The 72,089-nt window shown below is 35.7% G+C and overlaps 3 protein-coding genes and 2 non-coding genes across 5 annotated transcripts; 2 read left to right on the forward strand and 3 right to left on the reverse strand.

Annotated features, from left to right (window-relative positions):
* Window positions 1–24,325: 24,325 nt before the first annotated feature.
* LOC128285699 (uncharacterized) lies at window positions 24,326–25,357 on the reverse strand. Its single transcript, XM_053023588.1, has one exon. It carries the CDS (start codon window positions 25,261–25,263, stop codon window positions 24,421–24,423), a length of 843 nt encoding a protein of 280 aa, XP_052879548.1. The 5' UTR covers window positions 25,264–25,357; the 3' UTR covers window positions 24,326–24,420.
* A 3,587-nt stretch (window positions 25,358–28,944) lies between these two features.
* Window positions 28,945–29,051, forward strand: LOC128286239 (small nucleolar RNA R71). Its single transcript, XR_008276783.1, has one exon. It is a non-coding gene; the product is annotated as a small nucleolar RNA R71 (small nucleolar RNA).
* A 9,461-nt stretch (window positions 29,052–38,512) lies between these two features.
* Window positions 38,513–39,698, reverse strand: LOC108477796 (uncharacterized). Its single transcript, XM_017780289.2, has one exon. The coding sequence runs from the start codon at window positions 39,329–39,331 to the stop codon at window positions 38,513–38,515; it is 819 nt and encodes a 272-aa protein (XP_017635778.1). The 5' UTR covers window positions 39,332–39,698.
* Window positions 39,699–40,221: 523 nt separating this feature from the next.
* Window positions 40,222–41,153, reverse strand: LOC108478814 (uncharacterized). The gene has a single exon (XM_053022872.1). The coding sequence runs from the start codon at window positions 41,151–41,153 to the stop codon at window positions 40,311–40,313; it is 843 nt and encodes a 280-aa protein (XP_052878832.1). The 3' UTR covers window positions 40,222–40,310.
* A 3,678-nt stretch (window positions 41,154–44,831) lies between these two features.
* Window positions 44,832–44,938, forward strand: LOC128285779 (small nucleolar RNA R71). Its single transcript, XR_008276329.1, has one exon. It is a non-coding gene; the product is annotated as a small nucleolar RNA R71 (small nucleolar RNA).
* Window positions 44,939–72,089: the final 27,151 nt, after the last annotated feature.

Genomic DNA, 72,089 nt, shown 5'->3' on the forward strand with positions numbered 1-72,089 from the left:
ACTACAGGAACCAATTCAATCTTCTTTTTAGACACTTTGGTATCTAAAACGTAAGCGAGATAAGCTTCACAACCTTTTTTCACATATCTCTGAGCTGACATAGTCGATATCACAACTGGTAATCCACCTGATTCATTAGATTCAATTCGAAGAATTTCATTATTCTGACATTTCAATTCTATAATCTTTCATCTATAGTTCACAGCGGCATCATGTAGAGTCAACCAATCAATACTAGAATCACATCGATCTCATCAAATGGCAAAGCATCAAGTCAACCAGAAAACAATAACCCCGAGTCATTAAAGGATAGTTCTTGCATACTTTGTCAACTAGAACATACTTCCCTAAGGGGTTCGATACTTTAATTACAAATTTTGTAAACTCAATAGGCAATTTCTTACTAGACACTAAATTTTAACAAACATATAAATGTGTCGATCCAGGATCAATTAAAGCAATCACATTAGTGTCGTAAAGAGAAAATGTACCGGTGATAACATCTGGTGACGATGCTTCTTCGCGAGCGCGAATAACGTAAGCTCTAGCTGGTGCTTTAGCTTCAGATCTCACAACTGAATCCCTAGTTACACCTCTACCACTGGACACATTCCCCATATTTCTCGGTGGTCTCCTCTCGCATTCGTATTACTCGGTCTTACATTTTGAAATTTTTCTTTCTCAGATAACTCTAAGCAATCTCGAATAAAGTGATCTGGCGAGCCACATTTGAAACAAGCTTTAACACTCTTATTCTAACACTCTCCAAAATGACGTCTCCCACATTGTTGACACTCGGGTTTGTTGTTTCTTATACTGCCAACGCTCAAGACGAAAGTTGCTTGAGCTTTAGAACTCACATATTGATTTCCATGATCTCTATTCTAATATCCCACTGATGCATTTGGTTGACTATACGAATCTCGGGATTTCTTTGATGAAGAATGATAAGGTTTATTCATCGGTCTTTTTCTTGAATCTCTAGTCTCTGAATCAGCTTTCCTCTTTTCTCGGCTAAAATCTTCGACTTTACAAGCCAGATCAACTAACACAACAAATTCTTTCATATCTAAAATCCTGACCAGAAGTTTAATATCTTCATTCAACTTGTCAACAAACTGCTTGCACATAATCTCTTCGGTAGAAACATACTCCTGAGCATATTTACTCAATCGTAAAAATTCTCTCTCGTACTTGGTTATAGTCATACGACCTTGTTTCAATTCTAGAAACTCTTTGTGCTTTTGATCTAGAAACCGTTGGCTTATATATTTCTTTCTAAACTCAGTCTGAAAGAATTCCCAGGTAACCTGTTCTCTAGGTACAAAGATACTAGAGTATTCCACCACTGGTATACAGTGTCCCTCAGAAGTGATATAACACATTTTAAACATTCAGCTGGTGTGTAAGATAGCTTATCAAACACTCAAATCGTATTTTCAAGCCAAAACTATGCTCTATCAGGATCATCATCAACATTAGCTCTAAATTTTTCACCCCCGTGTTTACGAATCTTATCAACTGGAGGCTTATTCAATCTTAAAAGCTCGACTTCTTGAGGAGCTACAGGAACAGGTTGGGGATCAGGAGGGGGTGGAGGTTGTTAAGCAGCTGGGTTCGTTCGAATATATTATGTGAACCACACGTTCATCATTTGGAAGAAGGCTTCCTTAGCCTCTCCACTTTGGCTACCCGATACGGGTCTAGATTCAAAAGGCGTTGTCCCTTGTACGGGAGCTGGCACATTACTTTCAACCTTATTAGCTATAGCTCGATTGAGATCCATTTACTATATGAAAACACAGTTTAATTTTTTAGGAGTCATCACACTATCACAGTTTATCTATGGCATGTATAGCTAGACTCTTACATACGCTACGTTAGTCTTAGAATCGACTAAACCATAGCTCTGATACCAATAAATGTAACACTCCTTACCCATATTCAACACCGAAATAGGGTTATAGAGCATTACCAGACTTACAACACATTTAAACATTCAATTCTCATATAAATTCACATTTTATGCAAACATTAATCAAACTCAAGCATAATGTCCCTATAACGAGCCTTCGAGGCCTTAAACGTACTTTGGAAGTAGTTCGGGGCTAAACCGATAGCTCAAGAAACTTTCACGAAACTTATAAAAATTTTCTCAAAATAGGGACACACACTCGTGTGGACAGGCTGTATATCTCACACCGCCACTAGACACGCCCGTGTCACAGGCCATGTGGACTGATAAACCGTAATTTATACATATTTCTATCCCATGCTTAGCATATTTTATGGATGATTTTTCCTTAAAATTGGTGAATTCGATGCTCCTAATGCCTTAATTTCATGTTTTATACTTAGGTGGGCATAGGAGAGTGAAAGGAACGAGAAACGGGCCAAAAACGGAGAAAATGGGCCAACGTACGAAATCAACACGTCCTGGACCTCCTCACACGGGCAGACCACACGGACGTGTCAATTTGGCAGAATCGAAGCATGACTCACACGGGTGGACCATACGGCCGTGCCTATTTAACAGGCTTAACCACGACCTAAAGTAATCGCACACGGGCGTGTCCCTACAGAGCCCAAGTTGAGTCCAATTTGGAAAAGGCAAATTTTGAGGGTTCTTAGGCATTCTAAAGCCTATAAATACACCCTAGAGGAGGAGGAAAAAGGGGACACAGAGAAAAAAATAGGGAACTGCTCAAGGAAAGCCGATTAATCCATCTCAGAATCCGGATTCATCATCAAGACTGAAGATCTCCCTTCAATTTCCCTTTAGGAGTTTTGGGTTTTTACTTATGTTTTGTATTCATTATTCTTCTGAGATGTTTACCTTTTTAGTTATGAACTAAAACCCCTAAATACCTAAGGGAAATGAAACCTAAGACAGATCTTGTTAATATTATCTGAATTGTATGATAAATATTTGACTTGTTCTTAATTATGTGTTCTTAGTTCTTGTTTTGATATTTCTAGGATATTGATTCAAGTTAAGCTCTTATTTAGAGGAGGAATAGACCCTGTCTAAGAGTACATTTGTCATAATTAAGCGGAGTTGGTTGCGCGCCTAGAGATAGGGTGACAAGATTTTGCTAGATTAGGGTGAAACCTAATAAAGGGATCCATAGATCGAGTTAATGCAACCCTTCTAGGGTTAGACGTTGTTAGTCTCGAGAGGGATAATAATATAACTTAGGGATTTCTACGGATCAAGTCAAATGAATAAATCGTCCGATTCAGAGTCAAATAAAAAGTGAAGTCTAGGTGGATTTTTCCTTAGGTAAATTCTTAATTCAATCGTTTTTCCAAAAGTAATTCCCCAATTCTATTTTCTGTGAATTCTTAGTTTAGTTAATTAGTTAGTTAAAACAAACCCCATTATTCTTAGGCTAGATAATAAAAAGACAGTCATTACTAGTACTTTTAGTTCCTTTGGGTTCGACAATCGGTCTTGCTAAAACTGTACTACTGTTCGATAGGTACACTTGCCTTCATCGTGATAAAAGTTAGTTTCAAGAATGATTCATTATAAATATTTAAAACCTGTCACGAATATCACGTATCATTGACATTTGAAATGGGAGCACATGGCTGTGTCCCAGTCCGTGTCCAACCCTGTGTAACTCTCTGACTTGGGTCATACAGCCAACACACACGCCCGTGTGGCTAGTCTATGTGACCTAAAAATGGCCATACACCCCCGTGTGTCAGGTCGTACGTTAGGCCGTGCCAAACCTGTAGGGTATACTAACTTATACCATATGGCCAAGTCACACGCCCGTTTGTAAGGATATGTGGAACATACTGACTTAATTTCAAAATCAACACTAGGGGACACACGGCCGTGTACGTAACCGTGTGTCACACACGGCTGAGACACACGTCCATGTTCTCTGCCCGTGTGGACAAAAATAGGCTATTTACCAAGCCAATTTACCACCCAAATTTAGGCATACCTACACCTTTCAAATAGCACACAATGTAGCATCAATAGACATATATTTCAATTCCAATCAAGCATGATTTATAAACACCAACCAATACAAAACATAAATACCACATATTGCCATCTAAGTTCATGTCAATCCTTGCCTTCTCAAAACATTAAAATGACCATTTACATATATGCATTAATATGCTCAATTCCACAAACATAACAATTCACAAATCATCACCTATTGACATTTAAATTACCAAATATCAATAAGCATCGTGAATCCAACCTCAATCACACAACATATGTCAATTACCAACTCAAAACAAAAACCATTTGCACATTTATATGCATCATCAAATTCATCATCCTAAGCCAACTCACATGACTATATATATATACAAACTGAAACATAAACATTTACAATGCCAATTCATATAGCCAAATTCATTAACAAGTTATAACCAAAATCATTATCACCCCATATTCAAAATGATTCAAAATACATGTACATGCCATATACGTAAATACTAAAGTTCATAGGTACCAAAATGATAGGTGGATAGTGTGAAGCGATCTCTAACGATTCCCAAATCTGAGCTAGCTTTGAAAACTATAAAACAAAGAGAAATACACAAAGTAAGCTTTATAGCTTAGTAAGCTCGTATGAAATAAACTTAATGCAATCACATAAACATAATTCAATAATTTAAATACACCAATTTGTAGCTTACATTAGCTAACAAACCTTTCAAATACTCATTCACAAAATATATACACCTTCATAATAATTTCATCGATTCAACGCTAAAATAGTTTATGTACATACCTGTACTATCTCGTATCAATCTCATACACATTCTCATCTTTCATTTACCTGTTGAACCATTCGGAATAGAAGTCGGATACTCAAGGGTCTCACATGATAAGTACCTATATCATGGCCTGTAGCCAAATCAAGGTAACTTATCTCCGAAGCACTGATATCATGGCCCAAAGCCAAATCAACTGATATGCATGGCCCGAAGCCAAATTGGTATAACTCACACCCGAAGTGCTATATCATGGCCCGAAGCCAACTCAACGTATCCCCTAATGACATGTCACTAGCATTCTAAACTATTCTTAAGGTTCAACCGGGATTTCGAATGTTGAATCATCGTCGAATCACTATCATTCATATCCATAGTTTCATATTCACAATTTATGCAATATCAAAGCATATGAAGTACATTTATATTGAAATTTGTGACATGCGAACTTACCTCGAATGTGGAAACAACGAAACGAGTCGAATAGTCGAGTACTTTATCTTTTCCCCGATCCAATTCCAAATTTCATTTTTCTTGATCTATATAATATCAAATTCAACTCATTTAATCATCTGTTTATTCAACTCAATCCAAAACACACATTTGATCTATTTTATACATTAGCCCCTAACTTTCACATTTTTACAATTTAGTCCTTATTACACAAAATCACAAATTCATGCAAATTTGAAAACACCGATGCTTAGCCAAATTACCATCATACCCCTAGAAGCCCCTATTTTTCGTTTATTTCATATTTCAACATAAAATTTGAACATTTCTTAATTTAATCCTTATTTTGCATTTTCACTAAAAATCACTTAACAAAACTTGTATACCTATCAACAAGCATTTATAATCTATCAAGAAACTTCAAAATACACATGTATTCATCAATGGCATCATTCAAAATCTTTAACAGTATTGCAAAATAGTCCCTGGGATAGCTAGTACTTGTTGTAATGATCATAAAAACATAGAAATCATTAAAAACGAGACAAAAACCGTACCTTAATAGAAAATGAAAGCTTGGTCAAATGAAAGCCCTAAGTATGGCTTATTCTTTTCCCAAATTAAGCTAAAGGACGAAGATGACCATAATTTACAAATTTTGTTTTGTTTATTTAACCTTTATTATCCAAATTACAAGTTTAACCTTAATTAAAAACATCAAATAACATGATAATATGTCCATTAGTGTCCACTCACACTAATCATGGTCTAATTACAACATAATGACCTTATCAATAGGCTTCTATAGCTATTAAAAACCTTTAACTAATAGAACAACATTTTTGCATTTTTCGCGATTTAGTCCTTTTTACCGAATTAAGCATTCAAACGATAAAATTAATTCGCGAAACTTTCACATATACATGTAATAATGTTGTAAACACTTAAAAAATATTAAAATAATTTTTTGATTTCAAATTTTTAGTTTCAAAACCACTGTTCTGATTTGACCAAAAACAGGCTGTTACAGTTTTGCTCCTACTACAATTCAACTATTTGTAAAAACAAGGGATTTGCATGCAATATGTGCATGTTGCACATGTTGGCAACAAATAGAAAAATGGGTGGAGTTTATTATATGATTATCTTGTTGTGGCGGAGGGAGGCAATATTTGCATGCAAACTTAATAATTTCTACACATATTGCCAACAAATAGAAAAAAAGGGTGGAGTTTAATGGTTGATATTTGGCAACAAGTTGGCCTCACCATTTTTCAACAACTGAAACGTGTGATAGATTTGAATATAAGCTTGCTGTTATCACTATTAATGCATGCATCCGTTTGAATGGATTGATTGTTGTTTAATTTAGAGACAAAAGGAATCCCACCAGCCTTAAACTTGATAAATTAATTGCATCATATTTAAGAAGAAAGTAAAATACAAAAGCCCAAGGTTACCGTTGTTTTATTACTATCTAGTTACTGTTTTATGTAACTTTTTTGTTTTATCTTGAAGAAAAGAAGGTTAAAACAAATGCTCCTGAAAGAGAAAAAATAACAGGGAGCTTTTGTCGTATGGAAATGGAAAAGAGTATTTCATTTATATGTATGTATGTATGTATATTTGATTTCTATACATGATGTAATCCAAAATTGGGTTTGGTTTTTTACAGGGTAAGGATGTTAAAAATGACACTCTTGCTTTGATCATACACCTAAAGAGGCATTCAAGCCCATCTTTAAGATCCTGAATAAACAACTACAAGTTTTTTAGCTGGTTTTGCAACTCAAGATTTATGATCTCAGATTTGGTTATTCCGAAGGATTTCAAAGCAACATCAACCTTTTCGAATTCATTCACGTTCCTTCCAAAGATCTTCGCACGCTATTCTTCTTTGATGCAATAGTTTCAAACTGATAACCAACTTCCGGGCTTTGGTCCGGAGATGAGAGATAACAAATCTTCAAACATAGAACAAGTCATCGCTTCAATCTCCTTGACATGCTAACAGTTTACAAGGCGAGATCTGTTTTTTCCTTTGCATGACCTTCAAGTTTCCCAATGCCTTGTGGATAGTCTTTTGGAAACTTTCACGGAGCTCATGTATTTCCTCACTTCACTTACGATCTCGGCTTTTAATTTTACTTGACTCAAAGCCGATTGAAGTTCACTGCGTTTTCTTTTGTTTGCAGACAATATCTTTAGCGATCTTTGCAAAGGTCGAGGAGTCTAAGAGAACCATCCAACGACTCATCAAGACATTCGTGGGCTAAAGCATGGTGGGACAGAGGCAATCAAGAAACTTAACAACACAATCATACAAATCTTGAAAGCCATTTAGTTTATGGCTTATTGATGATGATGAAGTAGATGCCTCTTTAGAAGCCCTCAATCTATTCAAATGCTCATTAACTTCATTGCTAGTGGGTGTTGTCTAGATGAGCGGGGAACTGTTGGATCGAGTGGTCGCCATTTTTTTTGTTACGAGCAAAGAAGCCTATTTGTTGAATCAACGTTTCTTGCAATTTTCACTGAAATACTAGGCATCTGCTCCCAAGTTATATATATGTATATTCATATCAATCCACGGAGACAAAGGGAACCTCAAATGCTTCTTCTATCTGCTAATGTTGACATGATTAATTAAGATCTCGATAAAAGGGTGGCAGCAATGTTCATGAAATGTCTCCCCTCTACCATCTCTCCAGCTCACTATCCAAGCACTTTAATATATATATCCTTGCCATTTCTTTGCACATGTTGAAACCATCCTAGTTGCCAATGCACGGGATGTTGAAGCTGATCTCCATGCACCTGGTATGAAGCAAGTGCAGCTAGAAGTTGGCCATGCAAGCTCGTGACAAGCATGCAACAACTTTGGTTTCTTGTTGCTGTTGGATTTGAACTAATGTTTTGTTATTTTGTAATCAAGTTTATTTCTTCAACTTAGTTGGTAATATTTTTAATGTAATCCATTGATTGATTGACTGAAATTTCAGCAATACAACCTGGACAATTAATTTAGCTATTTTCAATGTAATAGAGTGGGGTTAGGTATGTGATTTGGTAGTCATTTTGACTTGTACACTTCATCTTTAGTTTTCATATGTAATGGCAATATGCTGATGATGACTTATGAAATACATATCATTTTTCATCAAGTTTTTCAACTAATTCCATTGCTTCTTCTTCCGTTTTCTTTCTTCTTCTTTTCTTTTTGCTCGATTTCTTCTTGCTTGTTCAGCAAGAATCGTGACTTGCTGCTAAAGCTAAAGCAGGACCAGTTCCTTGCACGCTTATTGACACCAACACGGGAGTTGGTGACATTTTTCAAATATATTAAGGAAAAACAGATAACCAATTCATTATTTCCACGTGTGTGTTAGCACTTACGATTATTTTTCATGCAATTTGATAACCAAGTAAAGAAGGGTCTGAAGTTGAACAAGATCCACTTTCTGATCCTTGCTTCCTTTTCCCCTAACATAAGAAAATTTTATGATTAACATTGAAAGATTTCAAGAGAGCTTTGAATAAAATTGCACTTCTCTTATTAACTAAAGAATTGAACTTAAATAGAGGAAAAAAAAGTCCTAATCCTAATTGGGAAAATAGTTCTCTTATTCTAATAAACTACTAAAACATATAAAGAAAATAGTTCCCTTATTCTAGTAAACTACTAAAAGATAAAATAAAAATATTTCTAGAATATGAATAAAATTTATATATCCAAATAAGATTTATCTACCTAAATAAATTTAAAATATATACATATTTCAACACCCTCCCTCAAGTTGGTGCATATATATCAATCATGCCCAACTTGCTTACAAGAAAATCAAAGCTTGTCTTAGAGAGTCCTTTGGTGAGTATGTCAGCAATCTGTTGTTTTGAAGGAACAAACGACATGCACACTTGGCCTTCTTCAATCTTTTCCTTGATAAAGTGTCTATCAATCTCAACATGTTTAGTTCTCATCATGTTGGATGGGTTGTGAGCAATGCTAATGGAAGCTTTGCTATCACAGTACAACTTCATTGGTGAAGTTATTGGTTTCCTCAGCTCTTCCATAATTCTTTTTAACCATACCATTTCACAAATTCCTTGAGCCATTGATCTAAACTCAGCCTCTGCACTACTTCTTGCTACAACAGTTTGTTTTTTCTTCGCCAAGTCACAAGGTTTCCCAAACAAATGTACAAGATCCCGATGTAGATCTTACATGCATTATTGAGCCCCCCAATCTACATCTCAGATAAGCTTCAATTCCTCTTTGTTCGTATTTCTTAAAGAATAAGCCCTTTCCCGGTGAACTCTTCAAGTATCTTAGAATTCGAAACACTGCTTCTTCATGTTCCTCCATTGGGGAGTGCATAAATTGACTCACTAAGCTTACTGCAAAAGCTATGTCTGGCCTTGTATGTGATAAGTAAATTAACTTACCAACTAATCTTTGGTACTGCCCTTTATCAACTAATCGACCTTCTTTATTTTCAAATTTTACATTTGGATCAATTGGTGTGTCAGCTGGGTGGCAACCACTCATCCCAGCCTCTTTTAAAAGATCAATCACATATTTTTTCTGAGAGACCACAAGACCCTTCTTTGATCGAGCAACTTCCATTCCAAGAAAGTATTTCAAAGGACCCAAGTCTTTGATCTCAAACTCCAATACTAGATGCTCCTTGAGACGTCTTATTTCATCCACATCATCTCCTCAGAAGAATGATATCATCGACATAAACTATAATAACACTATTCTACCTTTTGTGAATGTCGATAGAACATTGTGTGATCAGCTTGCCCTTGTGAGTAACCTTGTTTTTAACAACTTGAGTGAATCATTCAAACCAAGCTCGAGGAGACCGCTTGCACCGTATAAAGATTTCTTGAGTTTACATACTGAAGTTCTAAATTTTCTTCGAACACGGAGGAGGATCCATGTAAACTTCTTCTTCAAGTTTTCCATTTAGGAAAGCATTCTTCACATCTAGTCAGCAGTAAAGACCAATCAAGATTAACACAATTGATAAAAGAACTCGACGAATTTAATTTGACCACTTTGGAGCAAATGTTTCAAGATAATCTATCCCGTATGTTTGAGTGTACCCTTTTGCTACCAACCGGGCTTTGTATCTATCTAAAGATCCATCTGGTTTGAATTTGGTTGTGAACACCCATTTACAGCCCACTATTTTTTTCCCTACAGGTAATTCCATTGTTTCCCATGTACCTGGTTTTTCAAGAGCACGCATCTCCTCTAAAATAGCCTCCTTCCACTCAGGAACCTGTAAAGCATCTTTCACATTTTTTGGTATTTGGACAGTATCGAGACACGAAACAAAGGTTGAGAATGTCGAAGATAAGGCTTTATAGGATACAAAGTTAGACATGGGATATTTGACAATATTTCTAGCACCTTTTCTTTTGGCAATTGGAATATCTAAATCAGAAAATTCATTGGCTAGATTATGAGCTTTACTTGGGCTTTTGACAGGATCTTACGGGTCAGATTCTTGGTGATGAATCTGGTGGATTCCATTTTCTTGATTTCGATTTCTTCTTGAGTAAACAATTAACTCCTTTGTTTGTTCTTTATTTTCATGATCAGACTCTACACCTTCATCCTCCTTTTCATTAACATTAACATCATTAATTTTTGTGTTAATTATAAATTCGCCTTCCCCATTATTAGAATCCCTATGTTGTATATTCCTAGTCTCTTCTTGATCAATAATAGAATCTTCTTTAGTATAATTCCCTCCCTGAAGATTAGAATGAAAATAATATTGTGTTTCAACAAATGTGACATCCATGGTAACTATAATCTTCCTATCAATTAGATCATAACATTTGTAACCCTTTTTATTAGAAGCATAACCAACAAAGACACATTTTTTTGCTCTAGAATCTAGTTTACCTTGGTTGTGAAGATGAACAAAAACACTACACCCAAAAACTCGAAGGGATAAATCTGTAATCAATTTAGAGTTAGGAAAGTTATCTTTAAAGAGACTAAAAGGAGTTCTATAATTTAGAATTTTACTGGGCATTCTATTAATAAGATATGTAGCTGTTAACAAGGCTTCGCCCCAAAGATAACGTGGTACTTGACTAGTGAACATCAAGGTTCTAGTTACTTCCAAAAGATGTCAGTTTTTTCTTTCTGCAATCCCATTTTGTTGTGGTGTATTTGTACAAGAACTTTGGTGGACTATTCCATGTTTGGTTAAGAAAATACCTAATTGGTTGCTAAAAAATCCCCCACCATTGTCAGTTCGAAATACTTCTATTTTCACACCAAATTGTGTTTTCACCATAGCATAAAAAGACTGAAACACATTTTTAACTTTAGACTTATCTTTTAATAAAAACACCCAACAAAGTCGAGTATGATCATCAATAAATGTGGCAAACCAACGTTTTCCTGAAAAAGTCGAGACTCTTGAAGGTCCCCAAACATCACTATGAATTAACAAAAAAGGTTTGGAGGCTTTATATCTTTGAGGTGGAAAGAATGACCGATGATGTTTAGCCAATTCACAAAATTCACAATGATATGAAGAAGGACTTTTATTTTTAAATAGATAAGGTAACAAATATCTTAAATAATAAAAATTAGGATGTCCAAGCCTATAATGCCAAATCATAACCTTATCAAAATCAGAAACAGAATTTAAACATAAAGTAGTTGTTGGATGACTTAGATGGTCGTCTTCAAGAAAGTAAATTCCACCAAATTCTTTAGCATTGCCAATCATCCTCCCCGAGACCATATCCTGAAACTTACACATAGAGGAGTCAAATATAACATGACAATTTGAGGACTGGGATAATTTACTGACCGATATGATATTACAAGCTAGATTTGGCATATGTAAAATGTAATATCCTGAATTAGGGCTTAATCGGAATAGTGGTTTCGTGACCACAAATCTGAGATAGAAATAATTATTTTACAATGATTTTGATGTTTATGATATGATTGCATGATTGTGTGAAAATTTCGTGATGAAATTCTATGCCTAAAGTGCTTAAATTGAAAGTAAGGACTAAATCGAATAAGTTGCAAAACTTGCATTCTAGAAGTTTTAAGTATGAAATTGTTTTGGAATATTAATAAGGAGGTCTTAAATAGGAATTTGACCAATTTTAAGTTCATGGACAAAATTAGGACATGGAAGGAATTTTTGGAAAGTTTAGTAGTAAGGGTATTTTGGTCATTTAGTTATTAAAATGAATTAAAACAAAATTAAAAGCCAATTTTGTCCATCTTCTTCATTAGGCCGAAATTTCAAGGGTTCTCCATAGCTAGGGTTTGTTTCAAGCTTCCAAGCTCCATAGTAAGTGATTCCAAGCCCCGTTTTTAATGTTATTTACGTTTTTGGAATCTCGGAAGCTCGATTAAGCTTATGCTAGCAATAATTCAACCTAGGGTTTATATTTGGAAAAATACCCATAGGTGAAATTTGTGTATTTTGATATTTTATGATAGAATATGGGGTTTTAAATTATGTTAGACAACTTGTCTGCTTCGGTTTTAGTGAAAACGAGTAAAAGGGCTTAATCGGCAAAAATACCTAATAGTCACAAGTATATGTTAGAGAGAGAATTTGATGTTGCCATAGAAGGGAAAAGTGATCAGCATGTTATAAAACATAAGAATAAGGAATAAAGTTTAATTCCCGAGCCTAGGGGCAAAAGTGTAATTATGCAAAAGTTTAGGGGCAAAAGTGTAATTTTTTTAAAGTTCGTATTAAATGCTATTTTGATGAATGTATGTATTAAATAAGATTAATTTGGTATTATAGATCAAGAAAAATGAGATTCAAGTCGTGATCGAGGAAAAGAAAAGATTGTGGACTAAATTGCAATATCTTTATATTTTGGTACCAAGGTAAGTTCATGTGTAAAAAATGTAGCATAAATGTTATTTTTAAGTTATTAATGTTAATTATATGATATGCTGATTTTTAATCATGAAATATTATGCTTTGTGGTTAATGTTGAGTAATATGCAAATTATGTTTCCTACTTGATAAATATGAATTGCTACCGAGTATCGGCCCGATATTCCATGGAAGACGACAAATGTGAGATCGAGGGAAAAAGCCCGTTTGAACCTTAGGAATAGATTAGGATACAAGTGACATGTCACTAGGATGGTTGAGCATCCGAACTCGTTGAGTTGAGTCCGAGTTCATTTATGGATGCGAACGCTGAGCTCGTTGAGTTGAGTCCGAGTTCACTTAGGGCGGGTTACATGATTTCTTGATTACATATGTGGCACTTATGTGCAAATTATCCATGTATCCGAGTTATATTCGATGTGTTCAACGGGTGAAATTTCTAGTTTAATGGAAGAGCACTTAAGATATAAGTGACGTTTTGGGTAAGTGTTGTGAAATGGACACTTTGGACGGTATGTTCTTAACCCTCGGGTTGAAAATAGATACAACAACGATAAGGTGGTAAGATGATGAATGATGTTTAAATATGTGATATATGTTTTGGTGGTACCATGCTAAAGTTGTTTGGTATATTTGTTTTGTTATGTTATTTGTTATTTACATATGAACTTACTAAGCATTTATGCTTACTCCTTCCTTTTCATTCACTGTAGTTTTGAACAAGCCCGCCTCGGGAATCGGACAGGTCAAAAGTTCGATCACACTATCCAAAGGACTTTTATCTTGGTAAATGGCTTGTACAACTACTTAAGTATGGCATGTATAGCAATATACTTATTTTGTGTAAATAGTTTTATGATATGGCCATGTTTGGTTGAGAAAATGTTTGATATTGATAAGTCATGGTGATGGCTAATTTAGATCATGTTTGATATCATGGAAGTTTAAGAGGTTATCTAGTTCATAAAAATTCATGGAAAGATGAAACTTGCCTTAAAACAGAATATTGCTGCAGCAATGACATGAATTTGAAAAATCACTAAAAATAGTATAAATGGAACTAAATGATGAGTAAGTTATGAAATTGAATCTTAATGAGTTTATTTTCATATAGATTGAACAAAACAGGAATATAGATTATATTTTATGAGATATTTAAACTTTTGCGAAACAGGGCTAGAGTGATTTCTGGATCCCCTGCTCTAACTTTAAAAATTCATAATAAATTTTACTAAAATAATTAGAAGTTTTTATTTATATGTAAAGATTCTTTGTTGAGTCTAGTTTTAATATAAACAAACCTCATAGTCATTGAAATTTTGTATAGAGATATATCTGATTCGTAATACACAGAGGTCAGAGTAGTCAAACCCTGAAACAGGGGATACTTTAATTAATAAACTGTACTAATTGGCCCAATAAAAAAATTCTAGAAAAAAATTAGTAAATAGATATATGAGTCTAGATTCAGGTAAAATTTACGGATCTTAATTTTGAGTTTCGTAACTCGAGATATGATTTTTCTTGTAATTGTGACGCGAGTAGCTAGAAAGCTGTGAATGTAGAAACAAATGATTTGAAGTTCTTAAATTGATAAATTATGTTCGGTAACCCCTCAAGCTCGACTCCGGTGATGGTCTCGAGCGTGGGGGCGTTACATTTAATGGTATCAGAGTAGGTTTAGTCGGTTCTCGGACTACGTGTTGTATGTACGGATTTTGCTATACATGCCATATGTATGAATTGTGATAGTGTGACGACTTCTGACCTTTTTAAATGATTTTTATATAGTAAATGGATCCCGATCTAGCTGTGGCAGATGAAGTATAGAGTAATGCGCCACTCCGCTGAAGGGGCAGCGATCGAAAACCCACCTCCTCATTGTTGGTCGGGGAGGAGGAGAAAGGGATCGAAGCCTTTCTCCAAATGATGAGTGCATGGTACATCGAGTTCGTTCAATGACGAACCTAAATGTACGACCTCCCCCACCTCCCCCAATTCCTCAATCTATGCCTCCAATGCCTCAAGGAGTGGATATGATAAAATTTTACAGAACCCCCATTGATAGAATTCGTAAACAAAGGGCTGAAGAATTTAGAGCAAATATTGATGATGATGCAGAGAAAGTAGAGTTCTGGCTTGAAAATTCTATCCGGGTATTTGATGAATTATCTTGTACACTTGAAGAATGTTTGAAATGTGCTACGTCTTTGTTGAGAGATTCAGCCTATAATTGGTAGAAGACTTTGATTTCGGTGGTACCGAAAGAGAGGGTAACCTGGGAATTCTTTCAAGAAGAGTTTCGGAAGAAATATATTAGTGAAAGATTTATTGATCGAAATGTAAAGAGTTTCTTGAGCTAAAGCAAGGTAATATGACGAGTCTCGAATATGAAAGAGAGTTTGTTCGATTGAGTAAGTATGCGAGGAATATGTTCCTACGAAGCCAAGATGTGCCGACGATTTGAAGACGGGCTCAACGAAGACATTAAAGTATTTGTCGGGATCCTTGAACTGAAAGAAATGGTAGTCCTAGTTGATCGAGCTTGTAAGGTGAAGAACTACTTAAAGAGAAGAGGAAGGTAGAGGTGAGACACGAAATTGGAAGAAAAGGCCAATGAGTAAGGCCCTTCACAAGAACCCTGGAAAGTCAAGAAATATGGATCCTCGTTCCCAAGTTTCAATTTGGGCAATCATATGGAAATTTTAAGAAGCGAATGTGGGTCCTAAATCTCGAATATTCTGCAGCCGGTGTAGGGAACTCGAGATTTGTTAAACTCGAGTGCCAGCGGTGTGGTAGAAATCATTTTGGTTCGTGCAGAGCAAATGAATGTTTTCGATGTGGTTCTTCGATCATTTTATTAGAGATCGCCTGAGAAAGTGAAAAAGAAAAATTTCAGTGTAAAAGCTAGTGGTACAAACTCGAGGGAAGGTATCCGAGAAAAGTGGAAGTGAAACAAGCGAAGAAGAATGTAGCCGAGATGCGTGAGTTAGATCTCGAGGGAAGAGCTTGGCTAGAACTTATGCTATTAAAGCGCGTGAAGATGCTTCCTCACCCGATGTGATTACCGGTACATTTTCTCTTTATGATATTAATGTTATTGCTTTGATTGATCCTGGTTCTACTCATTCATACGTATGCATTAAACTGGTGTCTAGTATGAACATACCTGTTGAGAACACAGAATTTATGATTAGAGTGTCGAACCCGTTAGGCAAATGCGTGATAGTTGATAAAGTAAGCAAGAAATGCCCTTTAATGATTCGGGGTCATTACTTTTCGGCCGACTTGATGTTGTTGCCGTTTGATGAATTTGATGTTATTTTAGGTATGGATTGGTTGACATTGCATGATGCTATAAGAAATTGCAAAGAAAAGGTTATAGAATTAAAGTGTGAAAGTGGTGAAATTCTGCGGGTTGAGCCAGACAAATCAGAGGCATTATCTAGTATGATTTCTTCGATGTCGGCTCAGAGATATTTGAGAAAGGGTTATGAAGCTTATTTGGTGTATGTAATTAATACAAAAGAAGTTGAAAAGAAAGTTGAATCGAGGCTTGGGTTGTGTGTGAATTTGCGGACGTATTTCGGAAGAATTACCAGTTTGCCTCCGTCGTGGAAGTAGAATTTGGTATTGATTTAATACCGGGAACAGCTCCGATCTCGATTGCTCCATATAGAATAGCACCAACAGAGTTGAAAGAATTAAAGTCGCAGTTGCAAGAGTTGACTGATAAAGGCTTTGTGAGACCGAGATTTTCACCTTGGGGTGCTCCCGTGTTATTTGTGAAAAAAAAGGATGGTTCTATGAGATTATGTGTTGATTATCGGCAGTTAAACAAGGTGACAATCAAAAACAAGTATCCGTTGCCGAGAATTGATGATTTGTTTGATCAGCTAAAAGGAGCGACGTGGTTTTCAAAGATTGACTTGAGATCTGGGTATTATCAGCTGTGAGTAAAAGAGTCAGATGTGCCTAAAACTGCTTTTAGAACAAGGTACGGTCATCATGAATTTTAGTTATGCCATTCGGGTTGACAAATGCTCTCTTGTGTTTATGGATTTAATGAATCGCATATTTCGCCATACTTGGACAGATTTGTTGTGGTGTTTATAGATGATATTTTAATTTATTCAAAAGATGAGACACAAGATGTTGAGCATTTGAGGATAGTTTTGCAAACTTTGAGAGATAAGTAGCTGTATGCTAAGTTTAGTAAAAGTGAATTTTGGCTCCGGGAAGTTGGATTTTTGGGTCATATTGTTTCAGGTGATGGTATACGGGTTGATCCTAGTAAAATTTCAGCCATTGTTGATTAGAAACCATCGAAAAACGTAACTGAAATTAGAAGTTTCTTGGGGCTAGCTGGGTATTATCGGCGGTTCGTAAATGGATTTTCTATAATTGCTGTTCCTATGACTAGACTACTCCGAAAGGAAGTTAAATTTGAATGGACGGAAGAATGTCAACAGAGTTTCGAAGAATTGAAAAAGTTATTAACTGAAGCACCAGTGTTGATACAACCTGAATCAGGTAAAGAATTTGTGGTGGATAGTGATGCTTCTCTAAATGGTTTGGGGTGTGTACTCATGCAAGAAGGAAAAGTGGTGGCTTATGCTTGAGACGCTTAAAACCTCATGAGAAGAATTATCCTACTCACGATTTGGAATTGGTCATGGTGGTATTTGCTTTGAAGATTTGGCGACATTATTTGTATGGTGAAAAGTGCCGAGTATATACCGATCACAAAAGTCTTAAATACTTGATATCATAAAAAGACTTGAATTTGAGACAATGAAGATGGTTAGAGTTATTGAAAGATTACGAGCTTGTTATTGATTATCATCCGGAAAAGTGAATGTGGTTGCCGATGCTTTAAGCGAAAAGTTGTTGTTTGCTTTGAGAGTTATGAACACTCGGTTGAAAATTTCAGATGACGGTTTGATTCTAGCGAGTTAAGAGCAAGACCGATGTTTTTACAAGAGATTTCAAGCTCAAAAAATGATCAAGATTTGCTAGCAAAAGAAAATTAATGAAACCGACACGGGATCGATTTGAATCGGTTCGATGGTTGTTTGATGTTTAAAAATCGGATTTGTGTACTTAAAAATGATGAGTTGATTCAAAAGATTTTGCATGAAGCACATAATGGTTGTTTAGCGGTTCATCCGGTAGTACGAAGATGTATAATGACTTGAAGAAAATGTCTTGGTGGATGGAATGAAAAGAGATATTTCGAGTTTGTATCAAAGTGCTTAGTTTGTCAACAAGTGAAAGTTGAACACCAAGTACCTTCGGATTACTCCACCTATTATGGTTCTGAATGGAAATGGGATCGGATTACTATGGATTTTATATCGGGGTTGCCGTTAACTCGGGGAAGAAAAATGCTATCTGGGCAATAGTTGATGATCGACTAAATCGACTCATTTTATTCTCGTACGTCATGATTATTCTCTTAATAAGTTGGCTGAATTGTATATCCGAGAGATTATTAGACTTCATGGGATACCTTTGTCAATCATTTCGGATAGAGATCCGAGGTTTACCTCAAGGTTTTGGCAAAAGTTGCAAGAAGCATTAGGTACAAAGTTAAATTTCAAGACCGCTTTCATCCACAAACCGATGGACAATCGAGAGAGTAATTGATTCTTGAAGACATGCTCAGATGTTGTGTATTGGAATTTCAAGGTAGTTGGGAAAAGTATTTATCGTTGGTAGAATTTGCTTATAATAATAGTTATCAGACAAGTTTGAAGATGGCACCTTATGAAACATTATATGGTCGTAAATGTCGGACGCCATTGTATTGGACTGAACTCAAGGAAAATCAGATTTATGGAGTTGATTTAATAAAAGAAACCGAAGAAAAGGTGAAAGTGATTCGAGATTGTTTGAAAGTTGTTTCAGATAGACAGAAATCTTATGCGGATTTGAAACGAAAGGAAATGGAGTTTCAAGTTGGTGATAAGGTATTTTTGAAAATGTCTCCATGGAAGAAAGTCCTTAGATTTGGACGAAAGGGCAAGTTAAGTCCGCGTTTTATTAGACCGTATGAAATAATTGAAAAAGTTGGACCGATAGCATATCGGCTAGCATTACCACCCGAATTAGAGAAGATTCATGATGTGTTTCACGTATCTATGTTACGTCGGTATCGTTCGGATCCTTCACATATAATTTCACCGATAGAAATTGAACTGCGACCGGATATGACTTATGAAGAAGAACCGATTAAGATTTTAGCTCGAGAAGTCAAACAACTAAGAAATAAAAGTGTTGCACTTGTGAAAGTGTTGTGGCAAAAGCATGGGGTAGAAGAGACTACATGGGAACCTGAAGAAACTATGAGAAACCAATACCTACACCTGTTTACCGGTAAGATTTTCGAGGACGAAAATCCTTAAAAGGGGGGGAGAGTTGTAATATCCTGAATTAGGGCTTAATCGGAATAGTGGTTTTGTGACCACAAATCCGAGATAGAAATAATTATTTTACAATGATTTTGATGTTTATGATATGATTGCATGATTGTGAGAAAATTTCGTGATGAAATTCTATGCCTAAAGTACTTAAATTGAAAGTAGGGACTAAATCGAATAAGTTGCAAAACTTGCATTCTAGAAGTTTTTAGTATGAAATTGTTTTGGAATATTAATGAGGAGGTCTTAAATAGCAATTTGACCAATTTTAAGTTCATGGACAAAATTAGGACATGGAAGGAATTTTTGGAAAGTTTAGTAGTAAGGGTATTTTGGTCATTTAGTTATTAAAATGAATTAAAAACAAAATTAAAAGCCAATTTTGTCCATCTTCTTCATTAGGCCGAAATTTCAAGGGTTCTCCATAGCTAGGGTTTGTTTCAAGCTTCCAAGCTCCATAGTAAGTGATTCCAAGCCCGCTTTTAATGTTATTTACGTTTTGGAATCCGGAAGCTCGATTAAGCTTATGCTAGCAATAATTCAACCTAGGGTTTATATTTGGAAAAATACCCATAGGTGAAATTTGTGTATTTTGATGTTTTATGATAGAATATGGGGTTTTAAATTATGTTAGACAACTTGTCTGCTTTCGGTTTTTAGTGAAAACGAGTAAAAGGGCTTAACCTAAAAAAATACCTAATAGTCACAAGTATATGTTAGAGAGAGAATTTGATGTTGCCATAGAAGGGAAAAGTGATCAGCATGTTATAAAACATAAGAATAAGGAATAAAATTTAATTCCCAAGCCTAGGGGCAAAAGTGTAATTATGCAAAAGTTTAGGGGCAAAAGTGTAATTTTTTTAAAGTTCGTATTAAATGCTGTTTTGATGAATGTATGTATTAAATAAGATTAATTTGGTATTATAGATCAAGAAAAACGAGATTCAAGTCGTGATCGAGGAAAAGAAAAGATTGTAGACTAAATTGCAATATCTTTATATTTTGGTACCAAGGTAAGTTTATGTGTAAAAAATGTAGCATAAATGTTATTTTTAAGTTATTAATGTTAATTATATGATATGCTAATTTTTAATCATGAAATATTATGCTTTTTGGTTAATGTTGAGTAATATGCAAATTATGTTTCCTACTTGATAAATATGAATTGCTACCGAGTATGGGTTCCGATATTCCATGGAAGACGGCAAATGTGAGATCGAGGGAAAAAGCCCGTTTGAACCTTAGGAATAGATTAGGATACAAGTGACATGTCACTAGGATGGTTGAGCATCCGAACTCGTTGAGTTGAGTCCGAGTTCACTTATGGATGCAAATGTCCGAACTCGTTGAGTTGAGTCCGAGTTCGTGAGATGTAACTAGGCATCCGAACTCGTTGAGTTGAGTCCGAGTTCATTTATGGATGCGAACGCCTGAGATCGTTGAGTTGAGTCTGAGTTCACTTAGGGGCGGGTTACATGATTTCTTGATTACATATGTGGCACTTATGTGCAAATTATCCATGTATCCGAGTTATATTCCGATGTGTTCAACGGGTGAAATTTCTAGTTTAATGGAAGAGCACTTAAGATATAAGTGACGTTTTGGGTAAGTGTTGTGAAATGGACACTTTGGACAGGTATATTCTTAACCCTCGGGTTGAAAATAGATACAACAACGATAAGGTGGTAAGATGATGAATGATGTTTAAAGATGTGATATATGTTTTGGTGGTACCATGCTAAAGTTGTTTGGTATATTTGTATTGTTATGTTATTTGTTATTTACATATGAACTTACTAAGCATTTATGCTTACTCCTTCCTTTTCATTCTCTCTAGTTTTGAACAAGCCGGCTCAGGAATCGGGACAGGTCGAAAGTTCGATCACACTATCCAAAGGACTTTTATCTTGGTAAATGGCTTGTACAACTACTTAAGTATGGCATGTATAGCAATCTACTTATTTTGTGTAAATAGTTTTATGATATGGCCATGTTTGGTTGAGAAAATGTTTGATATTGATAAGTCATGGTGATGGCTAATTTAGATCATGTTTGATATCATGGAAGTTTAAGAGGTTATCTAGTTCATAAAAATTCATGGAAAGATGAAACTTGCCTTAAAACAGAATATTGCTGCAGCAATAACATGAATTTGAAAAATCACTAAAAATAGTATAAATGGAACTAAATGATGAGTAAGTTATTAAATTGAAGCTTAATGAGTCTATTTTCATACGGATTGAACAAAACAAGAATATAAATTATATTTTATGAGATATTTAAACTTTTACGAAATAGGGCCAAAGTGATTTCTGGATCCCCTGTTTTGACTTTAAAAACTCATAATAAATTTTACTAAAATAATTAGAAGTTGTTATTTATATTTACAGATTCCTTATTGAGTCTAGTTTTAATATAAACAAACCTCATAGTCATTGAAATTTTGTATAGAGATATATCTGATTCGTAATACACAGAGGTCAGAGCAGTCGAACCCTGAAATAGGGGATACTTTAATTAATAAACTGTACTAATTGGCCTAATAAAAAAATTCTAGAAAAAAATTATTAAATAGATATATGAGTCTAGATTCAGGTAAAATTTACGGATCTTGATTTTGAGTTTCGTAACTCGAGATATGATTTTTCTTGTAACTGTGACGCGAGTAGCTAGAAAGCTGTGAATGTAGAAACAAATGATTTGAAGTTCTTAAATTGATAAATTATGTTCGGTAACCCCTCAAGCTCGACTCCGGTGATGGTCTCGGGCGTGGGGGCGTTACATAAAACATCATGTAAAACCAAGGAAGATGAAATTTTAACAGTGCCTTTCCCGGCTATTGCCGAGAAGGACCCATCTGCTACTTTGATCTTTTTGTTTCCTGCGCAAGGTGTGTAAGTTGAAAAAAGAAAATGACTGCTAGTCATGTGATCACTAGCTCCAGAATCAACGATCCATGTGTTTGTTTTACAAGGCTTGACACTGAAAAAAACAGAAAAATCAGTACCTGATTGGGCAAAAGAGGAAGAAGGATTATTGGATGAGTTAGGAATAGAAGAATTCATCCGAAATTGTGGTGATTGAAAAAACTTGTGTAGATGCTCTAATTGTTCCTTAGTGAATGGAGACCCTTCCAGAGAACTTTGGCCCTCATAATTTCCATTAGTTGTTTGGAAAGCTCTGCTATCCCCTGATTGTGAACTACGACCATTGTCATTCTTTTTCCTTCCATTTGTCGGTTTCCCATGGAGCTTCCAACACGTTTCACGAGTGTGCCAATATTTTTGCAAGGATCGCACCAAGGTTTTTCTTTTTTCACTATCATCATTATTTTTAATAGTTACAAGAGCAGAATTATCATCATTAGCTTCAAACCCTGGCTTTAACATTACTTTTCTCCTTGTCTCCTCTTTTCTAACCTGAGAAAAAATCTCACGAAGTTTTGGAAGCGGTTTTTTTCCTAGGATCCGAATCTCACTTCATCAAATTCTTTATTTAAACCAGCCAGAAACAAATAAGCTCTTTCATTCTCTTCTTTTTTCATAGCTTTTACACCATCTCCGGGACACTCCCATTCATCATTATAACACTGATCCAGTTCTTGCCAAAGAGACATCATCTCATTATAATAAAGAGTAACTTCTTTTTCCCCTTGCCTAGCTTTCCGCAGTTTTATTTTTAACTCAAAAATCTGTGAAGCGTTTTCTAAATCTGAATAGGTGTCTTTCACAGCGTCCCAAACATCTTTAGCAGTTGGGAGAAAATGAAAAGGTTTACCTATGGAAGCTTCCATGGAATTAATAAGCCACGCAATTACTATAGAATTTTCTGACCTCCACTTGCTCATCTTTGGATCACCCACCTGTGGTTGCTCAACTTCTCCATTTAAATGACCTAGCTTGCCGCGCCCATCAATTGCTAATTTTACGGATTGCGACCATTCCAGATAATTCTTGCCATTCAACTTGTGAGATGTCAGTTGAAAAGAAAGGTGAGACGCCTCTGTCCCTTGAGTCATTGTACTCTCGGTAGTTGTTTCAACTGTAGAACTTTTTTCCTCTGTTTGATTGCTGGAACTCTTATCTCCAAGAAAGGTTTTTTAACCATGATGTTACTAGATATTTTAACCTAGCTCGAGATGCCATGAAAGATTTCAAGAGAGCTTTGAATAAAATTGTACTTCTCTTATTAACTAAAGAATTGAACTTAAATAGAGGAAAAAAGTCCTAATCCTAATTGGGAAAATAGTTCCTTATTCTAATAAACTATTAAAACATAAAAGAAAATAGTTCCTTTATTCTAGTAAACTACTAAAAGATAAAATAAAAATATTTCTAAAATATGAATAAAATTTATCTATCCAAATAAGATTTATCTACCTAAATAAATTTAAAATATATACATATTTCAACAAACATAATATCCAATTAGCATCTTTTCATTCCCATCTTCCATGTGATAAACTGACGGGCATGGAGTTTTTAATTTTTAGCAAGTCTTCCATTGTCTTCAGTGGGACAAGAGGAATCGTGGCAGGTCACATATTCATAGAAATGTTTCCTGAGATATTCCAAGATACCAGTAGTGATGACGAGGCTCAATAATTCAACTTGGGAAAATTAAAGGTAGGTTTAAGTTACTGGGATTGGGGTGTAAGTTTTGGATATTAGCATGTGCTGGATAAAAGTATTTTTCAAGTTTTTTCTTGCTCGTGGTTGAAATGTTTGAAGTAAAAAATTACTGCAACCATTTTGGAAATATAACTAAATGATTTCACAAGAGGTAGAATTTTGAGAAAGAAGATTGTATAATCTTTGTATTTCTTTTCTATTGTATAACCTCCGTAAAATTACAGTATATATGTACAACTGCGATGCCAATATTTAACAGCTGATGATATTAAGAACAGTAACTCTAGTTTTGATCATACGCCCGGAGAGGGTTTCAAGGCCTTCTTCAAGATCTTGGATGCTCAACTCTGAGCCTTGAAGCTCCTTTTGCATGTTCTCGACATGCTTCATGTTTTCAAATTTGGTGCAGGAACGCACTGCAGCTTCAGCACTCAAAATTTCATTTGCTTTCTGTTCTTCCTCGCACATTACTTTCTTCTGGTGCATTAGCTTCGAAACTAGCGGCCAACGGCACGATTTTGATTCTGCCTCTGGCCCTGAAATAAAGGACAATACGGATTCTAGCACGCTGATGGTAACTGCTTCTACATCTCTTAAGACGCTAATCACAGCTACATTCTCGCCAGGAGTACTGAGTTTATTCTGTATATGCTTCAAGTTCTTTAACGCCTTGCAGATTTCCTTTTTCATGGCTTTCCTAGATGTCAAGTGTTTCCTAAAATCATTAGCAAGCCCTTCGGCTCCACGTCTTCTGCGCAAAATTGATTGAAGCTCTTGTGTGCATTCCTTTGTCTGCAACAAGGCATCCTTAGCAGTGGTACATACATCCAAGAGCATGAGAGATCCATCCAAAAGCTCTTCAACCATTTCCCTTTGCTTCTCTTGGTCGAGAGCTTGTTGGGTGAGGGGAAATTGAAGCAATACATCAACACATTCATGCAAATCCTGAATACCACTTAGATTGTGGCCTATGGATGATGATGTGGAGGCTGATTGAGATGCCCTCAATCGGTTCAAGTTCTCGTCGATTTGTGAAACGATGGGGTGTTGCCTTGAGGGCAAGCTGTTTGATCGAGCATGGTAAGAGGCTGCCATTTTCTTGTTATGCAAAAGCGATATGTGTTTTCAACTCTGCTTAGCTATTTGCTGTAGTCCTCTTACCATCTGCTCAACATATATATTACAGGTTGAGGGCAGACACGAGGAATCTCAACCATTTTAAATATCAATTGGAAGCAAGCAACATGAACTAACATGATCTCGATCCCCATAACTATCGCCAAAATGTTTCTGCTGTGTCTCCTCTCCACAATCACAACAACTCATCACCCTTCGGTAGCAACAAACACTACTAGTTTTCAATGCCATAATATCCATATATACAAATATTATATAATAATGCGCACGGTGGTACTACATTCAATGCCTTGTATTAATGAATCATTTGCTTTTAACTTGTCTCGTCTTCTTCTTGTTATTGCTGTCTTGTTGATTAGGTTCTGCAAGGAGGCAAGATCCGCTTGCTTCTAACAATTTATTTTTTTTATGCAGCAACACATGTATGGGAATGAAATTATTTCTTTATTATTATTACTACTGTTTTTTTAGCCAATGCGAGTCCTTTAGCTGGTTTTGCAACTCAACATGATGTGTTCATCTCCTGACCCACAACCAGCATCAACATTTTCAAATTCATTAATGTCTCTTCCTGTTTGCTATTCGATTCTGGAAACTAACAACCAGCTGGTCTTCTTTCATTGTTGTTTTTGGCCCTGAGATAAGGGACAACAAATTCTCAAACATGAAACAAGTCACGGTTTCAATCTCCCTTACCAAGTTAACCATGGCCTTGCTATCATCATCATCTCAACAAGAGGAAAAAATGTTCTGTTTCCGAGCCCATTACATTTTTCAATGAATTTTGGATACGGATTCTACCAAATTTGGTGCTCCATTGTTGATCTATATTTTACTATATATACAAGTACCAAAACTCTATATACAAATGTAAGTCCCATTACGTACCTGACGTGATATCAGGTACATCATGTGATTCGATTAAAAGAATCTGAAATTGGGCTAAGATAGAAGGGCCTAAATGCAAGATGAGATTGTTTAATTTCATGCAAAATTTTGCATGTGGAGGTTGGAAGCCAATTATTCATTTTAATTTAGTAATTTAATTCTATAGCTTTTTTTGAAATTAAGTTTATTTATTATTTTGTCTTTAATATGTGTTATAATTGTGTCATTGTTATTACATGGTTTTAATGTGTCTTAGAGTGGAGAGTCTTAAATATGTCTTTTAATTTTTTGTCTTTTTATTGCATGTTTATTTAAGCGTGTTTAATGTGTTTTAAAAGTGTGTTAAATTATGTCCAAATATACTATAGCTTTATTGTTGCATTTATGGTGTCCTAATGAGCAACCACCAACATTATTTCTAGTGCATAGATGGAAGCTTGAACATCTTTATTCTTAGCTAAGCTTGGATGAACGAATTTATGAAACTCCCTTAGATGTTCGATGAAGAGTAAAAATTTAATAACTTTAGGAATATTCTAGAACAATACTAATGGTTGATTTGTGGTCGTTCGCGTTACCTTTGTTTGCCTATAAATAGTTTAGTTTAAACTTTGTAATGGTTAGACGTTGTATGATAACTATTCATTTTAGTAAAGCTCTCTGTTCTTTAAGAACTTACTGAACTTATTAAGAAATTCCTTTCTTGTGGCGTTCACCAACCCTATCTTATCACTTTCTTCTCCATCCCAAAGTGTGGGGGTCAAACTTATCCACCAAAACTTTTGAGTGTTAACAACAATATAGAAAACGGGTCGCGTTGTTATATAGCGTCAGTTCTTTTCTAGTTATCTATATTCACAAGTTATATCCAAGTTTATCCTTCGTTTATTTATTTTCATCATATTTTCTATTAGTAACCGAGCAAGTATCTATTTGGACGAACGAGACACTTAAATCGTGAATCAACTCGTAGCCGAGTTCACGTTAGTCCCAACTTTTTTTCCTTATTTCGTTTCTAATTTTCTTTTGTTATTATTTTATTATGTCTAGTTAAATTTCAATCTAGACCAAGGCCAACAAAAATTTTGTGTTTGAACTTTGAGACCTAAAACCGCAATTCATTTCATGTTTTCCTTTATATTCGCTTCTTTCTCTAAATTACGAGAAAGATAAAGACCGTCTCTTAGTATCGCTTTTGGCTTCATTTTGATAAAGGCTCATTGTTCGATGCTTTGAGCAATACATGATTGTTAAATGTAACTCTATTCATAATTGTTATTTTGTTTTATTGAAGAACAAATTGTCTAGGTCTAATTGGGTGTGAAATTGGATGATGTCAAGGGAGCTAGCCATCTAATTTAAATGATCTGTGCAATTGAGAGTGTGAATTAGAGTCAGGTTTTTCTCGTTCGCAAGGCTATCGAATAATTTAAATGGTCTTGGCGTCTTAAAAACCTTGACAGAAATGAGAAACAATCATTTGATTTTTTTCGATGGAGGAGTGGAAACGATCTGGTCATACTACGTTTACCGGAATCTCAGAGCTTCGATTTAGCCTGTTTCTTTTTGTTGCACATGTCATCCATCTTCTGTGCTCTTTCAGATAAAACTACAAACTTTTTCAATTCAAGTGCTACCACTAACATTTATATATCTTCATTCAGACCCCACATGAAATAGGTGCACATTTTAGCTTCTATTGGCACAGTGGAAAATTCGTCTAACTCCCTTTTATTTATTAACACCTCCTTTAAAAATTTCCTATAATTAGGCATCTGCGAAAGGACTTCAACAAAAGGTAAGTTAGTATGTAAAATTTTCAAAAGTTTAAGAAATTTACCATATTGTTCATCAATGCTGTTTTTCTTCACTTTTTTTTGGATTAAAATTGGTGGTTTGTACTATCTAACCACTGGCTTATAGTCTTTCTTGTAACCTTCAACCCCATCAATTTTCTTATTAGCGTCTAGATTCAGCTTCTTTGAAGGCTCGACTAACCCTTTCATGCTTCGTACAGTGACCGCGTGAACTTGCTCTTTTAGGGTGGTTTCAGTGTTAGTAGGTAAACTAACTTGTTGTCTCTTCGAAATCAACTTAGCATGCTAACTAATCTGATTCTCGAGGCCCTGAATAGATGTTTGCTGATTCCTCAATGCTGTTTCAATGTTTTGGAATTAGTTTCTGACACTGAAATGAATTTAGTCAACATCTCTTCCAGATTCGGCTTCTTTTCTCGTTGATAAGGTTACCGAAAACCCGGAGGGGGTTGTGACCTTTGATTTCCTTGACCCCCTAAGAAACATTTGGATAATTCCTCCATCCTGGATTTTAATTATTGCTATAGGGGTTATTCTGAATTCTAGAATTGTTACCCATAAAGTCAACTTGCTCAAACTCCATGTTAGAACTAAAGGGTAAACATTCCGGATTGATCATCCCCATTCTTGTCGCATCAAGTTGCATTACTAGATTCATCTATTTATTCTTACTCAAACCATCAATTTTTTTACTCAGCCCTTCCACCTAACTTGCTAACAAAGCAACTGCATCTATATTAAAAACACTAGTTGCCTTAGTAGGCTTCGTTTTCATAACTTGCCACTGATAGTTATTCAGTGTCGTCTATTCAATAATTTATTGGGCTACCTCAGGTGTCTTGTTATTCAATGTTCTGCCAACTGCCGCATCAATGATCTGTTTGGTCAGGGGTTCAAACCATTGTAAAAAGTTTTAACTTGGAGCCACAAATGTAGTCCATGATGAGGAAACTTTCTCAACAAATCCTTAAATCTCTCCCATGCATCGTATAGCGTCTCAATGTCAAATTGAACAAAAGAAAAGATGTCATACCTCAACTTAGTTGTTTTAGCCAGGGTGCAAAATATTTCAACAAAAACTTTTTAGTCATCTGAGCCCAAGTAGTGATGAAACCCCGTGGAAGTAAATTCAACCATTAATTTTGTCTTCCTCCTCATAGAGAATGGGAACAACTGTAAACGTATGACATCACCTTGCAACCCATGAAACTAAACATATTGCAGCACCATCTGAATTATATTTAGATTAATCTCAAAATAATTTGCAGCAATAGTTGGTCTGAGAATACTCGATTCACGAGGAGTAGGAGCTACAAGAGGTTGCTGATTACTTGGATTATTATCCATCTCAACGTTAATGTCCTTTTGCTCTTGATCGTCTATTAAAATTTGTTGACATTGCCTTGCTTCTCTAACTTCTCTTCGATTTCTGCGAGTAGTTTTTTCAATCTCATTGTAAAAATTAATGATTCCAACGGGTTGCCTTTAGTCATAAACCAAAACAACCTATAAGAATCAAACAAAAGAAAAAATAATAGAAGATAAAAATCAAAGTAAAAAAAACTAAAATTAAAATCAAATGGCTAAATTAGAAGAAACAAATTTTTCCTACTATTCTAGTCCTCGACAACGACGGTAAAATTAGATGTCCATGGAACTACCTAAAAATTTGACTAAGGCAAGTGCACCTATCAATTAATAGTATAGATATGGTGAGCAAAGATATCGTTCCTACAAAGATTAAAACTACAAGTTAAAATTAACTAAATTAATTAACTAACAAACACATCAAAGAAAAAACCAAGAAAATAATCGATTAACAACCAAGAAGCGAAACAATACCTAGGAAAGAATCTGCCTAGATTTCATCAGTCACTATCAATCTAAATTATGCAATTTCTTCACTTAGCACTTTGATCCGTAGAAATCTCTAAATTATGCAAATATCATTAGAAATATCAAAATAAGAATTAAGCACACATAATTGAGAACAAGAAACTAAGTATTTATTACGTAAAATAAAAATCAAATGTTAAAATCCATCATAGGGTTTATCTTCCTAAGTATTTAAAAAATTAGATCATTTTTTAAAATAAAAAGATCCAAGAGATAATAGAACCGAAAGACTCGTCATAATCTCCTAAGAATTCAAATGAGAATCTTTAATCTTGATGGAAACCTGCTTCAGAATTGACTTCAATGATGTTTTCAAGTTGATTTCTTAATTATTATATGACAATTCACTCAATCTTCTTATTTTGGTCAACCATACGTCTTAGAATGCCCGAAAAACCTATAAATAGTGATTTTTCAAAGTTGGGTGTGAAATCTCGTGAAAACGAGATGACCTACCATGTGTCTATGTGGGTCACACGACCATGTGGCTGGTTTGTATGCAATGGGTCAGCTCGTGTGGCTCTTGTAGCTTGCTCCAATTTTTCGATATTTGCTCATTTTTCGCTCTCAAGTGCTCTATTAAGCATCAAAACATGTATTTAAAAGATTAGGAGCATAAAATTCACAATTAACATCGAATAATCACTCAAAAATGCATTAAGAATGAGGTTGAAACATGTTACTTTTAGAACTAATCAATAATCAAATTGCAAACATGTATAATTCCGTTCATAAGAATTCTTTTCCATCGTTTTGTTACCATTTAATACCGTTTTCATTTCCATTTTCGTCTAGAGAATTATAATAAATTGAAATCGGATACATGATACTGATTTGCTAACACAAGCTTCAAACTAAAGTTGCTCTCACAAGCTTTAGAGAATCTGCAATAGATGCTGGATCTCAATTCATCATATTAATCCTTAATCAAACACTTGTTTTCCTTTTTGGAACCTAATGGTAAGTTATTCGTATCCTAATTGATTACTAAGTTCACACGGGCACTGTTACAGTTTTTTTATCATTCCAATCCTTGTAATAGCGTCATATACATATCATCTAATCATATAACATTTCACATTCATTCCATACCATGCACCTATTTGTATTTTTCATATATTTCATATTTTAAGATTTAGGCCATTAGATGCCTAAAGACATTATATTCATAACAATTCAAATTAGAAAGCAAAAAAATAAAAATAAAAAAATCATGAATTAATAAAGTAAGTCCCATATGAATTTACTTGGCAGAAACAACAACAAATAAGATGTCGATGACTAATACATAATTTTGCATTTTCCTCAATGATCCTTTGATTGATTCAATTCCCGATCTAGACGATAATTCATTTCAATTTATCAATTCCAAATACCTTATTTCATCTTATTATAAAAATAAGTCACTTCAATTTCACTTTTCAAATATTTCCTAAAGTTTTGAATTTGATTCAATTTAGTCCCTAAAATTGAGATTTCCATAACTTTCAAATTTGAGCTTCGATTTTGAAACCAATCTCAGTTTCATCCTTTTATAACCCTATATTATACAAAATTGTAGAAATATTATACCATTTTCTAAATTAATGCATTTTAGTCCTTATTTAAAAAAACTAGCAATTAAACTTTACAAACCTGTCATTTTTCACTTCTAAGCTTAAAATCAAACAATTTAACACCAAAAACTTCAAGAAATCAAAAACGAAAAATTTTGAAAACTTTAAAGGTTTTACAAATTGGTGCACAAGTTAGCTAAATCAAGCTACTAGGACCTTAAAAATATAAAAATTACAATAAATAGACTTAAAGTCACTTACCAATTTAGGGACCAAAGTTTGAAAGCTTTGAAACCCTTTTTCTTCTTCTTAGATACGATGGGGAGAAGATGAACATGAAAAGTGACTATTTTTTTCTTTGATTTATCTTTTATACTAAGATTAAACTTTAATTAATTATAATTAACTTAACTAATTAATAATTAACTAATGTTAACCTTAATTAGCCAATTAGGTGGATGATAGTTGTCCATAACCACCGTTCACTATATTAAAAAGGGATCAATTGATCAAGCGGTCTTCAATTAATTAAAAATTCATAGCGATAAAATTTTACCATTTTTAGAATTTAGTTCTTGTACCATAATTAACTATATATCCAATTGAAAAATTAAAGGATCAAACTTTAATTAAATTTTATAGTAACCTCATAAATGTTAAATAATAATATTGAAGGACTCGAATATCAAAAATGGGGTTCCGAAACCACCGTTTCTTGCACCACTAAAAAATGGGTTGTATAGGCTCTGCCACCAGTTGCATGCTTTCGCTTTCATTCACCATCTCCCGCGGGTCTTGGCCCTGCAAGTACGACGTTATACATGCATACCAAGTGTTGTAGTTCTTATTTTTGAGTTTCTTAACTCCACCGATGGCATGAAGGCTGCTGATTTTGCCAAGAGGAGACACAACAAACAATATAAAACCTGGCTCAGATACCAAAATGAGGAACACACAGCAGATAATAGAGGAAAAAAATAAAAACAAAGGAAGCTGAACTAAATTGATAGATAATTTCTGAAATCAACTAAGTGCCTTATATAGGCTTACACCCCATTACACACCACTACCCTTAAAACTAGGGACATATCCCACGACAACCCACCATGCTAGAAAACAAGAATAACTGACTAAATTAAACCATGACTAAAGAATCAATTAACAAATCAACAGAAAACAATTAATCAGACCAATAGACCAAACATAAGCAACATAAACAATGTTGGTGTTGCTACTTTAACACGATATAATGATTCAAAACCATCATTGTTAGGCCGCTCAAGATGATAGAATATGCAAATATTCAAAGCCATCATTGTTGGGCCACTCGGGATGGTAGAATATGCAAACAGTAAAAGTCATCATTGTTGGGTCATCCGGGATAGTTGAATGTACAAGTTCTACATGGAATGTTGTTGAAATTGGTATATTGTGAAAATTAGTTGTGCATAAATTTACATCTAGAAGTTCAGTTCTTTTTTTGATTTGAGTTGTGTGAAATAATAAAATAAAATAAAATAAAATAAAATAAAGAACACAAAAATTTTTACGTGGAAACCCTTTCGGGAAAAAAACCACAAGTAGAGGAGAAGAAAATGCACTATGTCGAATTTGAATTATTACAAGAGGAATAGACTATGTCTATTTATAGGCTTGTGAAGCCCTATTCTAGTAAGATTGAAGCACCTTATTCTAATAAACATCAAATAGATAGAATTTAATAAGGTTTAACAAACCTTATTCTAAAATAAAATCAAAGAAGTGTAATTCTATTTGGATTCTTCTTTTATTTTATTTTACCACTGTATTTTATTTAAATAAGGATTTGAGTCACTTAATTCTAACAATCTCCACCTTGACACGAATTCTCAATGAACAAGTTCTTCATCGCGAACTCTCAACGATTAAGTTCTCCACCTTTTCCATAAAACCCCTTAAGGGTTTAACTTCAACAATGAACACCAACCAAGTCTAAGCAATGCTCAAACTTGGTTATAGGAAGTGACTTAGTCATCATGTCTGTAGGATTTTCATGAGTACTAATTTTGCTCACAACAATATCACCACGAGCAATAATATCACAAACAAAATGATACCGAACATCAATGTGTTTTGTTCTCTCATGAAACATTTGATCTTTTGTAAGAAAGATGGCACTCTAACTGTCACAAAATACTGTGCTGATTTGAAGGCCTTCATTGAGTTCACTAAAGAGTCCCTTCAACCAAATGACTTCTTTGCAAGCCTCAGTAATCACCATGTACTCAGCTTCAGTGGTAGACAAAGTGATTGTAGTTTGCAAGTGGCTTTCCAACTGATTGCACAACCTCCGATTGTAAAGACATAACCTATGAGAGATCTTCTTCTATCAAGGTCTCCAGTAAAATCAACATCAACATACCTAATGACTCCATCTCTAGTTCTTCCAAAATATAAGCAAACATCAGTAGTACCTCGTAAGTATCTTAAAATCCACTGAACTGCTTTCTAATGTTCTTTACCAGGATTCTCCATATATCTGCTAACAGCACTAACTGCATATGATAAATCTGGACGTGAACAAACCTTAGCATACATGAGAGATCCCATTGCACTAGTGTATGGAACATGTGACATGTACTCAATCTCATCATCTGATTATGGAAACAAAGCAAATGAAAGTCTGAAATGGGCTGCTAAAGGAGTACTAACAGGCTTAGCAATCTGCATATTGAACCTGCAAAGAACTTTCTCAATGTACCCCTTCTGACTTAGGTACAATTTACTTGCTTTTCTATCTTTGAGAATCTTCATACCAAGTATCTTCTTTGCTAGTCCCAAATCTTTCATCTTAAATTCTTCACTTAGTTGGATTTTAACCTTTCTTTTCTCTCATTTATCTTTTGTTGCTATCAACATGTCATCAACATAAAGAAGTAGATACACAAAAGAACCATCACTATTTTTCTTAAAGTAAACACAACTGTCAAAACTACTTCTTTTAAAATCATGAGAAGTCATAAAGGAATCAAACCTCTTGTACCACTGCCTCGGTGATTTTTCAAATCGTAAAGGGACTTTTTCAGCAACCAAACATAACCCTCTTTTTCTGAGACTGTAAAACCATCTGGTTGTTTCATGTAAATATCCTCTTCAAGTTCTCCATGCAAAAATGCAGTTTTTGTTTTTGTGAAGTGATTCCATTTTTTGTTTTTGTAAAGTGATTCCATCTCCTCTTGCATAGCAACATCCATTTTTCTGAGTCTTCACAGCTAACCGCCTCAGAGTAATTAGATGGCTCTTGGTTTGCATCTATATCTTCAACCACATTTAAAGCATAAGCAACTAGATCAGCTTCGGCATACTTATTTGGAGGTTTAATTTCTCTTCTAGTTCTATTTTTTGCGATAGAGTATTGTGGTGAAGAAGCAACTCTATTCTCAATTTTTGTACTAGCTTGAGGAGTCGACTCTGTATTGATCTGATGCTCCACCTGCTTTTGATTTTCTTTATTGGAAGAGTCTTTAAGAGATAAGTTGGGCAGCATAGCAGTTTCATCAAAAACAACATCTCTACTAATCACAATTTTTCTATTTTTAGGACACCATAACTTATACTCTTTTACACCAGCTTTATAACCAAGAAAAACACATTTAATGGATGTCGGTTCCAATTTTCCATTATCAACATGAGCATACGCAGGACACCCAAAGATCTTTAAATCAGAATAATTTGCAAGATTACCAGACCATACCTCTTGTAGGGTCTTTTTCTCAATGGTAACGGATGGGGATCGGTTGATCAAAAAGCATGCAGTAGAGGCTGCTTTGGCCCAAAACGACTTTGGTAAGTTGGCATTTGAAAACATACATTGAACCTTCTCCATGATCATTCTGCTCATTCGTTCTGCAATTCCATTTTGCTGCGGAGTATGACGAACTGTCAAGTGTCTCACGATCCCTTCTGACTTGTACAATTTATTAAACTCATTAGAACAGAACTCTAAGACATTGTCTATGCGGAGGTATTTTATTTGTTTTCCCGTCTGTTTTTCAATCATAATTTTCCAAGACTTAAATGTGGAAAACACATCGCTTTTCTACTTTAAGAAGAACGCCCAAAATTTTTTGGAAAAATTATTAATAAAGGTTAGCATATAATTAGCTCTACCTCTCGAAGGCATTCTAGATGGCCCCCACAGATCAGAATGAATATACTCCAATGTTTCCTTCGTGTTATGGATTCCTCTGGTGAATCGAACTCTCTTTTGCTTCCCAAAAACACAGTGCTCACAGAAATTCAGTTTACAAATTCCTTACCCATCAAGAAGTCCTCTTTTGCTCAATTCTACCATGCCATTCTCACTCATATGCCCTAAGCGCATATGCCAAAGTTTAGTAATATCATCATCTGACAAGGAAGAGGAAGCGACAACTGCATCACCAGTAACAATAGAACCCTGCAAAACATATAACTTGGCAGTCTTTCTCTGCCCTTTCATTACAACAAGGGAACCTTTGGAAATCTTTAAAACCCCACTTTCAGTTGTGTATCTGTACCCTTTTGAATCAAGAGTACTCAATGAAATTAAATTTCTTTTCAATTCTGGAAGATTTCGTACGTCATTAAGTGTTCTGACAACTCCATCAAACATCTTAACTTTAATTGTTCCAACACCTGCGATTTTACACGAATCACTATTTCCCATCAAAACAACACCTTTAGACACTGTTTCGTAAGTTGTAAACTAATCCCGATTGGGACTCATGTGGAAGGTGTAGCCTGAATCAAGTATCCACTCCTCGCTCACTTTAGAATTGTTGACTAAAGCGACTAGAAGTTCACCATCGCTGTAGTCTTCTACAACATCAGCTTCACCGAAATTTTCTGGTTATTTTCCCTTGTGATTTGCAGCCTCACTTTTAGTCTTGTTTTGTAGCTTATAGCACTCCGATTTAATGTGCCCTTTCTTCTTGCAGAAGTTACAAGTTTTACCTCTGTTTGAAGACTTTGATCTACCTTTAGATTTACCGCGAGGATTCCGTTCCTGTATCTTTTCACGATCATCATCAGCATTCCGATCTTGTCTCCCACGAACAATGAGACCCTCTCCCTAAGAGTTGGGTTTAACCACAAGATGCTTCATCTTATCATACGAGGTCAAAGAATCATAAACCTCATCAACTATAAGAGACTTGCGGCTATATAAAATCGTGTCTCTAAAGGTTGAATAAGACGGGGGCAACGAACAAAGTAGAATCAACCCTAGATCTTCCTTATCATACTGAACCTCCATAGCGTCCAAGTTTGAGAGAATTTCTTTAAACACTGTTAACTGTTCGTGTACAGACGCACCTTCCTCCAAACGATGAGCATAAAGACGCTGCTTTATATGCAACTTGCTTGTTAGAGTTTTCGACATCATATTTGTTCTAGCCTCTTCCATAATGCAGCGATGGTCTTCTCTTTCATCACATCCTGCAAAATTTCGTTGGACAAATGCAGATGTAATTGTGTTAACACATTTCTATCCTTACGCTTCTTCTCTTCATCTATTAATGTCGAAGGCATCTTATCTATCCCTAGTAGGGCATTCTCCATATCCATCTGCGCAAGAACTGCTTGCATCTTAATCTGCCACAATGCAAATCTGGTGTTGCGATCCAACAGCAGAATTTCATACTTCAAAGACGTCATTACCATGATTGAGATGAACAACTCGGAAGCTCTGATACCAATTTGTGAAAAAATAAAATAAAATAAAGTACACACAAATTTTTACGTGAAAACCCTTTCGGGAAAAAAACAACGGGCAGAGGAGAAGAAAATTCACTAAGTCGAATTCGAATTATTACAAGAGGAATAGACTATGTCTATTTATAGGCTTGTGAAGCCATATTCTAGTAAGACTGAAACACCTTATTTTAATAAATATCAAATAGATAGAATTTAATAAGGTTTAATAAAACCTTATTCTAAAATAAAATAAAAGAAGTGTAATTCTATATGGATTCTGCTTTTATTTTATTTTACCACTGTATTTTATTTAAATAAGGATTGAGATCACTTAATTCTAACAAGTTGCTTAGGTATTTAGATCTTACTTAAATTTGATAAAATTTAGGCCCTTTATATTTATTTATTTTTTAGGTTTTAATTAGAATTTTAGGTATTTAGCAAATTTAAATTTAACTTTAGACTAAGTTTTATACATTTTTTTTGGTTTATTGATTTCACAATTTAGGTCTTTTTGCGACAACTGTTTCACCATGCTTCTGCATATTTCAACAACAGTGCAGTTCTTTCATTTTGCTATGTGATTTTGCTTAGATGTATAAGATGTTGTGAACTCTTTGTTTGTTCCATTTGCTTCACGAAAGGTGTTAAATTCAGTTGACATAAACTCACCTCCCTTATCTATTTGGAGAGTTGTTTTGTTCTTACAACAATTCAACTATTTGTAAAAACAAGTGATTTGCATGCAATAGGTGCATGTTGCACATGTTGGCAACAAACAGAAAAATGGGTGGAGTTTATTATACGATTATCTTGTTGTGGCAGACGGAGGCAATATCTGCATGCAAACTTAATAATTTCTACACATATTGCCAACAAATAGAAAAAAAGAGTGCAGTTTAATGGTTGATATTTGGTAATAAGCTGGCCTCACCATTTTTCATCAATTGAAACGTGTGATAGATTTGAATATAAGCTTGTTGTTATCACTATTAATGCATGCATCCATGTGAATGGATTGATTGTTGTTTAATTTAGAGACAAAAGGAATCCTACCAGCCTCAAACTTGATAAATTAATTACATCATATTTAAGAAGAAAGTAATATACAAAAACCCAACGTTAACTTTGTTTCATTACTATCTAGTTACTGTTTTATGTAACTTTTTTGTTTTCTCTGGAAGAAAAGAAGGTTAAAACAAATGCTACTGAGAGAGGAAAAATAACAGGGAGCTTTTGTCGTATGGAAATGGAAAAGAGTATTTCATTTATATGTATGTATGTATGTATATTTGATTTCTATACATGATGTAATCCAAAATTGGGTTTGGTTTTTTACAGGGTAAGGATGTTAAGAAACGAGACTCTTGCTTTGATCATACACCTGAAGAGGCATTCAAGTCCATCTTCAAGATCCTGAATAAACAGCTCCAAGTCTTTTAGCTGGTTTTGCATCTCAAGATTTATGATCTCAGATTTGGTTATTCCGAAGGATTTCAAAGCAACATCAACCTTTTCGAATTCATTCACGTTCTTTCCAGCATCTTCGCACGCTATTCTTCTTTGATGCAATAGTTTTGAAACTGATAACCAACTTCCAGGCTTTGGTCTGGAGTTGAGAGATAACAAATCCTCAAACATAGAACAAGTCACTGCTTCAATCTCCTTCAGCATGCTAACAGTTTCTGAAGGCGAGACTGTGTTTTTCCGTTGTATGACCTTCAAGTTTCCCAATGCCTTGTGGATAGTCTTTTTGGCAACTTTCCTGGAGCTCATGTATTTCCTCACTTCACTTACGATCTCGGCTTCACCGATTTTCCTTCGACGCAAAGCCGATTGAAGTTCACTTGCGTTTTCTTTTGTTTGCAGCACAATATCTTTAGCAGTGCTGCAAAGGTCGAGGAGTCTAAGAGAACCATCCAACAACTCATCAGCACATTCGTGGGCTAAAGCATGGTGGGACAGAGGCAACTGAAGGAACTTAACAACACAATCATACAAATCTTGAAAGCCATTTAGTTTATGGCTTATTGATGATGATGAAGTAGATGCCTCTTTAGAAGCCCTCAATCTATTCAAATGCTCATTAACTTCTGTTGCTAGTGGGTGTTGTCTAGATGAGCGGGGGAAACTGTTGGATCGAGTGGCTGCCATTTTTTTTTTGTTCTGAGCAAAGAAGCCTATTTGTTGAATCAACGTTTCTTGCAATTTTCACTGAAATACTAGGCATCTGCTCCCAAGTTATATATATGTTTATTCATATCAATTCACGGAGACAAAGGGAACCTCAAATGCTTCTTCTATCTGCTAATGTTGACATGATTAATTAAGATCTCGATAAAAGGGTGGCAGCAATGTTCATGAAATGTCTCCCCTCTACCATCTCTCCAGCTCACTATCCAAGCACTTTAATATATATATCCTTGCCATTTCTTTGCACACGTTGAAACCATCCTAGTTGCCAACGCACGGGAGTTGGTGACATTTTTCAAATATATTAAGGAAAAACAGACAACCAATTCAGTATTTCCACGTGTGTGTTAGCACTTACCATTATTTTTCATGCAATTTGATAACCAAGTAAAGAAGGGTCTGAAGTTGAACAAGATCCACTTTCTGATCCTTGCTTCCTTTTCCCCTAACATAAGAAAATTTTATGATTAACATAATATCCAATTAGCATCTTTACATTGCCATCTTCCATGTGATAAACTGACGGGCATGGAGTTTTTAATTTTTAGCAAGTCTTCCATTGTCTTCAGTGGGACAAGAGGAATCGTGGCAGGTCACATATTCATAGAAATGTTTCCTGAGATATTCCAAGATACCAGTAGTGATGACGAGGCTCAATAATTCAGCTTGGGAAAATTAAAGGTAGGTTTAAGTTACTGGGATTGGGGTGTAAGTTTTGGATATTAGCATGTGCTGGATAAAAGTATTTTTCAAGTTTTTTCTTGCTCGTGGTTGAATATGCTTGAAGTAAAAAATTACTGCAACCATTTTGGAAATATAACTAAATGATTTCACAAGAGGTAGAATTTTGAGAAAGAAGATTGTATAATCTTTGTATTTCTTTTCTATTGTATAACCTCCGTAAAATTACAGTATATATGTGCAACTGCGATGCCAATATTTAACAGCTGATGATATTAAGAACAGTAACTCTAGTTTTGATCATACGCCTGGAGAGGGTTTCAAGGCCTTCTTCAAGATCTTGGATGCTCAACTCTGAGCTTTGAAGCTCCTTTTGCACGTTCTCGACATGCTTCATGTTTTCAGATTTCGTGCAGGAACGCACTGCAGCTTCAGCACTCAAAATTTCATTTGCTTTCTGTTCTTCCTCGCACATTACTTTCTTCTGGTGCATTAGCTTCGAAACCAGCAGCCAACGGCACGATTTTGATTCTGCCTCTGGCCCTGAAATAAAGGACAATACGGATTCTAGCACGCTGATGGTAACTGCTTCTACATCTCTTAAGACGCTAATCACAGCTCCATTCTCGCCAGGAGTACTGAGTTTATTCTGTATATGCTTCAAGTTCTTTAACGCCTTGCAGATTTCCTTTTTCATGGCTTTCCTAGATGTCAAGTATTTCCTAAAATCATTAGCAAGCCCTTCGGCTCCACGTCTTCTGCGCAAAATTGATTGAAGCTCTTGTGTGCATTCCTTTGTCTGCAACAAGGCATCCTTAGCAGTGGTACATACATCCAAGAGCATGAGAGATCCATCCAAAAGCTCTTCAACCATTTCCCTTTGCTTCTCTTGGTCGAGAGCTTGTTGGGTGAGGGGAAATTGAAGCAATACATCAACACATTCATGCAAATCCTGAAGACCACTTAGATTGTGGCCTATGGATGATGATGTGGAGGCTGATTGAGATGCCCTCAATCGGTTCAAGTTCTCGTCGATTTGTGAAACGATGGGGTGTTGCCTTGAGGGCAAGCTGTTTGATCGAGCATGGTAAGAGGCTGCCATTTTCTTGTTATGCAAAAGCGATATGTGTTTTCAACTCTGCTTAGCTATTTGCTGTAGTCCTCTTACCATCTGCTCAACATATATATTACAGGTTGAGGGCAGACACGAGGAATCTCAACCATTTTAAATATCAATTGGAAGCAAGCAACATGAACTAACATGATCTCGATCCCCATAACTATCGCCAAAATGTTTCTGCTGTGTCTCCTCTCCACAATCACAACATCTCATCACCCTTCGGTAGCAACAAACACTACTAGTTTTCAATGCCATAATATCCATATATACAAATATTATATAATAATGCGCACGGTGGTACTACATTCAATGCCTTGTATTAATGAATCATTTGCTTTTAACTTGTCTCGTCGTCTTCTTGTTATTGCTGTCTTGTTGATTAGGTTCTGCAAGGAGGCAAGATCCGCTTGCTTCTAACAATTTATTTTTTTTATGCAGCAACACATGTATGGGAATGAAATTATTTCTTTATTATTATTACTACTGTTTTTTTAGCCAATGCGAGTCCTTTAGCTGGTTTTGCAACTCAACATGATGTGTTCATCTCCTGACCCACAACCAGCATCAACATTTTCAAATTCATTAATGTCTCTTCCTGTTTGCTATTCGATTCTGGAAACTAACAACCAGCTGGTCTTCTTTCATTGTTGTTTTGGCCCTGAGATAAGGGACAACAAATTCTCAAACATGGAACAAGTCACGGTTTCAATCTCCCTTACCAAGTTAACCATGGCCTTGCTATCATCATCATCTCAACAAGAGAAAAAAATGTTCTGTTTCCGAGCCCATTACATTTTTCAATGAATTTTGGATATGGATTCTACCAAATTTGGTGCTCCATTGTTGATCTATCTTTTACTATATATACAAGTACCAATTCTCTATATATAAATGTAAGTCCCATTACGTACCTGACGTGATATCGGGTACGTCATGTGATTCGATTAAAAGAATCTGAAATTGGGCTAAGATAGAAGGCCTAAATGCAAGATGAGATTGTTTAATTTCATGCAAAATTTTGCATGTGGAGGTTGGCAGCCAATGATTCATTTTAATTTAGTAATTTAATTCTATAGCTTTTTTTGAAATTAAGTTTATTTATTATTTTGTCTTTAATATGTGTTATAATTGTGTCATTGTTATTACATGGTTTTAATGTGTCTTAGAGTGGAGAGTCTTAAATATGTCTTTTAATTTTATGTCTTTTTATTGCATGTTTATTTAAGCATGTTTAATGTGTTTTAAAAGTGTGTTAAATTATGTCCAAATATACTATAGCTTTATTGTTGCATTTATGGTGTCCTAATGAGCAACCACCAACATTATTTCTAGTGCATATATGGAAGCTTGAACATCTTTATTCTTAGCTAAGCATGGATGAACGAATTTATGAAACTCCCTTAGATGTTCGATGAAGAGTACCAATTTAATAACTTTAGGAATATTCTAGAACAATATTAAGGGTTGATTTGTGGTCGTTCGCGTTACCTTTGTTTGCCTATAAATAGTTTAGTTTAAACTTTGTAATGGTTAGACGTTGTATGATAACTATTCATTTTAGTAAAGTTCTCTGTTCTTTAAGAACTTACTGAACTTATTAAGAAATTCCTTTCTTGTGGCATTCACCAACCCTATCTTATCACTTTCTTCTCCATCCCAAAGTGTGGGGGTCAAACTTATCCATCAAAACTTTTGAGTGTTAACAACAATATAGAAAACGGGTCGCGTTGTTATATAGCGTCAGTTCTTTTCTGGTTGTCTATATTCACAAGTTATATCCAAGTTTATCCTTTGTTTATTTATTTTCATCATATTTTCTATTAGTAACCGAGCAAGTATCTATTTGGACGAACGAGACACTTAAATCGTGAATCAACTCGTAGCCGAGTTCACGTTAGTCCCAACTTTTATTCCTTATTTCGTTTGTAATTTTCTTTTGTTATTATTTTATTATGTCTAGTTAAATTTCAATCTAGACCAAGGCTAACAAAAATTTTGTGTTTGAACTTTGAGACCTAAAACCGCAATTCATTTCATGTTTTCCTTTATATTCGCTTCTTTCTCTAAATTACAAGAAAGATAAAGATCGTCTCTTAGTATCGCTTTTGGCTTCATTTTGATAAAGGCTCATTGTTCGATGCTTTGAACAATACACATTGTTAAATTTAACTCTATTTGTAATTGTTATTTTGTTTTATTGAAGAACAAATTGTCTTGGTCTAATTGGGTGTGAAATTGGATGATGTCAAGGGAGCTAGCCATCTAATTTAAATGATCTGTGCAATTGAGAGTGTTAATTAGAGTCAGGTTTTTCTCGTTCGCAAGGCTATCGAATAATTTAAATGGTCTTGGCGTCTTAAAAACCTTGACAGAAATGAGAAACAATCATTTGATTTTTTTCGATGGAGGAGTGGAAACGATCTGGTTATACTACATTTACCGGAATCTCAGAGCTTCGATTTGGCCTATTTCTTTTTGTTGCGCATGTCATCCATCTTCTGTGCTCTTTCAGATAAAACCACAAACTTTTTCAATTCAAGTGCTACCACTAACATTTGTATATCTTCATTCAGACCCCACATGAAATAGGTGCACATTTTAGCTTCTATTGGCACAGTGGAAAATTCGTCTAACTCCCTTTTATTTATTAACACCTCCTTTAAAAATTTCGTATAATTAGGCATCTGCGAAAGGACTTCAACAAAAGGTAAGTTAGTATGTAAAATTTTCAAAAGTTTAAGAAATTTACCATATTGTTCATCAATGCGGTTTTTCTTCACTTTTTTTTGGATTAAAATTGGTGGTTTGTACTATCTAACCACTGGCTTATGGTCTTTCTTGTAACCTTCAACCCCATCAATTTTCTCATTAGCGTCTACATTCAGCTTCTTTGAAGGCTCGACTAACCCTTTCATGCTTCGTACAGTGACCGCGTAAACTTGCTCTTTTAGGGTGGTTTCAGTGTTAGTAGGTAAACTAACTTGTTGTCTCTTCGAAATCAACTTAGCATGCTAACTAATCTGATTCTCGAGGCCCTGGATAGATGTTTGCTGATTCCTCAATGCCGTTTCAATGTTTTGGAATTAATTTCTGACACTAAAATGAATTTAGTCAACATCTCTTCCAGATTCGGCTTCTTTTCTCGCTGATAAGGTTACCGAAAACCCGGAGGGGGTTGTGACCTTTGATTTCCTTGACCCCCTAAGAAACATTTGGATGATTCCTCCATCCTGGATTTTAATTATTGCTATAGGGGTTATTCTGAATTCTAGAATTGTTACCCATAAAGTCAACTTGCTCAAACTCCATGTTAGAATTAAAGGGTAAACATTCCGGATTGATCATCCCCATTCTTGTCGCATCAAGTTGCATTACTAGATTCATCTATTTATTCTTACTTAAACCATCAATTTTCTTACTCAGACCTTCCACCTAACTCGCTAACAAAGCAACTGCATCTATATTAAAAACACTGGTTGCCTTAGTAAGCTTCGTTCTCATAACTTGCCACTGATAGTTATTCAGTGTCGTCTATTCAATAATTTATTGGGCTACCTCAGGTGTCTTGTTATTCATTGTTCTGCCAACTGCCGCATCAATGATCTGTTTGGTCAGGGGTTCAAACCATTGTAAAAAGTTTTAACTTGGAGCCACAAATGTAGTCCATGATGAGGAAACTTTCTCAACAAATCCTTAAATCTCTCCCATGTATCGTAAAGCGTCTCAATGTTAAATTGAACAAAAGAAAAGATGTCATTCCTCAACTTAGTTGTTTTAGCCAGGGTGCAAAATATTTCAACAAAAACTTCTTAGTCATCTGAGCCCAAGTAGTGATGAAACCCCGTGGAAGTAAATTCAACCATTAATTTTGTCTTCCTCCTCATAGAGAATGGGAACAACTGTAAACGTATGACATCACCTTGCAACCCATGAAACTAAACATACTGCTGCATGATCTGAATTATATTCATATTAATCTCAAAATTTTTTGCAGCAATAGTTGGTCTGAGAATACTCGATTCACGAGGAGCAGGAGCTATAAAAGGCTGCTGATTACTTGGATTATTATCCATCTCAACGGTAATGTCCTTTTGCTCTTGATCGTCTATTAAAATCTGTTGACATTGCCTTGCTTCTCTAACTTCTCTTCGATTTCTGCGAGTAGTTTTTTCAATCTCATTGTAAAAAATTAATGGTTCCAACGGGTTGCCTTTAGTCATAAACCAAATCAACCTATAAGAATCAAACAAAAGAAAAAATAATAGAAGATAAAAATCAAAGTAAAAAAAAAACTAAAATTAAAATAAAATGGCTAAATTAGAAGAAACAAATTTTTCCTACTATTCTAGTCCTCGACAACGACGCCAAAATTTGATGTCCATGGAACTAGCTAAAAATTTGACTAAGGCAAGTGCACCTATCAATTAATAGTATAGATATGGTGATTAAATATATCCTTCCTAAAAAGATTAAAAGTACAAGTTAAAATTAACTAAATTAATTAACTAACAAACACATCAAAGCAAAAACCAAGAAAATAATCGATTAACAACCAAGAAGCGAAACAATACCTAGGAACGAATCTGCCTAGATTTCATTAGTCACTATCAATCTAAATTATGCAATTTCTTCACTTAGCACTTTGATCTGTAGAAATCTCTAAATTATGCAAATATCACTAGAAATATCAAAATAAGAATTAAGCATACATAATTGAGAACAAGAAACTAAGTATTTATTACGTCAAATAAAAATCAAATGTTAAAATCCATCATAGGGTTTATCTTCCTAAGTATTTAAAAAATTAGATCATTTTTTAAAATAAAAAGATCCAAGAGATAATAGAACCGAAAGACTCGTCATAATCTCCTAAGAATTCAAATGAGAATCTTTAATCTTGATGGAAACCTGCTTCAGAATTGACTTCAATGATGTTTTTCAAGTTGATTTCTTAATTATTATATGACAATTCACTCAATCTTCTCATTTTGGTCAACCATACGTCTTAGAATGCCCGAAAAACCTATAAATAGTGATTTTTCGAAATTGGGTGTGAAATCTCGTGAAAACGAGATGACCTACCACGTGTCTATGTGGGTCACACGACTATGTGGCTGGTTTGTGTGCAATGGGTCAGCTCGTGTGGCCCTTGTAGCTTGCTCCAATTTTTCGATATTTGCTCATTTTTCGCTCTCAAGTGCTCTATTAAGTATCAAAACATGTATTTAAAGGATTAGGAGCATAAAATTCACAATTAACATCGAATAATCACCCAAAAACGCATTAAGAATGAGGTTGAAACATGTTACTTTTAGAACTTATCAATAATCAAATTGCAAACATGTATAATTCCGTTCATAAGAATTCTTTTCAATCATTTTGTTACCATTTAATACCATTTTCATTTCTATTTTCGTCTAGAGAATTATAATAAATTGAAATCGGATACATGATACTGATTTGCTCACACAAGCTTCAAACTAAAGTTGCTCTCACAAGCTTTAGAGAATCTGCAATAGATGCTGGATCTCAATTCATCATATTAATCCTTAATCAAACACTTGTTTTCCTTTTTGGGGCCCTAATGGTAAGTTATTCGTAACCTAATTGATTACTAAGTTCACATGGGCACTGTTACAGTTTTTGTATCATTCCAATCCTTGTAATAGCGTCACATACATATCATCTAATCATATAACATTTCACATCCATTCCATACCATGCACCTATTCGTATTTTTCATATATTTCATATTTTAAGATTTAGGCCATTAGATGCCAAAAGACATTATATTCATAACAATTCAAACTAGAAAGCAAAAAAATAAAAATAAAAAATCATGAATTAATAAAGTAAGCCCCATATGAATTTACTTGGTCGAAACAACAACAAATAAGAAGTCGATGACTAATACATAATTTTGTGTTTTCCTCAATGATCCTTTGATTGATTCAATTCCCGATCTATACGATAATTCATTTCAATTTATCAATTCCAAATACCTTATTTCATCTTATTATAAAAATAAGTCACTTCAATTTCACTTTTCAAATATTTCCTAAAGTTTTGAATTTGATTCAATTTAGTCCCTAAAATTGAGATTTCCATAACTTTCAAATTTGAGCTTCGATTTTGAAACCGATCTCAGTTTCATCCTGTTATAACCCTATATTATACAAAATTGTAGAAATATTATACCATTTTCTAAATTAATGCATTTTAGTCCTTATTTTAAAAAACTAGCAATTAGACTTTACAAACTTGTCATTTTTCACTTCTAAGCTTAAAATCAAACAATTTAGCACCAAAAACTTCAAGAAATCAAAAATGAAAAATTTTGAAAACTTTAAAGGTTTTACAAATTGGTGCACAAGTTAGCTAAATCAAGCTTCTAGGACCTCAGAAATATAAAATTTACAATAAACAGACTTAAAGTCACTTACCAATTTAGGGACCAAAGTTTGAAAGCTTTGAAACCCTTTTTCTTCTTCTTAGATACGATGGGGAGAAGATGAACATGAAAAATGACTATTTTTTTCTTTGATTTATCTTTTATACTAAGATTAAACTTTAATTAATTATAATTAACTTAACTAATTAATAATTAACTAATGTTAACCTTAATTAGCCAATTAGGTGGATGATAGTTGTCCATCACCATCATTCACTATATTAAAAAGGGCTCATTTGATCAAGTGGTCTTCAATTAATTAAAAATTCATAGCAATAAAATTTTACCACTTTTAGAATTTAGTTCTTGTACCATAATTAACTATATATCCAATTGAAAAATTAATGGATCAAACTTTAATTAAATTTTATAGTAACCTCATGAATGTTAAATAATAATATTGAAGGACTCGAATATCAAAAATGGGGTTCCGAAACCACCGTTTCTGGCATCACTAAAAAATGGGTTGTTATAGGCTCTGCCACTAGTTGCATGCTTTCGCTTTTATTCACCATCTCCCGCGGGTCTTGGCCTTGCAAGTACGACGTTATACATGCTTACCAAGTGTTGTAGTTCTTATTTTTGAGTTTCTTAACTCCACCGATGGCATGAAGGCTGCTGATTTTGCCAAGAAGAGACACAACAAACAATATAAAACCTGGCTCAGATACCAAAATGAGGAACACACAGCAGATAATAGAGGAAAAAAATAAAAAACAAAGGAAGCTGAACTAAACTGGTAAATAATTTCTGAAATCAACTGAGTGCCTTATATAGGCTTACACCTTATTAAACACTACTACCCTTAAAACTAGGGACATATCCCACGACAACCCACAGTGCTAGCAAAAAAGAATAACTGATTAAATTAAACATTGACTAAAGAATCAATTAACAAATCAACAGAAAACAATTAATCAGACCAATAGACCAAACATAAGCAACATAAACAATGTTGGTGTTGCTACTTTAACACGATATAATGATTCAAAACCATCATTGTTAGGCCGCTTAAGATGATAGAATATGCAAATATTCAAAGCCATCATTGTTGGGCCACTCGGGATGGTAGAATATGCAAATAGTAAAAGTCATCATTGTTGGGTCATCCGGATGGTTGAATGTACAAGTTCTACATGGAATGTTGATGAAATTGGTATATTGTGATAATTAGTTGTGCATAAATTTACATCTAGAAGTTAAGTTCTTTTTTTGATTTGAGTTGTGTGAAATAATAAAATAAAATAAAACAAACTAAAGAACACAAAAATTTTTACGTGAAAACCCTTTCGGAAAAAAACCACAGGTAGAGGAGAAGAAAATGCACTATGTCGAATTTGAATTATTACAAGTGGAATAGACTATGTCTATTTATAGGCTTATGAAGCCATATTCTAGTAAGACTGAAGCACCTTATTCTAATAAATATCAAATAGATAGAATTTAAAAAGGTTTAAAAAACCATATTCTAAAATAAAATCAACGAAGTGTAATTCTATATGGATTCTTCTTTTATTTTATTTTACCACTGTATTTTATTTAAATAAGGATTCGAGTCACTTAATTCTAACAATCTCCACCTTGACACGAATTCTCAGTGAACAAGTTCTTCATCGCGAACTCTCAACGAACAAGTTCTCCACCTCTTCCATAAAACCCCTTAAGGGTTTAACTTCAACAATGAACACCAACCAAGTCTAAGCAATGCTCAAACTTGGTTATAGGAAGTGGCTTAGTCATCATATCTATAGGATTTTCATGAGTACTAATTTTGCTCACAACAATATCGCCACGAGCAATAATATCACAAACAAATGATACCGAACATCAATGTATTTTGTTCTCTCATGAAACATTTGATCTTTTGTAAGAAAGATGGCACTCTGACTGCCACAAAATACTGTGCTGATTTGAAGGTCTTCATTGAGTTCACTAAAGAGTCCCTTCAACCAAATGACTTCTTTACAAGCCTCAGTAATCACCATGTACTCAGCTTCAGTGGTAGACAAAGTGACTGTAGTTTGCAAAGTGGCTTTCCAACTGATTGAACAACCTCCGATTGTAAAGACATAACCTATGAGAGATCTTCTTCTATCAAGGTCTCTAGCAAAATCAACATCAACATACCTAATAACTCCATCTCTAGTTCTTCCAAAATGTAAGAAAACATCAGTAGTGCCTCGTAAGTATCTTAAAATCCACTGAACTGCTTTCTAATTTTCTTTTCCAGGATTCGCCATATATCTGCTAACAGTAGTAATTGCATATGATAAATCTGGACGTGAACAAACCTTAGCATACATGAGAGATCCCATTGCACTAGAGTATGGAACATGTGACATGTACTCAATCTCATCATCTGATTGTGGAAACAAAGCAGATGAATGTCTGAAATGGGCTGCTAAAGGAGTACTAACAGGCTTAGCAATCTGCATATTGAACCTGCAAAGATCTTTCTCAATGTACCCCTTCTAACTTAGGTACAATTTACTTGCTTTTCTATCATTGAGAATCTTCATACCAAGTATCTTCTTTGCTGGTCCCAAATCTTTCATCTCAAACTCTTCACTTAGTTGGACTTTAACCTTTCTTTTCTCTCATTTATCTTTTGTTGCTATCAACATGTCATCAACATAAAGAAGTAGATACACAAAAGAACCATCACTATTTTTCTTAAAGTAAATACAACTGTCAAAACTACTTCTTTTAAAATCATGAGAAGTCATAAAGGAATCAAACCTCTTGTACCACTGTCTTGGTGATTTTTCAAACCGTAAATGGACTTTTTCAGCAAACAAACATAGCCCTCTTTTTCTGAGACTGTAAAACCCTCTAGTTGTTGCATGTAAATATCCTCTTCAAATTCTCCATGCAAAAATGCAGTTTTTGTTTTTGTGAAGTGATTCCATTTTTTATTTTTGTAAAGTGATTCCATCTCCTCTTGCATAGCAAACATCCATTTTTCTGAGTCTTCACAGCTAACCGCCTCAGAGTAATTAGATGGCTCTTAGTTTGCTTCTATATCTTCAACCACATTTAAAGCATAAGCAACTAGATCAGCCTCGGCATACTTATTTGGAGGTTTAATTTCTCTTCTAGTTCTGTTTTTGGCGATAGAGTATTGTGGTGAAGAAACAACTCTATTCTCAATTTTTGTACTAGCTTGAGGAGTCGACTCTGTATTGATCTGATGCTCCACCTACTTTTGATTTTCTTTATTGGAAGAGTCTTTAAGAGATAAGTTGGGCAGCATAGCAGTTTCATCAAAAACAGCATCTCTGCTAATCACAATTTTTCTATTTTTAGGACACCATAACTTATACCCTTTTACACCAGCTTTATAACCAAGAAAAACACATTTAATGGATGTCGGTTCCAATTTTCCATTATCAACATGAGCATACACCGGACACCCAAAGATCTTTAAATCAGAATAATTTGCAAGATTACCAGACCATACCTCTTGTGGGGTCTTTTTCTTAATGGTAACGGATAGGGATCGGTTGATCAAAAAGCATGCAGTAGAGGCTGCTTCGGCCCAAAACGACTTTGGTAAGTTGGCATTTGAAAACATACATTGAACCTTCTCCATGATCATTCTGTTCATTCGTTCTGCAATTCCATTTTGCTGCGGAGTATGACGAACTGTCAAGTGTCTCACGATCCCTTCTGACTTGTACAATTTATTAAACTCATTAGAACAGAACTCTAAGATATTGTCTGTGCGGAGGTATTTTATTTGTTTTCCCGTCTGTTTTTCAATCATAATTTTCCAAGACTTAAATGTGGAAAACACATCGCTTTTCTACTTTAAGAAGAACGCCCAAAATTTTTTGGAAAAATTATCAATATAGGTTAGCATATAATTAGCTCCACCTCTCGAAGGCACTCTGGATGGCCCCCACAGATCAGAATGAATATACTCCAATGTTTCCTTCGTGTTATAGATTCCTCTGGTGAATCGAACTCTCTTTTGCTTCCCAAAAACACAGTGCTCACAGAAATTCAGTTTACAAATTCCTTACCCATCAAGAAGTCCTCTTTTACTCAATTCTGCCATGCCATTCTCACTCATATGCCCTAGGCGCATATGCCAAAGTTTAGTAATATCATCATCTGACAAGGAAGAGGAAGCGACAACTGCATCAGCAGTAACAATAGAACCTTGCAAAACATATAACTTGGAAGTCTTTCTCTGCCCTTTCATCACAACAAGGGAACCTTTGGAAATCTTTAAAACCCCACTTTCAGTTGTGTATCTGTACCCTTTTGAATCAAGAGTACTCAATGAAATTAAATTTCTTTTCAATTCTGGAAGATTTCGTACGTCACTAAGTGTTCTGACAACTCCATCAAACATCTTAACTTTAATTGTTCCAACACCTGCGATTTTACACGAAGCATTATTTCCCATCAAAACAACACCTTTAGACACTGTTTTGTAAGTTGTAAACCAATCCTGATTGGGACTCATATGGAAGGTGCAACCTGAATCAAGTATCCACTCCTCGCTCACTTTAGAATTGTTGACTAAAGCGACTAGAAGTTCACCATCGCTGTAATCTTCTACAACATCAGCTTCACTGAAATTTTCTGGTTATTTTCCATTTTGATTTGCAGCCTCACTTTTAGTCTTGTTTTGTAGCTTATAGCACTCAGATTTAATGTACCCTTTCTTCTTGCAGAAGTTACAAGTTTTACCTCTGTTTGAAGAGTTTGATCTACCTTTAGATTTACCGTGAGGATTCCGTTCCTGTGTCCTTTCACGATCATCATCAGCATTCCTATATTGTCTCCCACGAACAATGAGACCCTCTCCCTAAGAGTTGGGTTTAACCACAAGATGCTTCATCTTATCATACGAGGTGAAAGAATCATAAACCTCATCAACTATGAGAGACTCGCGGCTATATAAAATCGTGTCTCTAAAGGTTGAATAAGACGGGGGCAACGAATAAAGTAGAATCAACCCTAGATCTTCTTTATCAAACTGAACCTCCATGGCCTCCAAGTTTGAGAGAATTTTTTTAAACACTGTTAACTATTCGTATACAGACGCACCTTCCTCCAAACGATGAGCATAAAGACACTGCTTTATATGCAACTTGCTTGTTAGAGTTTTCGACATACATATTTGTTCTAGCCTCTTCCATAATGCAGCGGTGGTCTTCTCTTTCATCACATCCTGCAAAATTTTGTTGGACAAATGCAGATGTAATTGTGTTAACGCATTTCTATCCTTACGCTTCTTCTCTTCATCTATTAATGTCGAAGGCATCTTATCTATCCCTAGCAGGCATTCTCCATATCCATCTGCGCAAGAACTGCTTGCATCTTAATCTGCCACAATGCAAATCTGGTGTTGCGATCCAACAGCGAAATTTCATACTTTAAAGACGCCATTACCATGATCGAGATGAACAATTCGGAAGCTCTGATACCAATTTGTGAAAAAATAAAATAAAATAAAGTACACACAAATTTTTACGTGATAACCCTTTCGGGAAAAAAACCACGGGCAGAGGAGAAGAAAATTCACTAAGTCGAATTTGAATTATTACAAGAGGAATAGACTATGTCTATTTATAGGCTTGTGAAGCCATATTCTAGTAAGACTGAAACACCTTATTCTAATAAATATCAAATAGATAGAATTTAATAAGGTTTAATAAAACCTTATTCTAAAATAAAATAAAAGAAGTGTAATTCTATATGGATTCGCTTTTATTTTATTTTACCACCGTATTTTATTTAAATAAGGATTGAGATCACTTAATTCTAACAAGTTGCTTAGGTATTTAGATCTTACTTAAATTTGATAAAATTTAGGCCCTTTATATTTATTTATTTTTAGGTTTTAATTAGAATTTTAGGTATTTAGCAAATTTAAATTTAACTTTAGACTAAGTTTTATATATTTTTTTGGTTTATTGATTTCATAATTTAGGTCTTTTTGCATAACAAGCTTTTCGCCATGCTTCGCATATTTCAACAACAAAGTGCAGCTTCTTGCATTTTGCTACGTGATTTTGCTTAGATGTATAAGATGTTGTGAACTCTTTGTTTGTTCCATTTGCTTCACTTAAATGTGTTAAATTCAGTTGACATAAACTCACCCCTTATCTATTTGGAGAGTTGTTTTGTTCTTACAACAATTCAACTATTTGTAAAAACAAGTGATTTGCATGCAAGAGGTGCATGTTGCACATGTTGGCAACAAATGTAAAAATGGGTGGAGTTTATTATACGATTATCTTGTTGTGGCGGAGGAGGCAATATCTGCATGCAAACTTAATAATTTCTACACATATTGCCAACAAATAGAAAAAAAGAGTGCGTTTAATGGTTGATATTTGGTAATAAGTGGCCTCACCATTTTCATCAATTGAAACGTGTGATAGATTTGAATATAAGCTTGTGTTATCACTATTAATGCATGCATCCATGTGAATGGATTGATTGTTGTTTAATTTAGAGACAAAAGGAATCCTACCACCTCAAACTTGATAATTTAATTGCATCATATTTAAGAAGAAAGTAATATACAAAACCCAAGGTTAACTTTGTTTCATTACTATCTAGTTACTTGCTTTTATGTAACTTTTTGTTTTCTCTGGAAGAAAAGAAGGTTAAAACAAATGCTACTTGAGAGAGGAAAAATAACAGGAGCTTTTGTCGTATGGAAATGGAAAAGAGTATTTCATTTATATGTATGTATGTATGTATATTTGATTTCTATACATGATGTAATCCAAAATTGGTTTTGGTTTTTACAGGTAAGGATGTTAAGAAACGAGACTCTTGCTTTGATCATACACCAAGAGGCATTCAAGTCCATCTTCAAGATCCTGAATAAACAACTCCAAATCTTTTAGCTGGTTTTGCATCTCAAGATTTATGATCTCGATTTGGTTATTCAAGGATTTCAAAGTAACATCAACCTTTTCAAATTCATTCACGTTCCTTCCAAAGATCTTCGCACGCTATTCTTCTTTGATGCAATAGTTTCAAACCGATAACCAACTTCCGTGCTTTGGTCCGGAGATGAGAGATAACAAATCCTCAAACTTAGAACAAGTCAACGCTTCAATCTCCTTTAGCATGCTAACAGTTTCAAGGCGAGACTGTGTTTTTCCTTTGTATGACTGTCAGAACCATTTTTTGAAAAACGGTATCGATTTGGAGAAAAAAAACGAAAACAGGAGTCGCCACCAATCTTTTTAGGTGTGATCGGATCACCTTAAATTAATCATTTTAATAAAAGTTAAGATTTACTAAAACGATAATTTTTGGTCTACTGAATATCGAAAATGAGTTTGGGAGTCGATTACATACGAGGAAGGATTAGCACCCTCGATCGCCCAAAATTGGTACCTAGTTGATTAATTAGTGTCTTAGTGTCGAAAATTTGAAAACTTGAAAGAATTTAAAATACGATCCTCTTTGTAAAGAAAATGCTCAAATGTTAAGGACTTTCTCGTCTCACAATATAAAATGTCACATCCAGTAAGTTAGGACACGGCATCTTGAATTTTCGAGAGCGAGCTTGCCTTTTATATAAAAGTTCGTGTATTTCAAAAGGTTATTCAGTTAGTTAAGGTGAACGAGAAAATCGAAACCCGAGAAGTTAGGCACGCTTCCTCGAATTCCCAAACACCGAATATTGCCTTTACTTGCAAAAATCTTATTTCGAGGTAACAAAATGCCATACCCAGTAAGTTAGGGCACAACACCTCGTATCTCCGAGAATAAGCATTTTCAAAACTCATGTCGCGATTTAAAAGAGTATTCCGTTATTTAGGTTAAAGGAGAAAAATTGAAACCCAGTAAGTTAGGGCACGATTGTTTCAATTACCAAATACTGAATATTACTTTATGAAAGAATTATTATTGGGTTGGATATAATGATAATAAGAATAATATTAAAGTAAAGTAAATAATAATACTATATATATATATATATATATATATATATATATAATAGAAATACACACTACTATATAATAATAATAATAAATATAGAAATACAAAAGCAAATATAATAAAAATATTAAATTAAAGTAATAAAAACAATACTATATATAAATATATATATATATACATAAAATATACACTAATATATAATAATAATAGTAATAGCAAAAATAATGAAAATATGAGTAATATTAATAATATATTAGAATACAAAAGTAAAGTAAGAACAATAGGGTGATCATAATAATAATACTAATACAAACAATAATACATATATATATATATATATATATAATAATAGTAGTCGAAATAAAAATAATAGAAGTAACAATAATGATAGTAATAATATAAATAAATATGGAGAGGGCATATATAATATAATAATAATATAAATAATAATATATACATGAGAAATAATAATAATAATATAAATAATAGTAAAAATAATAAAAAATAAAAAATAAAACAAAGCTCTCAACTCTCTTTCTCCTCTTTTCTAAATCCGGCGGTGGTCCGCTTTGCTTTTGGTCATGGACCCCACGGCCGCACATCGGCGCCACTGCACACTACTGCAATGGACCTCAAAAAAACCTTTTCCTAAATGAAAATATGGGTAAGCTTCTTACTTTTATTTTTACTTTCGTATAAAAAATAAAATTGAAAGGAAAACAATAAACAAACAAAGAACTTAAGATGAGAATAGACAAAAGAAACCTCTTTTGCTTTGATCTTTGATTAATCTCCAAAAACTAGCCTTTCCAAAAAACAAAAAACAACCTTCTAACATAGTCTTGAATGCCTTTTATAGCCAAATTTTACAAATAAATTTTTTGTAAGCAAGTGGAGTGGTTGGGGTGGTTTAGGTGGCTAAGGTGGGTGGCCAACAAGGGTGGTGGAGTAGGTGGCCAAGGTGGGTGGCCAACAAGGGTGGTGGAGTAGGTGGGATTAGGGTTTTCTTTTTCTGATTTATTTTTTTGGGTTGGGTTAGTGTTTTGGGCTAAGGGTTTTGGGTTTGTATTGGGTTTTAATTGGGTAGTTGGGTTATGTTTCTTTGGGCCCAAAATTGGGCTTGTACAGCTACCCCTCTTTGCTTGTTGTCATGTAACGAGAACAGAGCAAAGACTTAAGAAAGACCAATTTTTCTCGGTTTCACTGTGTCTGGACTTGTTTAGCGCTCCTTTTCTCCAGGTAGCTTTATTCTAATCTTGTTGCTTCACTTCGCTTCACTGCTCTACTGCAACTTCAAGAAGGTAAGGTTTGTTTTGATCTGCTCCACTGCAACTCCATGGAGATAAGACACGTGACTTCAATCAATTCCACTGAAACTTCAAGGAGATCTGCTGTGGCTTTTAGCTGCTCCAACGCCATTTCAGGGAGAAGAGATTCACTGAAACTTCAAGGAGATCTGTTGTGGCTTTTAGCCGCTCCAACGCCATATCAGGGAGAAGAGATCCACTGTAACTTCAAGGAGATCTGCTGTGGCTTTTAGCCGCTCCAATGCCATTTCAGGGAAAAGAGATCCACTGAAACTTCAAAGAGATCTACTGTGGCTTTTAGCCGCTCCAACGCCATTTCAGGGAGAAGATATTTGATTTTCAACCTGTTACCCTACTGCTTAGGGGGTTAAGGCTTGTCATCATTGATCTGTTTCCCTACTGCTTAGGTGTTTAGATCTGTAAACTCAACCTGTTACCCTACTGCTTAGGGGTTTAAGGCAATAATATCTATAAACTTCAGCTTGTTACCCTACTGCTTAGGAGGTTAAAGCTTGGTGGTTTTAATCTGCTTCACTGCATTCGAGGAGGCAAAATTCGATGTATTTGATCTGCTCCACTGCAACTTCAGGGAGGCAAGATCTGTGATTTTCAGTAGACACCCTCTCCGCTTAGGGGTTAAGGCCCATCTTCTTTAATCTGTTTCCCTACTGCTTAGGGTGATAAGATCTACAAGTTCGGCTTGTTACCCTATTGCTTAGGGGGTTAAAGCCCTTTGAATTCAATCTGTTACCCTACTACTTAGAGGTTTAAGGTCTGTACATTTAGCCTGCTCTACTGCGACTTCAAGGAGATGAGACTTGTAATCTTCAGTCTGCTCCACTACACTTCAGAGAGATAAGGCTAATGACTTCAATCTGCTTTGCTGAGGCTTCAGGGAGACAGAATTCGCTGGATTTGATCTATTGCACTACAACTTCAGGGAGACGAGATTTGTAATTTTCAGCTTATTACCCTACTGCTTAGGGGGGTTAAGGTCTGGTGAATTCACTAATTCTAGGAACATGACCTGTAGAATCAGTTCTATGTATTTATGCTTATGCCAACGAATTAGGATGCTATGATCAAAATGAATCAAATGCTCCTAATCAGATGCGTTATGAATGATCTATGAATGTATAGGTGCAACATGTTGTGAGCGAGAATCCCTTTTAATGTTTAGGTTGCCATTGCTCTTTGTTCATCAAAGTTCTTTCACTGAAATGATACCCTGTCTTCTTGTTTCGCTCAAATTTTGAACAGAAAACCCGAAGAGGTAGTCCTAATTTAAACTCTTTCTTCTCAGATACTTCCAATCTTTGAGTTTGGTTAGTTCTAAAAAAATAGTCCTGTTTCAGGTTCTTGTACTATTTAGAAACTTTCAGAGTAATATGCAGAACTCTTTTTGCGAAAATGGCTTTAGTCCATTAATCATCATTTCAATGCAAAATGCTTGAAAAAGATCATAGTAATGATGGAATTGAAATTTATCAGAAACAAAATTTGAAGGGAATGGATTCATCACGGTCAACAAACATTGCTGGAATACAAAATGAATAAGAAGGGAATAGGTGCCCTAGATATCGCAACGTGAGCTTCTCTGCACTTGTTTCTTGAGGACTCCTTTTTGCCCAATATGTGTTTAGGGGATCTAGAGTACTCTTGTAGATACCCCAAAACGTAACATCTCTCTTCCTTGTTAATTTTAGGTATCATAAGACCATCGCATGCCCCACCTTCAATCAAAATTTGAATCGCCCTTTACGAGTTTTCAATTCAAAATCCCTTTGGTCTCAAGGTGCTCTTTGCGAGTTTTCACCCTGGCCTCTCCTTTTTTTTTTTAGGCGAAGTATTTCTTAACCGAATCTGAATTCACAGGATTGGATAAGGTCTTGCCATCTATTTCAGCCAATATCAATGCTCCGCCAGAAAAGGCTTTCTTCACCACATAAGGCCCTTCCTAATTCGGCATCCATTTTCCTCTGAAGTCTTTTTGTATGGGCAGGATTTTTTTCAGTACTAGGTCTCCCTTATGGAACTCTCTGGGACAAACCTTTTTGTTGTAAGCTCGCATCATTCGCTTTTAGTACATCTGACCATGGCGAATAGCCCGCAGCCTCTTTTCTTCAATCAAATTCAGCTGATTGTATCGGGACTGGATCCATTCTGCTTCATCCATCTTTACTTCTGACAAAACTCTGAGGGAAGGAATCTCGACCTCGATAGGTAAAACTTCCTCCATTCCATAGACTAATGAGAAAGGCGTTGCCCCAGTAGAAGTTCTGATAGACGTTCGATAAGCATAGAGGGCGAATGGTAGCTTCTCATACCAATCTTTATAAGTTTCTGTCATCTTTCCTACAATCTTCTTGATGTTCTTATTGGTCGCTTTGATCGCCGTTCATCTTGAGCGTCTGGTGACGAGTTGTGGTGTCTGACCTTGAACTGACTGCAGACATCCGCTATTGTGCTGTTGTTCAAATTCAATGCATTGTCAGATATGATCCTTTCTGGCATTCCATATCGACAGATGATTTTCTTTTTCAGGAACTTGCTAACTGCTGATTTAGTGACATTGGCATATGAAGCGTCCTCCACCCATTTGGTGAAATAATCGATGACCACAAAGATGAAACGATGCCCATTTGAAGCTTTTGGCAAAATTGGCCCAATCACATCCATGCCCCACATCGAGAAAGGCCATGGCGAAGTCATGACATGCAGAGGTGAGGGAGGTACATTAATCTTGTCTCCATAGATTTGGCACTTATGACATCTTTTGGCGTAGTTAATACAGTCTCCTTCAATGGTGGACCAACAATAACCGAACCTCATAATTTGCCTGGCCATTGTAAAACCATTAGCATGTGTCCCGCAAATGCCCTCGTGGACTTCTTCTAAGATTTTCTTAGCCTCAATGGCGTCTACACATCTTAATAGTACCTGATCCTTCCTTCTTTTGTATAGGATCTCCCCATCTAAGACATAGTCACTGGCCAGTCTTCTCAACGTTCTCTTGTCGTTCTCAGTAGCTTGGTCGGGGTACTCACAATTCTTCACATATCGTAGGATATTGTAGTACCAAGGGCAATCATCATTTTCCTCTTCTTCTTCGAGGTTGTAACAATGAGCCGGGGCCTTGTAAATGCTCATTTAGATTGGTTTCATATCCTCTGGTTGGTTCACCTTAATCATAGAAGCTAAAGTTGCTAGGGCGTCAGCCATCTGATTTTCTTCTCGTGGGAGGTAGTAGAAGACAATATTATCAAACTCTTTAATTAACTCAAGGATCAACCTCCGGTAATTGATCAATTTGGGGTTTCTTGCCTCCCATTCACCTTTGAGTTGATAAATCACTAGGGCAGAATCTCCATATACCTTTAACATCTTGATTTTACATTCTATGGCCGCACATATTCCCATGATGCATGCTTCATATTCTACCATATTGTTCGTGCAGTCAAAATCCAATTTACTAGTGAAGGAATAATGATCTCTGCTCGGGGATACCAGGACTGCCCTGATTCCATTGCCCACGGCATTCGATGCTCCGTCAAAGTTTAGCTTCCAAGGATGACCTTCTTGAGGGTCTTCTTCAGTGGTTGCTACGTACATTAGATCTTCATTTGGGAAGTCAAAGTTTAGAGGCTCGTAGTCCTCTAGGGATCTGCTGGCTAGGAAATCTGCTATCGCACTCCCTTTTACGGTCTTCTGGTTCACATAGACTATATCGAATTCAGAAAGTAAAATTTGCCATTGGGCCATTCTCCCGTTCAAGGCAGTCGACTCCATCAAGTACTTCAGAGGGTCTATTTTAGAGATTAGCCAAGTTGTGTGATACAACATGTATTGTCTCAGTCTTCGGGTTGTCTAGATCAAGGCACAGCACAACTTTTCAATGAACGAGTATCTCGTCTCACACTCAGTAAACTTTTTACTGAGGTAATATATCGCTCTTTCTTTCCTTCCCGATTCATCGTGTTGGCCAAGCACGCATCCCATAGAATTTTCAAATACCGTCAAATACAGTATCAGTGGCTTATCTGGATTAGGAGGTGTCAACACTGGGGCATTAGACAAATATTGCTTAACTTTGTCGAAAGTCTTCTGGCATTCCTCATCCCAACCACCAGGGTTGTGTTTCTTAAGGAGACGGAATATGGGGTCGCATTTCTCGGTTAGTTGTGAAATAAACCGAGCAATGTAATTTAGTCTTCCTAGGAATCCTCGAACTTCTTTCTGAGTACATGGTGGAGGTAACTCTTATATGGCTTTGACTTTATCTGGGTCAATCTCAATCCCTTTTCCACTGACCACGAATCCTAGCAGTTTACGACCGGCTCAAAGGTACATTTTATGGATTGAGTTTCAACTGAATTTTCTCAACCTCAAAAATAATTTCCTCAAGACTTGCACATGCTCTTCTTCAGTCCGAGATTTGGCGATCATGTCGTCGACATAGACTTAAATTTCTTTATGCATCATATCATGAAATAGGGTTACCATGGCTCTCTGATATGTTGCTCCCGCATTTTTCAATCCGAATGGCATTACTTTATAGCAAAAGGTTCCCCACATGGTCACAAATATGGTTTTATTCATGTCTTCAGGATGCATCTTGATCTGATTGTACCTCGAGAAACCATCCATGAAGGAGAAGAGTGAGTAACCTGCCGTGTTGTCCACTAAGGTGTCGATATGAGGCAACGGGAAATTATCTTTCGGGCTGGCCTTGTTTAAGTCTTTGTAGTCTACACACATCCGTACCTTTCCATCTTTTTTAGGGACGGGGACGATGTTGGCTACCCATTCTGAGTACTTAACTACTTGTAAGAAACTAGCATCAAATTACTTCTTGACCTCCTCTTTTATTTTCAACAGAACATCAGCCCGCATCCTTCGAAGCTTTTGTTGAACTGGCTTGTATTCTTCTTTGATGGGGAGCCTGTGTACCACAAGGTCAGTACTTAGCCCAGGCATATCCTGATATGACCATGGAAAGACATCCTTGAACTCTTGGAGTAACTCAATAAGGTCCCACTTTGTCTCTGTAGTGATGCAAGCTCCGATCTTTACTTCTCTCCTTTCTAGTTCATCTCCCAAGTTCACGACTTCTACGGTCTCTTTGTGGGGTAGAATCTGTTTCTCCTTGTGTTCTACCATCCTTAACAAATCAGGGGATAAGCTACAGTCTCCGTTATCCTCAAAGTCTTGGGATCCCTCCAGACACATATCTTGCTCAAAAGGAGATTCTGAATTAGTAGCAACGTCACCCGCGTCATTGATATCTGGAGACCTGTGGTAGGTGTGAAGGAAGATGCAAAGAACAAGAGAATCTAAGAACAATGATATGTGTGGTATGATCATGAATGAAAGAATAAAAGAATATTTGTACGGAATAAGTCAAAAAGATGCATTTCATTGAAATAACGATTTCGAACATAAGCCTATTTCTCAAAAGGACACTTGTTACTCCTAGGCCTAAAACAATAAGTGTGTTTTGGACATTACTCTGAGTTAGTTCTAAAGACTACAGGAATCTCTTTCGCAGTCTAATTATTCAGAACACTTCCCGGCTCATAGGGGCGAATGCTTGATAAATTCTCTACCCCCGTCCCTTCTTCATATGTGGCGTTGATGTCCAAACTCTCCATCATTCCTTCCAAGATTTCCTTTCCCGACGTCTTCCGCTCGGAGTGAATGATCCCTCCAGACACAAAAGTCTTCGATATATAGGGGAAGATCATTGGTTCCCATTCGATTTCTCCCCCGTTCAATCGCGCTCTCCTTCTTTCTTGCTTCTTCTCAAGTTCTTTCTTTCTTTGTTTCATGTCCGGCTTAAACCCTAACCCAAAATGGTCTTGTTTGTCCTTCATCATTGGTACATTAATCCTTCCTTGGAGATATCTCCTGAGTCCTCTTCCGGGTAGAGCCCCTTTTCCAATAGTTAGCCGTAGTCCCATTCTTGTAGTCTCAGATAACCTGGGCATTGGAATCTTATTTCCTTCGATGATGAACGTCACGTTCACAAACTCCAAAGATCGAAAAGAGCACTAGATTGCTTCATCATTGGCCTCCAGATATGGGGTATCACTGGTTATTGCCGCAATGATGTCCTCTTCAGCATTGATTGTTACTAACTGACCTTCGGTCACTAATTTCAACTTTTAATGCAATGATGAAGGGATCGCCCAAATAGAGTGTATCCACGGTCTCCCCAATAGGCAATTATCCGAAGGCTTAATGTCCATGACCAAGAAATCTACCTCGTATGTGCTCGGCCCGATTAAGAGGGGTACTTCAATTCTCCCCATTACCTTCCTTTCCGTGCCATCAAATGCTCTCACTACATTTTGGCATGTCTTCATATGGGAACTATCCACTGGCAACCTACTCAGCGTAGATAGGGGTAGGACATTCAGCTGGCACCCATTGTCAATCAATACCCCCGGATGCGTGTACCCTTTACAGCGAGTCGTGATGTGCAAAGCTTTAGTTGATCCTCGGCCTCCTGGAGATACCTCATCGTCATTGAAGAATATAAAGTTGTCGGCGCTTATATTGTTGACTAAGCGGTCCAGTTTGTTTACAGAGATATCGTTAGCAACATAAGTTTCATTCAGCACCTTCATCAATGCGCTGCGATGGGTTTCGAACTTAAAAGTAAGGTCGATCTTGATATCTGTACGCTACTGTTTGTGCAACTGTTCTACGACACTATATTCACTGTGCTTTAGGAATTTTAAGAATTCCTTGGCTTCTTTTTCAGTCACTGATTCATTAATAGTTGGTTCAGGCCCCGCCGGCTTCTCTCTCTTTTGCTCAATTGCTAATGATTTTTCTTTAACCTGTTCGACTTTTGTATTTGAGGTATAACTCCTTCCGCTGCGCGTATAAAAACCTTCATCTTGAACTTCCTCTGATGCATTGATCGGGGTCTCCTCTCCCGAGAATGTCATATTGTAGCTATAGTTCCACGGTACCCTTTTGCTATCTTTATAAGGAAAAGCAACGGGCTTTTGGATCACGACTTTTAGAGCAACTTGTGCCCCAGCTTCATTCATTCTCGGACGTGATATGATAACCACTGGGTGGTTGACTTTGTAAACGTCCTTCGTCGACCCCTCTTCAGAGGCACACACATCTGCTTCTTCCAGGCTCCCGACATATTTGAAGAATTCCAGCTCCTTATTATCCATCAATCCTTGTACTAAAGCCCTGATTTGGCTGTATTTCTGAATCTCATGATCCTCTTGATCGTGGAACTCACAATAATTCTTCGCTTCTCGAGGTCTGACCCTTGAATTCTGTGCTATCAACCCTCTTTCCACTATTTTCTTCCAAACTTCCTCCAACGGGGTATTCACTTCTACAATACTCATCTTAATTTCTTTCCCCGAACTCTCGATTATCACATTTATTCCCTTATCCCCATGGTTAGGTAATGGGCTCTCTGTATTGGATGCATCATCAAATTTCACAATCCCCATGTTGATGAGTCTTTCAACCAATTTCTTAAAAGTGGTGCAGTTTTCTATCGAGTGTCCTGTGGCTCTCGCATGGTATTCACATTGGGCATTTGCGTCATACCATTTGGGGTATGGAGGTTGCATTGGCTTTAGATAGAAGGGAGACACGACATGTGCATCAAATAAACTCTGGTATAACTCCTTGTACGTCATTGGAATGGGCGTAAATTGAAGTTTCTCCCTATTTTGTTTTGTGTTGGGCTCTTGTCTAGGTGGGCCCTCCTGTCTAGTAGGTGTCGACCTTGGTTGGCTTACGGTGATCGATTTCGAATATGAGCTCATATTATTCACCTCGTGCTCTTTCTTTCTCGGCGCTGGCCTCTTAGCGTTTTCCCCAGCCTTTATTTTCCCACATCTTATGGCATTTTCTATCATTTCTCCAGACATTACTATGTCCGAAAAACTCTTGGTTGCGCTACCCAGCATGTGGTTAATAAAAGGTGCCTTCAGGGCATTGATGAAGAGCATAGTGGTTTCCTTTTCCAACAGAGGGGGTTGGACCTGTGTGGCCATTTCTCTCCATCGCTGGGCGTACTGCCTAAAGCTCTCATTATGCTTCTCCTCCATATTCTGTAAAGTGATTCTATCAGGGGCTATGTCTACCACATGACCGTACTGCTTCATGAAGGCTTGTGCTAAATCTTTCCATGAACTGATTTGGGCGCGACTCAGCTGGTTGTACCATCTAAAAGTGGCCCCAACCAGACTTTCTTGGAAGCAGTGAATTAATAGTTGGTCATTATTGACATGGCCTGCCATTCGTCTGCAGAACATAGTGATGTGAGCTTCGAGACAGCTAGTCCCGTTGTATTTCTCAAATTCCGGAGTTTTGAACTTGGGAGGGATTATCAAGTCCGGAACCAAACTTAATTCCTTAGCATCGATTCCACCACGATAGTCGGTGCTTTCCATTTCTTTAAATTTTTCTTCCAACCATCTACACCTTTCTTCAAGCTCTCTCGAGAGTTCTACCCTTGTCTTTTCATACATTACTTCATCGAGATTGAGGACCACAGATTGGTCGGGTTATCCCGGATTAGAGCCCGAGCCGGCCGATAATTTATCAGTCTTTGACACCTACCGAAATAGTTGGGGCCTAATTGTGATCGATGGCCTTCTTGGGTACATGTCAGGTTGTGTCTGAACGTCTGCTGGGGCAAAACTCGAAGGGTAGGTAGGATCTTCATTATCTTCTCCCGCATTGATCAAAGGGCTTTTCCCTTTTTCTAATCCGCCAGCCAATAGACGAGTTAATTGGTCCATCATGCTTTTCTGGGACTCCAACATATGGTCCCTCATATCTTGCTGTATCTTAGCCAGTTGCTCTTGCATCTGCGCTTGTAATTGTTCTTGTATCTCTCTTTGCATTTGTTCTATCATTTCTAATCCCTGGTCCATTGCTTTGGTTTTACGGTGGGTATAGTGGCTGTGTTCGATTGCTTGATTCTCATTGGTTTCCAGATTAACTGAAATAATTTTGTTTAATCAGGGTTCTTTAGTGAAAGTTTAATGCAAATGTTTCAATGTAATGCAAATGTATAGAACGAATGCAAAAGAAAGGAAGATATTGATCTTGAATTCAATTCCATTAGAATGACTTTTCTAGAAAACATATTTCTTTACATGAAAATAGATTACATATGCGGTATTGCCCTTCATAGTCCAAGTAAACGCTGATCTTTTCTTCATGGTCGAATCCTGTAAATTCTCCAAGAGATGCCTTTGCTAGTTCCTTGCTGCTTAATCTGAGCCTCGATCTCTTGCTCGCTTATCTCCATGATACTCATCAAAAAGTGCTGACTCTTGGTTAATCTTCATCGACAATTAAATTAAGTCATGTATTCCTTCGTAGACTTCTGGCTTTCTCTCGTCATGCTCTTGGATAACTTTTGTTGGCTTGAATCTCCGGCAATTACATCATGCATTCCTCCGTGGACATCAGCTTTCTCTCGTCGTGTTTATTTGGACTATATTCAGACGACCACACTATAATCCACTTTATCAAGAAATTCGTTTCCTTATGACAAACTATTCTATTAGGAATCGAATTTCGAATCAACACATTTTTTTCTTTGATGTAATGTAATGCAAATGCATGAACGCAAAAAAAAAAAAAGGAAGGCATTGATTCTAAATTTAATTTCATTAGAACAACTTTTCTAGAAAGCAAATTCCTTTACATAAAACGGACTACATATACGGCTTTTCTCTTGTATTCCAAGTGAAGACACCTATCTTCCTCTTCATATCCGGATCTTATGGTCGAGTCTGACGAATTCTCCAAGAGATGTCTATATTAACTCCTTTTTTGGTCGATCCAGGCTGCGACTCGTTGCTCACTTATTACTGTGATATTTGTCAGCTCCTTTAAGAAGGTCAAGATGTGACGACTCTCGAATAATCTTTGTCGGTTTACATCTTGAGGCAATGAAGCAAAGTCTTGTATTTCTTCACGGGCTATCAGTCTTCTTTCATGTGTTCACTTGGACCATATTTAGACAACCGTATTATAATCCACTTTATCAAAAAATTCGTTTTCTTATGACAAACTGTTCTATTTAGCAATCAAATATGAATCAACACCTCCTTCCTAGGATGATGTAATGTAATGCAATTATAAACAAAACAAAAATAAAACACGTTAGTGCAGGATAAATAAATAACAAATAAAGCAATTCAGGTGACCACTAGGGGTTCGGAGTGGCTCTACCTAAGGTGGGCTCCTAGGTCTCTCTATATGTGGTTTGGTTCTAGAGTAAGGGTACCTGAACCAGCAGATTCCTCGATCCTCACCCATTATAGGCTCATTTGAATCGAGTTCAATTCAGGAGAATACATTTCCCTATGGCTACACGGAGATGAAAATCTCACGAAACCATAGGTACGGATGTATTCCGAAAGTGATCCACTATCCTGCACGGAGGTGAAAACCCCACGAAGGCGTAGTTTCTCACTCTCACTTAAGGGTGTGACCACAACGGTCATGCAATGCAATGCGAGAAGATATATGCATAAAAACTTGAAACGATTAAAGAAAATAGGAATAAAATGATGAAAATAGTACGAAAAACGGGTGAAACGCAATGAAGAGATCGTATATCAAAACCAAATTCTCAATTTTCAAAAAAAGACAAAAGTTAATCAACTTGTGGCTTGACTCTCTTATAAAAGTCCCCAGTGGAGTCGCCAAGCTGTCGTAACCATTTTTTTGAAAAAACGGGTATCGACTTGGAGAAAAAAAACGAAAACAGGAGTCGCTACCAATCTTTTTAGGTGTGATCGGATCACCTTAAATTAATCATTTTAATAAAAGTTAAGATTTACTAAAACGATAATTTTTGGTCTACGAAAATCAGAAAATGAGTTCGGGAGTCGGTTACGCACGAGGAAGGATTAGCACCCTCGATACGCCCAAAATTGGTATCTAGTTGATTAATTAGTGTCTTAGTGTCGAAAATTTGAAAACTTGAAAGAATTTAAAATACGATCCCTCTTTGTAAAGAAAATGCTCAAATGTTAAGGACATTCTCGTCTCATAATATAAAATGTCACATCCAGTAAGTTAGGACACGACATCTTGAATTTTCGAGAGCGAGCTTGCCTTTTATATAAAAGTTCGTGTATTTCAAAAGGTTATTCAGTTAGTTAAGGTGAACGAGGAAAATCGAAACCCAGTAAGTTAGGGCACGTTTCCTCGAATTCCCGAACACTGAATATTGCCTTTACTTGCAAAAATCTTATTTCGAGGTAACAAAATGCCATACCCAGTAAGTTAGGGCACAACACCTCGTATCTCCGAGAATAAGCATTTTTCAAAACTCATGTTGCGATTTAAAAGAGTATTCCGTTATTTAGGTTAAAGGAGAAAATCGAAACCTAGTAAGTTAGGCACGATTGTCTCGAATTACCAAATACGGAATATTACTTTTATGAAAGAATTATTATTAGGTTGGATATAATGATAATAAGAATAATATTAAAGTAAAGTAAATAATAATACTATATATAAAAATATATTATATGTATATAATAGAAATACACACTACTATATAATAATAAATATAGAAATACAAAAGCAAATATAATAAAAATATTAAATTAAAGTAATAAAAACAATACTATATATAAATATATATATACATAAAAATATACACTAATATATAATAATAATAGTAATAGCAAAAATAATGAAAATATGAGTAATATTAATAATATATTAGAATACAAAAGTAAAGTAATAACAATAGGGTGATAATAATAATAATAATACTAATACAAACAATAATACATATATATATATATATATATATATATATATAATAGTAGTCGAAATAAAAAATAATAGAAGTAACAATAATGATAGTAATAATATAAATAAATATGGAGATGGCATATATAATATAATAATAATATAAATAATAATATATACATGAGAAATAATAATAATAATATAAATAATAGTAAAAATAATAAAATAAAAAAATAAAATAAAGCTCTCAACTCTCTTTCTCCCTCTTTTCTAAATCCGGCTGTTGGTCCGGCTTTGCTTCGGTCATGGACCTCCACGGGCCACCATCGGCGCCACTGTACACGGCAGCCGGACCTCAAAAAAAACCTTTTCCGATAATGAAAATATGGGTAAGCTTCTTACTTTTATTTTTACTTTCGTATAAAAAAAACAAAATAAAATTGAAAGGAAAACAATAAACAAACAAAGAACTTAAGATGAGAATAGACAAAAGAAACCTCTTTTGCTTTGATCTTTGATTAATCTCCAAAAACTAGCCTTTCCAAAAAACAAAAAACAACCTTCTAACATAGTCTTGAATGGCTTTTATAGCCAAATTTTACAAATAAATTTTTTATAAGCAAGTGGAGTGGTTGGGGTGGTTTAGGTGGCCAAGGTGGGTGGCCAACAAGGGTGGTGGAGTAGGTGGCCAAGGTGGGTGACCAACAAAGGTGGTGGAGTAGGTGGGATTAGGGTTTTCTTTTTCTGATTTATTTTTTTTTTTGGGTTGGGTTAGTGCTTTGGGCTAAGGGTTTTGGGTTTGTATTGGATTTTAATTGGGTAGTTGGGTTATATTTATTTGGGCCCAAAATTGAGCTTGTACATGACCTTCACGTTTCCCAATGCCTTGTGGATAGTCTTTTTGGCAACTTTCCTAGAGCTCATGTATTTCCTCACTTCACTTACGATCTCGGCTTCACCGATTTTCCTTCGACGCAAAGCCGATTGAAGTTCACTTGCGTTTTCTTTTGTTTGCAGACAATATCTTTAGCAAGTCTTTGCAAAGGTCGAGGAGTCTAAGAGAACCATCCAACAACTCATCAAGACATTTGTGGGCTAAAGCATGGTGGGACAAAGGCAATGAAGAAACTTAACAACACAATCATACAAATCTTGAAAGCCATTTAGTTTATGGCTTATTGATGATGATGAAGTAGATGCCTCTTTAGAAGCCCTCAATCTATTCAAATGCTCATTAACTTCGCTGCTAGTGGGTGTTGTCTAGATGAGCGGGGAAACTGTTGGATCGAGTGGTGCCATTTTTTTGTTCGAGCAAAGAAGCTTATTTGTTGAATCCACGTTTCTTGCAATTTTCATCTGAAATACTAGGCATCTGCTCCCAAGTTATATATATGTATATTCATATCAATTCACGGAGACAAAGGAACCTCAAATGCTTCTTCTATCTGCTAATGTTGACATGATTAATTAAGATCTCGATAAAAGGGTGGCGATAATGTTCATGAAATGTCTCCCTCTACCATCTCTCCACTCACTATCCAAGCACTTTAATATATATATCCTTGCCATTTCTTTACACACGTTGAAACCATCCTAGTTGCCAACGCACGGGAGTTGGTGACATTTTTCAAATATATTAAGGAAAAACAGACAACCAATTCAGTATTTCCACATGTGTGTTAGCACTTACTGTAACATCCTGATTTTCGGGTTTTTCGCGATTCTTGATATTTTAAGTAAATTTCTAAAATTTGGTAGGTGATGATGGAATTCATAATTTGGGTGTGTAAATGGGCTTATGGAAGGCCCATGAGTTGGCCAAAACCCGGTGGAATTTTTAAATTTTGGACTTAGGAGTTAGGGGTTCTGGCTAGGTGCCCTTATATTAAGTTGTGGGTAAAATGTATCACAAAAAAAAAAGTTGTAGTAAAGTGGCAAGGGTGACGCCACTAAGCTCCTAAAAAGGTGGCGTGTGGAGCATAAGGGAAGTCCTGGGTTCGATTCCCTGTGTTGGCAAATAAGAGGATTTATTTTTATGTGCAGGAAGGGTAAGTGTTGGAACCTAAGTGGATTCTGTAAGAGGAGAGTTGGATCAAGTCAAATGCATAAATTAAGGAGGGATAAGGGAGAGATTTTAGGATTTGAGAGAAGGATAGAGCTTAGCCGTTTGGAAGGGAGATTTGAGAGGGATTTTCAGAAAGGGTATTAGGCTAGTTAATTTCGGCATTAGGGTCTTAGTGTGCCGATTTCTTCTTTGGTATGTAGCCTTCTTCTCTTTCTTTCTCCTCTTGCCGATTGTTCTTAAGCTAATCCTCTCTTTTCTCTTTCGTTATTCCTTCCACAAACTCTCTACTTCATATTCTTCCTCTCTTTCGTTTATAGTAAAAGCCGAACCTATCATTCTTCTCGTTTCTAACCGAATATCAATAAGCCAAATCTCAAGGAGTCAAAGGAAGTCGATTGCTCTATAAAGGTATACACTTGTTCTTTTTCTTTTTAGCCGATTCTTGTTATTTTAAAAGCCTTTCAACTCTTTTGTCAACACTCTTTTGGTCCATAACCACTTTTTCTTCAAGACCCAAAAGCCAAAAGCACAAAGACCCTTGGGTGACTTGGTGGCCGATTCGTAGGATCCTTGTGGTACGGGTTCGCTAGTGTTTTAGAGCAATGCGTTGAATCGGAGTTAACACGGATTGAAACCGTTTGGGTAAGTGAACCTTGGTAAGTGCTCGTAGCTTTAATCAATTCAATATTAGGGAGTTTAAGAAAAGCGAAACCTCTCTAATTTAGGAGATGGCGAATATGGGCATAGACTTTATGGGGTCTTCTTTTAATATTTTTGGTTTATTTATTGAAGGAGCAGCAAGGTGTAGTGTCATTTTGGAGTAGCTTGGATTGTCGGAGTAGCTAGGCCTAGTCATCAATCGCGACAAAGGTAAGGTGCCTAAGGCCATTATGGATGGTGGCCGAATGTGTAAGTGTTAATATTGGAAAGTTCTTATTTTGGTTCAATTATTGCGAGCTGATCTAGTTAAACAATTGATTATAGGAGAAATCGCATAGGAGATCTCGTCAAGGAAAATCGCAAATCAGGTGTGTAACGAACCCTTTTTCATAGCTTAAAGCGATAAATGCCGAAAAGCCGAAATGTCGAAATTCTAGCATTTCGAGGACTTGTGAGCAAGCGAACGCTCACTAGTTAGTTAGAATCGATGAGACGATGATCGAGAACGATGGAAACGGTAAGAGTGTGATTTTTGGCGTTCTTGGTAAGTTGGGCCTCGAGGGGTCGAAGTGGGGCCCATTGGGCTTTCGGGCCCATTTGGGAAAAATTGGTAGTAAACGGAAATCTGTTATATGGCATGATAAGACTGTTAAAACCGTTATGGAATATAGGCTAAATGGGCCGAGATGACGAAATTGGCTAAGTAGGGCTCATTAAGGGTTTTAGGCCCAATAACT

Source organism: Gossypium arboreum, chromosome 12 (genome assembly GCF_025698485.1).
Source record: "Gossypium arboreum isolate Shixiya-1 chromosome 12, ASM2569848v2, whole genome shotgun sequence".
NCBI lineage: Eukaryota > Viridiplantae > Streptophyta > Magnoliopsida > Malvales > Malvaceae > Gossypium > Gossypium arboreum.

Coding starts and splice junctions, on each gene's coding strand:
- LOC128285699 (XM_053023588.1), bottom strand. CDS start 25,263: ATGGCAGCCTCTTACCATGCTCGATCAAACAGCTTGCCCTCAAGGCAA.
- LOC108477796 (XM_017780289.2), bottom strand. CDS start 39,331: ATGGCAGCCACTCGATCCAACAGTTTCCCCCGCTCATCTAGACAACAC.
- LOC108478814 (XM_053022872.1), bottom strand. CDS start 41,153: ATGGCAGCCTCTTACCATGCTCGATCAAACAGCTTGCCCTCAAGGCAA.